This window comes from Coenobita brevimanus, chromosome 7 (genome assembly GCF_032717465.1).
Source record: "Coenobita brevimanus isolate Jiangsu-jjx chromosome 7, ASM3271746v2, whole genome shotgun sequence".
NCBI classification, from domain to species: domain Eukaryota; kingdom Metazoa; phylum Arthropoda; class Malacostraca; order Decapoda; family Coenobitidae; genus Coenobita; species Coenobita brevimanus.
Window position 1 is genome coordinate 20581908 of NC_136960.1, and position 72089 is coordinate 20653996.

Below are 72089 nucleotides of genomic sequence, written 5' to 3' on the forward strand. Positions count from 1 at the left end.
TAAGAACGTTATTCAGGGGAGGATGTTGCAACACATGCCTTGCCCCTTTGACTGTCCATTGTTACATAGCCTATGATTTCATCATCCTTTGTGTAATTTTAACGCACAGTCATTGCTGCATGTTTGATCAACGAGCGTGTTCCTGCCTCAGTCCCCCCTTCTCACCGTTATAGTAGAGTAAGTCGTTCTCTGTTATACTTTGTGATTTCGACCGTTTGTCCCCGTGGCTTCATTTATGCGCGTCCTTATTACAAGTTGTATCAAGCTCTTGGCCGTGGCCGGCCTCATATAATGAGCTCCTAGTCTCTGCATCATTGCCACTTAGATCTGCTCCTCATTTTGTTCCAGACATCTCTGTCCTCCCCTTGTACAGATATTATTATTGTGAGTGCTCAAGAAGTCTCCAACCATCTAGCAGCTGTGTGTAATTTTGAGTATAACTGTTGTATTTTTTCTTGTGCTGTGTAGCATAGGGTTAGTTCTTAGGCCTAGTGAGGTCTTTGTGATTAATGTTTGGGTTTTATGTCAGTCATTTTTGATAATAGTTTGTATCTGTAATAATTTATCTGGCATTCAATTTCTCTCTCTTGAGTATTATCTGGTATCTCATTTTATCAGGGGCTGACTTAGGATAATTCCATTTACTCTTGCTAACTTCGTGTTAATAGAGGCTATTGCAGTTAACCATATATTTAACCTGTTTATTTGCCATTACATTATCCTTATGAGTCCTGAATGTTTTGTTGTTAATTTAAGCATTAAACTTTAACTTGTAATTTTACCTAACTCTTTTGTTTTGAACCTGGAAATTTACGGGACAGTAGTGACTCTTAGTATTCCCTCAATGGTCTGTAAAGTGTACATTATCTTTCTCTGTTCCGTAACATAAATTTGGCGACCTCGCCAGGATATTCAGGATATTATCATAAGGATATTGCTTGATATTTTGTGACTGTTACTTATTAATTATGTCTACTATTACTACACTTGATGAAGCCAAGGACTTTTTGTCAAATGTGCAAATAGTGTGTGATATAGAAAACAGAACAAAGAATGAACTTAAGCTTGGTTGCTCAACACATTGTGGAATTGTTGTTCGCTCTCATCATTCTAAAGATCAGATTGGTTGACATTGATTAATGAAAGCTTGTTTAATGTAACTCCCCCAAATGAGCAAACGCAGATTGAATTAGAAGCTAAGTTACAGCTTTCAGCCCTGCAGGAGGCTCGTGCTAATGAGGCAAATGCTCGTATTCAAGAGGCAGAGGTACAGGCTCAGGCTCGTGGGCACAAATTGAACTTGCCAGGATTCAGGCAGACCATGTGAGTATCGCATGAAACAAGGTGGAAACTGGATCATTCTTGCTCTGATGATTCTGATGTGGCCATAAAAATGTTAAACTTGTCCTCTCCTCTTTAATGAATCTGATTTAACAAAGTATTTTCAGTTGTTTGAGAGGGTAGCTACAGGTTTTTTAATTGGCCTAAGGAGTAGTTTGGCCAGTACTCCCTTCAAACTGTTCTCACCGGTAAAAGCTCAAGTAACTTATGCATCTTTGCCTTCAGGATCAATCTGATAATTATGATGTAGTTAAGAGCTTGATTCTTAAGGCCTATGAGCTTGTTCCTGAAGCTTATAGAGTAAAAATTTAGGACAACTTACAAGCAAGATAAGCAATCCCATGTTGAGTATATGCAAAAATCAAAGAAGATCTGTTAGAGCAGTGGTTAAATTCCTAAGAATGTGGATTCTGATTTTGATAAATTTAAGCAGATGATTTTGCTGGAGGAATTCAAAAGGTGTATTTATAAAGATGTAAGCCTATATCTTGATGAGAAAAGAATAGATAATTTGTCTGATGCTGCAGTTTTAGCTGATGAATATGTTCTCACTCTCAAGAGATATTCTAAAGAAAAAGGGAAAGCTGAGAGTAAGTACGTTGCCTCTACTCAGAGTACAGGTAACAGGAAAGAGAATAAGAATGATGTTTCTCAGGAAGTAAATACCAGCTTCACCTCTAGATTTCAGAAAAGTAAATGTACTTATTGTAGTAAGCTTGGTCATACTACGGAGAGATGTTTCAGGAGACAGCGTGATGTGAACAAAAAGGGAGTCTTTAAATATTCAGTCAATTGGTCTAGTGGTCCACTCTTGAGAGTTCCTCAGAATTCTTTAACTGAGTTAACTGAACCTGCTTTGAGGGGTAAATCTTAAATTCTCAATGATGGAGCTCCCTCCTTTTTGAGCAGTAACGTGGGTGACACTCTTAAGAGTTCATGTGCTAATTTCCTGTCTGATGGTTTTATCAGTCCCTTCTGGACAGTAATGACAGGAAATCAGTTCAAATATATCGTTATAAAGGTTCATTCCAATCCCTTAAGCTCACAAGTGTTCTAGTCTCTAATCGTTAATTCCTCTGATGAAACGTGTAATCTTTACAAGGTGTAGGAAATAATTACTTCTCTGTCCCTCTGTGCAGAGGTGAATTTAGAGCTTCTGGTTTTGTTAATGGTTCCGTTATGGTTGGGTTGGTTGAGACACTCCCAATGTCAGGTGTAACTTTCTTACTTGGAAATGATATTGGTGGAAAGTCAAGTGTGTCCTGCTCCTCAGTTGTCTAGTGAGCCAGTGGCTGCGTCCCAGGATTGTGATGTCCCTGATGCGTTCCCTGCATGTGCTGTCACTAGGGCTAAGTCTAAAGTTACTGGTGATTTAGAGGATAATGATGATGATGATGTTATCCTAGCTAACACTTTTCTTGCATAATTTGGACCACTCACCAGATGAGGCAGTACCTCGTAGTGTTGATAATTTGTCTCTGTCAAGAGTTGGTTGAGTTGCAGGTTGCTGACCCTGAGTTGAAAAGTGTCTAGCTAACTCTGCTTACAGTGAAGAAGAGTCAGCCGGTGCTTCTACTTGTTATTATGTAAAGTCAGGAGTACTTATGAGGAAGTGGAGACCCCCAACAGCATCAGCCGACTGTGAATGGGAGGTTGTACATCAAGTTGTCATCCCTCGTGGGTTTGTAGGTGAGCAGGATATCATTAGAGTGGCTCATGATTCCAGTTTGGCAGGACACCTTGGAGTGGAGGAAGACTGTGGCACGCATTTTGAAACACTTTCTATCTGGCCAGGTATCTTCAGAGATGCTTCCTGGTATTGTGAAGGTCTTGTCACACCTGTCAAGTTGTGGGGAAGTGTAATCAGGACCGGAAAAGGTTGCACCTCTAGTTCCCATTCCCCCTTTTGAAGGCGCCTTTCACCCGTGTGTTGGTGGATATTGTGGGCCTCCTCTTTCCTAAGACTTCTTCAGGATTTTCTTGTGTGTTGACCCTGATTGATATGGCTACTCGTTATCCTGAAGCCATTCCACTTAGAAATATCTCAGCAAAGAACGTGGTTAAGGAAATGCTAGGTTCTTCACAAAGTTTGGTCTGCCCAAGGAGGTACAGTCAGACCGGGGAAGTAATTTCATGTCAAATGTTTTCAAGCAGTCTCTGAAAGAGTTGGGCATCACCCAGATCACGTCTTCAGCTTACCATCCCCAGACCCAAGGAGCGTTGGAGAGATATCATCAAACACTCAAATCGATGCTCAAGAAATACTGTTTGGAACATCAGAAAGACTGGGATAAAGGTCTTCCATTCGTTGTGTTTGCTGCAAGAGAATCTCCAAATGAATCACTGGGCTTCTCACCTTTTGAACTACTGTTTGGCCATGAAGTAAGAGGACCCCTTAAGTTACTCAAGGAATGCTGGCTGTCGGAGGAAGATGACGTCAACCTGCTGGAGTATGTGATGAAGTTCAAAGAACGGCTGTCCACTGCTTTACAGCTGGCGAGAGAGAATTTAGGAGCTGCTCAGGAGAAGATGAAGACTTGGTATGATAAGAAGTCCAGGTTACGCCACTTTCAGCCAGGAGATCAGGTTTTGATTCTGCTACCAGTTCATGGGCAACCTCTTCAAGCCAAGTTTAGTGGTCCTTATTTCGTGGAGAAGAAACTCAGTGATGTCAACTATGTCATCGCCACGCCAGATCGTAGAAAGAGCAAGCAACTATGTCACATCAACATGCTAAAGTTATATCACAGGCGGGACGAAAATAATCCAGTCTGCACTGTAGCTGTTCCACCCGAGTCTGCAAGTGAAGCTCTCCCATGCATTATGAGCCTGAGTGATAGTTTGGGGAAGAATCCTGATATCATGAATGATCTCCAGACTAAGCTTTCTCATCTACCTCCCAAGGAAAGGCAGGAGTTTTCGGCATTACTGCAGGAGTACCCGCAAGTGTTCCGTGCCACTCCAGGAAGAACCACTGTGTTGATGCATGATGTCGATGTTGGAGACGCAAAGCCAATTAAATTGCCTCCTTACCGTGTGAACCCAGTGAAAGTTCCTCTCATCCAGAAGGAGCTTGGCTACCTGTTGGACCACAAGATGATTGAGCCCTGTCAGAGCGAGTGGAGTTCTCCTGTCACTCTAGTCCCTAAGCCAGGTGGGTCACAGAGGCTTTGCATTGACTACAGACGTGTTAATCAGATAACCAAAACAGACACTTACCCTCTCCCTCGCTTGGAAGATTGCATAGACAAGATCGGAAAGTCTAGGTACATAAGTAAGTTTGATTTTTTAAAGGGATACTGGCAAGTACCTATGACTGAACGTGCTAGGGAGATCTCATTTTTTGTAACATTAGGAAAGACCTTTGCATGGTCTGTAATGCCATATACAGATTGTTTTAGAGTAATAAGAAATTTCCATGGTAAATTTCTTTTTTCTTTGTGGGGAGGTGTTACATAGCCTATGATTTCATCATCCTTTGTGTAATTTTAACGCACAGTTGCTGCATGTTTGATCACGAGCGTGTTCTGCCTCAGTCCCCCCCTTCTACCGTTATAGTAGAGTAAGTCGTTCTCTCTGTTATACTTTGCGGGATTTTCATCTCTTTGTCCCCGTGGCTTCATTTGCGCGTCCTTATTACAAGTTGTATCAAGCTCTGCCGGCCCCTATATAATGAGCTCAGTCTCTGCATCATTGCCACTTAGATCTGCTCCTCATTTTGTTCACATCTCTGTCCTCCCCTGTACAGATATTATTATTGTGAGTGCTCAAGAAGTCTCCAACCATCTAGCAGCTGTGTGTAATTTGAGTATAACTGTTGTATTTTTTCTTGTGCTGTGTAGCATAGGGTTAGTTCTTAGGCCTAGTGAGGTCTTTGTGATTAATGTTGGGTTTTATGTCAGTCATTTTTGATAATAGTTTGTATCTGTAATAATTTATCTGGCATTCACTGAGTATTATCTGGTATCTCATTTTATCAGGGCTGACTTAGATAAATTTACTCTTGCTAATTTCGTGTTAATAGAGGCTATTGCAGTTAACCATATATTTAACCTGTTTATTTGCCATTACATTATCCTTATGAGTCCTGAATGTTTTGTTGTTAGTTTAAGCATTAAACTTTAACTTGTAATTTTACCTAACTCTTTTGTTTTGAACCTGGAACTTTACGGGACAGTAGTGACTCTTAGTATTCTCACTTAATGTGTACATTATCTTTCTCTGTTCCGTAACAGGCGCAAAAGAGGGTCCATGGTGGATCGATTTCTACGAAAACCGAACTGTACGAAGGAAATGTGGCCTCCAGTCTCCAGCCACCAGACTAACCAATGGTTAACCATCTTCTCAAATAATTTGCACAAACAACTGGCAAGGGCTATAGGTCTATAACTTGTTGGAAGTGTGGCATCTCTTCCAGGCTTAGGAATGGGAATAATGACTGACGTCCTCCAGCTCTTGGGAATGGTGGCGGGAAAACCAAATTGCATTGTAAATATCTAGCAAAAGTTGCAGATACTCATGTGGAATGTGGCGAATCATTTCGTAATGTATGCCATCTTCGCCAGGAGCAGATGACCCTGTGGCTCGTAGGGCTTGAGTCAATTCTCGGAATGTAAAACGCCTATTATATACTTCCTGGTCCAACACAGCTGATGTGCTCCCCACTGAGCCGGAACTACTTGCATGGTCCAGCACCGCAGAGCCCAGAGGAGGTACTGACTGGCGCCCCGCTGAACCTGAAATATTGGCAAAATGGTGTACAAGGATGTTAGACACCTTTTCCGGGTCTGAAACCACAGCTCCGTCCACCTTGAGACAAGGAGGTGGGTGGGGAGCAAATTTACCAGACAGCTTCCTCACTTTAGCCCAAACTCTCCCTATGGGTGTTTTAGATGTAACACTTCCTATAGATTTGTGCCACGAATTACGTTTAGCCCATTTAAAATATTTACGTTTTTTTGCTAATGATTTACGATACATTAATTTTCCTGAGAAGCGTCTATAACAAGACCGTGTAATGCGTCTGAAGTTAGTACATGTTTTATCCGACCAAGGGACAACTGGACGACGAAAATTGCCAGAAGAACTGGGAATAGAAAAGTGAGCACTCTCTATGACCTGGGCAACGAAATAATCATATGCCTGGATGTGAGCCTCAAAAGATGAGAAATCAACAGAACAATCGGAGGCAACAGAAAACTTTCCCAGTCAGCCTTATCCACACACCACTTTGGAGGCGCTGATGGAGGCGATCCGTTAAGGGTGTCAATTATGATTGGGAAATGGTCGCTACCATGCAGACATTGTGACATAGACCAATTGAGTGAGAGCAATAAATAGGAGGAACAAATACTTAGATCAATGGAGGAGTAGGAGTTTGAGTGCAACTTGTGGTGTGTAGGAGCACCATCGTTAATTAATGATGGATTCTTTAGCAGGAGTACTGATTCAACCATAGCACCACGTTCATCAGTGCAGTTCCCACCCCACAATGTTGTGGGCATTAAAATCACCGAGTAACAAAACAGGTTGAAGCATCTCCACCAGCTCCAGGAGTTCATCAAGCTGTACCGCGTCATTAGGAGGGAGATACAGTGAACAGTGTACAGTTTGTCCAGTAATACCTGCACAGCACAGGCCTGCAGGCGAGTTGGAAGATCCACTCGAGTATGATAAATGCTATTTTTGACGACAATGGCTGCCCCACCTTTTGCCCGAAGACCTGCGGGTGGTAGTGAACTATAATATGCATAGTTGAGTCCTGGGTTGAAAGGATAATAACCCAACTTCGTTTCTTGCAGGCAAAGGACATCCCAGTCAAACGTGGTCTTCAAGATAGCAATTTCGTCGCAATTAGCGCGTAAACCCCTACAATTCCACTGAATAATCGTAGGCATGATATGCTGAAGAGGATGTAAGCCGTACCTAACGGGACTCAATATGCGAGGATGGCGCAATTTCCATAAGAAGTTCTGATCGATAACCTTCTATGACTAAACGTTTACGGTCCAACCTGTTTAAGGAGCCTCCTCGACGGTTCTTTTGCACTTCTTACTGGTGTGTTGTTCCAGGACAGCGAGGGCTATGTTCCCTAGACGGAGAAGAGCGCTCCTGAATGTTTCTACCATCGTGTGTATTGTTAAAGGGCAACTTTGATTTCTTTTGAGTAGGAGAGGTTGTGAGTAGTGAAGACTTATTTTTCAGAGGTAGACGCTCCACTCCCTCTATATCGTCATCATTAGACTGGGGACTGATCTTTCCCTTCTTGTCTTTCTCTGCCTCAGAGACTGGTGGCTGCCGACCACAGGTGCTACTACTGCCATGGGGCAAGGCACAGGCACCAAGAAACAGATGACAAAGGCTGATGATTAAAGTGGTTGTGGGACCCCTTTACCGGGCCTTCGATACTTAACGGGATACTCTTTGGAGATCTGCTGTGGTGCGCATTCCAGTCAGGACCCTTCTGGACGCCAGACCGAGATGGGGACAACTTTTTCCCCCACATGAGAATCAGTCGCAGCAGGATGGTTGTCTATCCTTAGATGTCCCAGAAGTCTCTGCTGTAGAGCTATTCTGTGTCATGGTAGACAACTGAGTGGCACTACTCCCTCCCGAGGAGGGGCTGCTTTCCCTGTAGTAGAAATTGAGGAAGCAAAGGAGTGTCTTCCAAGTTTCCGTCTGTAGGCTAGCTCTCGCCTAGCACTTCCAAAGCTAATACGCTGGGTATTTGCCAGTCACTATGTCCTGCTCTAATTTGTAGATGTCACACTGACGGGACGATGGGGAATGGGGGCCCTGACAGTGAAAACAATAAGGCCCAGAATCACATTCTGAGGGGTCATGTGTCTCCAATGAGGAGCATTGACTGCAGCGAGGCCAGTTCCTACAAAACTTCTTCAGATGTCCATACTGAAAATAATTATAACATTGCATGGGCCTGTCATGAAAAGACTTCACTCTAAGCCGTAAGGGGCCTATGTCAACATGGTCTGGTAGCAGGGATCCATAGAAAGTGTCACCAATTTCTGCTTTGATTTGCGGACAGAAGACACACTGTCAGGGCACATACCCATAATCTCCAGGTCAGAAAACTCATGCAGGGCCGCACAGAAGACTACTCCCTTAGAGTAATTAAAGCCCTTGTGGGCCTGTACTGTTGTGAATGGACAGTCAAAGGGGCAAGGCATGTGTTGCAACATCCTCCCCTGAATAACGTTCTTAGCACGGAGTAGAACCCCCTTGAAATTCTCCTTTTGGATGGAACCCACCTTCTTCTGCAGGTACTGATATGCACGGATAAAGTTGGAGTTATTCTCTTTATAATAAGCCACAAACCACTTGGGGGTTGGGGAAACCCTCTGTTTATCCTTCTGGAACACACAATCTGTAAACATGTTAGGCACGTAATCTTCAGCATCATCAATGACATTCTCCGACCACATCAAGGAGGTGAATACATCAGGTCCCCCCAAAGGCAAATCAGGTGCCGCAGCATGCGCAGCTGTTGCCGCGGAAGCATCCAGGAATGTCACGTAGCAGTTATTTAGGGTGCCAGTTGTGTCTGCACTGTGCAGTCTTATACGGGAAACAACCCGAACTCTTTGAAAAGATAATGAATTGAATTGAATGTCAATGTACTGAATATATTTCTCAGTACTACTGTGTCTGCAGTTGAGTTGTGCAAGGTGCATTTTCTTTTTCCATATATTTATTCAGGAACTTTACTCCCCCACCACTCCACCCACGACGGAGCCCAACAAGGGGAGGCCGTGAACCAGGGACACCACTGGCGATCCTAGAGGTAGTGAGAGAGTATACGCGGGTAAGCACTGGAGGACCTGGGCAATGTTGACTCCAAGACGATAGGAGCCATCAGGCCCCGCAGTGCCCACTTGACCCTAGCCAATGCATGACCAGCCGATTGACCTGGTCGGGCCCAACCAGGCCGCCCGTCTAGCCAGAACAAGGGACCAAAGAGGAGTACTGCAGGGCGCACCGTGCAGCATCGCTCAACCTCCAGGACTCCCGTCTCCCAGCGTTACGAGACGCCACACATGGCAAACACGTGGGGAGGCTACAGTCCCGCCCTAGATGGCAAGTGGGCAAGTACTATCATCACCAGCAGGCCTCCTCCACCAGTGATGTAGGGGGTGCCTGGTCCACGACACTGACAAATGCCGAACCCTACTAAGGTAGGCATGCCTCCGAAGTAGGTGGCACTGCCAGCCACGCTTCAAGCCCCGCCACCACGTCAAGGTGACCCCCCCAGCGGGGATCTGAATGAAGTAATACGTACCATGAAATCGATTCATAGGTAAAGAAGTCTACCTTTTGAGTGTTTTTAGCCCGAAGAGTTCCATTTCATGTGAGACGTGAAACCGTCGTGGAAATAGAGAGATAAAACCGATTTTATTTGTATCTGCAACACTTGGGGTCTAAAGTGGCTTCATCAGCCTAGTGATAAGATATATAATGTTCAATATTTTCTCCACAAGCCGGTTCGTGCGATTTGATGATCGATAATGACTAAGGTAATTGATTGATTGCAAATAATTAAAATCTGGCGGCGCAACTTCCAGGGTCATATGCCCCCGGACGACTAAGCAAAACACAGCAAAATAAAAAGTGCATACTCAAATTTAAAGTTAATATCTGGTAATAGGAATAAAACACTGAAAAATAATAAAAAAATAGTTTATAAAATATCAAGTACTTATAAAAGTGGAAGGAGGCCCGCCTCCTGAAGAAAACTAAAAACATCACTAAAATCGCTAGAGGCTTCACCAAGCATCGAGGACAAACAGTAGGCACCCTTATGCCTATGGAGGAATCTATGACGTAGGTTCCCCAGACTCGGACACTCGACCAGCAAGTGACATAGTAAGGGGAACAGCCAGTCATCACAGTACGGTTGAGATTCACCATTCATCAGGAACCCCTGTGTAAGCCGCGAATGCCCAACGTGAAGCCTAGCGAGAGCCACCTCCAATCGCCGAGACATAGAGGGAAGAACGCTTTGCATAACCACTCTCTGAAAGATTTCTTTTAGTTTATTGTGAGAAACAACATCCCACTGTCTCTGCCAACACGTATGACTTGCATACCGCAAGTAAGGTGTTACATCAGAAGCAGGAAGTGGGTAGTCGGTTGGGGGCTGTTGAGAAGACGCAGCTTTAGCTAGAGTATCTGCTCTCTCATTGCCCACCACACCAACATGTGCGGGTACCCAACAGAAATCTACATGGCGGCCACGACGGCCAAGAAGAAAAAGCCACCCTAAAATTGATAAAACCAATGGATGGGATGCATTAAAAGACTCTACTGCAGACAAAGCACTACGCAAGTCACTAAAAATCACAAAAACGGATTGGGGGAGAGTAAAAATAATTTTAAGAACATAAAATTGCAGTCAGTTCCGCAGTATACACTGAAGTAATGCCAGGAAGGCTACCGCCCGTACTAAAGGAAGGGAAGATAACACCAAATCCTACTGCAGTATCCGTCTTAGACCCGTCAGGACAAACGGAGACAGAACTCTCATGAATGGAGGCATGTTCTAAAAAGAGAGAGGGACACCTGAGAGGGAAGTGAGCCCTTTTTTTCAACAACGGACCTACAGAATGTCACGCGAGGGAGCAGCCATGAACCTACCCTTGGGATCCGATGTGGACAAACTACCAGTCTCGGAACAGAGAGGGCTAACATAACAGACCGGACCCTGTAACCAAATGGCTTTGGGAAATTAGGACGGGTGTCAAAAACAGAAGATCAAGAATCCTGGGAGACGATGGCACAAGAAATTGAGTCTGGAATGCGGTGAAGACGATACCAACACCTCATCATTAGCAACTGGCGTCGCAAATCCAAGAGGAGTACACCAGCATCCACCAATAAACTTGGAATCGGGGATGATCTGAATGCCCCAGTTGCCAGACGTTCACCAGCATGATGCACAGAATTTAACAACCGGAGACGGGCATCTGTTGCAGATGTTCAGGAAGAATAAGAGACCTATGCAAGAGGAGGAGGGTCTGACAGTCAGCACCCCAGGATGTATGAGCTAAAACTCTCAAAAGACTCAAAGCTTTAAGACAAGCCGCCTTAACAGAAAGGATATGAGGAACCCAGGTTAGTCGTCTATCAAACAGAAGACCCAGAAACCGCGTCTCTTCCACACAGGATATTCTTCTACCATAGAGATACAAGTCAGGGTCAGGGTGAACCCCACGAAGACGAAAAAAATGCATTGCCACTGTCTTTGTTGAAGAAAAATGGAAACCACGAGTTTTCACCCGGTCAGAAATTCGATTGAGAGCCAGCTGCAACTTCCTCTCTATCAGAGACATTCTAGACGCGGTCAGGGAAATCGAGAGGTACACCGTCAGGAAGTACACTAATGACACTAAATGGCTACAGCAAAACAGAGTAACACTAAGGATACTCCCCTGTGGTACTCCATCTTCTAGTGCTAGGGCAGTAGAAAGCACTCCTCCCACTCGCACCCTTAAAATTCGGTTAGATAAAAACTGTTGAATAAAAATGGGGGTGTCCATGAAGACCAAACTCATGAAGAGAGAGTAAAATACTATGACGCCAGGCAGTGTCATATGCCTTCTCCAGATCGAAGAAGACCGTGACCTGGTGTTGGTTAGTGGAAAAAGCCTCACAGACAGAAGATTCCAAGGACAGCAGTGCATCAGAGGTAGATCGCAATTTTCGAAAACCATAATGGGCAGGGTACTGAGACCACGAGACTCTAGGCGCCGACGGTGGCAAGCCGAAGGCGGTTTTTTTTTTTTTTTTTTTTTTTTCTCCGAGCAATGCTGGGATACGAGCAAACAAAGAGCCCGTCAGAGATGCGCTTAACTTGCGCGAGCTTGAATTATCGAGGGGGTTGGTATTCCCTGACTGTGGTGATTAATAATTGTAGAGCACGTGCAGCGATGCAAGCGGCATCCATGAAATCATCCCCTGTCCGAGCAAAAGTCGCGTCAGGGTGAGACCTGAGCATCGTAGTGGCTGGGCAGTACAGAAGATAGTGAATGAGAGGCTCCACAGATGAGACCAAACAATGGGTACACGGGTCTGGCTCTGTACCGATAATTTGTTTGTAGCATGAAAACCCCAGACGTAAGCGCCTGAGCCTTTACTACAATATAGTTGGGTATGCCTTTAAAGGGTAACAAAAGAGAATATGAAGTGGCGGTGGCGTACCATGTAGCAGAGCGGGAGCCTTCTGTCACCAAAAGCTGATGTTCCTCTTGAGAGAGCCTGCTAATGGTCCAGTGAGAGTGCTAATGACGTGCGATAGGCTGGGGCGCAGTTGAAATGTGACGTCAGGAAGCGAGCAAGCTGAGCGTGCTGCGTCATCAGCACGCTCATTGCCGCTGATTCCAACATGTCCTGGGAGCCAATGGAGAGTAATAGTGGCACCCCTACGGACGAGAAGGGATGCAAAAGTTAAAAATTGCCGTCTGAAGAAAGACGTTGTCCTTCAAGGAGAAAGATCTTAGCCTCTGAAGGGAGGAAAGTGAGTCTATGTGAATTACGACACGGTGATGATGATGGTGATGAGCGTGGCGCAATGCACCCAGGATGGCAGCAAGCTCTGCCTGAAAAGCGGATACACCCTGAGAGAGTCGCCAAGATTCAATTGTGTGCCCAGAGACAAAGGCCGCCAGAGCAGAGCCATCAGATACTGAACCATCCGTAAAATAAGTGGCTGTGTCTGGTGAATCTAGAGCCGCAACCCGACTAAGACCCTCTTGACAGAGGAGTGCAGGAATGGAAGTTCGAGGTTTGGTTTCAGAGGGGCATACAAATTTAAAAAGAGGGGGGTCCCATGGTGGGGGATCAGTGTACCCAGGAAAGGGAGAATCAGGATCTTGGCAGAGGCTCGCAGCAGCTCCCAGTCCATGGATAACAGCAGTTGTAGTCCGGGCCCAGTCACGCTGAGTGGCAGGCTCGGGTGGGCGGCACAAAAGACGTCGTAGGAGGGCAGAGACAGGCAGGTGGGGCCGGCACCGTATCAGCTGTAGAGTGATGACTGCCGCTCGTAACGCAACACGATGCGCCAGAGAAGGCAAACCACTCTCCATACGGAGATTGACAATCCGGGTCCAGGGTGGAACACCCAGCATGATACGGAATGCAGTGTTCTGTATAACCTCCAGAGATCTGGAGACTGGTGGAGCGAGTCCGGTCAAACAGATGGCACTGTAGTCCACCAGGGATCGGATGGCATATATATAAAATGTTCGGAGGACTGAATACGACGCCCCCAAACTCCGCTTGGAGAGATAGCGGAGAGCAGCCAGTCTGGTGGAAGCGCGCTCCCGCAGGTACCGAACATGGCAGGCAAAGGTAAAACCCCTGTCAAGCCAGACTCCCAGATACTGATGCACAGTAACAAGAGACAGCTGCTGCCCCCCAAGCAGCATAGGAAAGTCTGGGGGACGGAGTCCAAAGGGCATACACTTTGTCTTATTAAAATTTATCTTCAGCCCTAGCTCAGTGCATTTGGCGTGCAAACGAGAAAGGGCCAAGTCCGCCTGCGTGAAGCAGTCCCTCCTGGTAAAGACGAGGGCCAGATCGTCCGCATAGCAGAGGAGGGTAATGCCAGGCCCATAGTCTACAGATAAGAGCCCCTCCATAAGGATGTTAAAAAGGAGAGGGCTCAAAACACTCCCCTGGTGGTTTGCCTTTAGGATATTGGTGATAGGGGGAAAGGTGTCCCCGGAATCGGACCCCTGCGGATCGATCATTAAAAAAATCCTGGATCCAGAATAGGAGCCTGCCTCCCACACCCCTGGCCGCAAGAGCCGCCAGGATTACAGTGGGGCTTGCCAGTTCAAAGGCTTTCTGGAGGTCGAGGAAGACAGCCATTCCCCTTCCTCCCCTCAGCTCCCCAAGGAACGACACGAGGCAGTGGGTGGTACTCCTGCCTGGATGGTAGGCGTAAATCCCTGGGTGCAGCGGTCCCAGCCACCAAGCAAGCCGAGCCCGCACAACCCTCTCAGCCGTCTTAGCAACACAGCTGAGAAGGGAGATGGGGCGCATGGCGGCGGGATCACGAGGCTTCGGAATTGGGTGGATAACAGCTGCCTTCCACGACCTCAGCAGACGCCCCTCAGACCACGAGAGGTTGAGCAGATCAAGTAGACGTTCTGTGCCACAATCTCCAGCATGTGACAGGAGAGAGTATGTGAGCCCGTCGAGCCCCGGCGCAGTGTCCTCCCTGCACTGCAGCGCTTTGTGGAGCTCCCCACTGGTGATCGGACAGTCAGCAGTGTCAGGCCTATCACACGCTGCCTGAATTGCTGCAGCACGAGAGGCGGACAGCTGAGCATGTAGGGCTCTGACAGACTGAGGGAGATTAGAAAAGGCAGAGCAGTCAGCGAAGTGCTGAGCAAGACGCCTGGCCTCAGCGGCAGGGTCAGGATGGGAGGGAGGGCGAGGAGGGCATGGATCAGAGACGGACCTGATTCTCCTCCACATCTCACGGAGAGTGGAGTGAGAGTCTAGGGTACGACACCATCTGATCCACGCCTCCTCCCCAAGGCGGCGCTTCTCAGAAGCCACATGCCGCGTGATGGCAACCAGGTACCGGCGGTGCGGAGATGTACGGCACCATCGGTACTGCTTGCGTGCTGCATTGAGTCTCCGGTTCAGTTCCTTGACCCTGTCGCAGTAGAACCAGCCGTCTCGGTAGCACCTCGTCGAGCGCTGCCGCAGCGGGATAGCAAGAGAAGCAGCTTGTGCCAAAATACTTGCTACCTGATCTGCTCTGCTCTCGAGGTCTGAGGCAGGAGGAGATGTCTCAAAGGCCGCTGTGAAAGCACGGGCAAAGGCCATCCAGTCTGCTTTGCGTAGGTCCCACCGTGGTGGAGGTGGGGGTGGCGGGGGGGGAGCGAGAGGCAGGTAAACAATAAGGGCAAAGTGATCACTTGCAAGGTGGGGGTGGAGTGACCACGACGCCAAGCCCGCTAGTGGTGCTGACACTAGGGAGAGATCAAGGCGACCTCCCGCAATATGGGTGGCCTCTGCCACATCATTTAATAGGGAGACACCACCCATCTCCTCCAGAACCAAAGAGATGTGCCATCCTGCTTCATTGGACTGAAGAGGCGAAGATAGAAAGGCGTGGTGGGCGTTAAAGTCCCCCCCTATGTACACGGCTTCCCTGGCAGCCTGGGAGAACAGGTCTTCCAACTCCAGGGTGCCCCTTTGGCTCCAATATACATTATATACCGTCAGGGGCGACGTAGCCAGATGGAGAACCACGCCCTGGACCTCCACATCAGGTCCACAGAGAGGAGGGGGCTCACAATCCGTGCACGCAATGTGGTCCTGAACCAGAACGGCACATCCCCGTGTGACGCCACGAACATACGGAAGGAGATGGGTGGTGTAACCCGAGAGACGAAAATTGGTATTATCTGGGAGCAGGGTCTCTTGCAGGAGAATTACATGAGGATGGTCCCTGGCAGCCGCCTCCTGAAGGTGGGCGAGCTTGCTCCATGCCCCTAAACAGTTCCACTGTAGGACTCGGAGGCTGGCAGCGGTGTCTGGCACTGGGGATGATCTGTCTGGAGGCCAAGGGCCCTGCGCTCTTCCTCGATCGCTGCTGTGGCTGGTGTGAGCCCCGAAGGAATGTTGACTGGCATACGAGGGCAAGGCAGAGGAAGTTGGGTGGGTAGCGGCTCTTCCACGGTTGTCTGTGTGGGAGAAGATGCAGGAGGTACCAGGGAAGAGCGCGGGTGTTGTTTTGCCTCCACCACTTGGTCGACGATGACGTTCACAGCCTGTACGTCTGGAGTTCGCCCGACCACGTACAATGGCAGTTACGCCACTGGACCCCAGTACTGTTCTCAGATGAAAGCAGATTCAGTATTTCGACCAACGACCGCCGTATCAAAGTGTGGAGACATGCCGGAGAGCGGTACGCACCGTGCAACATTGTGGAACATGACCGGTATGGTGGTGGTTCCGTAAAGGTCTGGGGGGGCATATGCATTGAGGGACACACAGACCTCGTTGTGCTGAATGGCGGTACCCTGACAGCTGCACGATGTGGAACAGATGCTGGACCCTGTGGTAAGGCCTTTTGCTGGAGCTGAGAGAGAGGATTTCCTTTTCATGCAGGACAATGCTCGCCCTCACGCTGCACGTGTCTCGATGAACTTCCTCCAGGAGCAAGGGATCGCCATAATGGAATGGCCAGCACGCTCACCAGACCTCAATCCTATTGAGCATGTCTGGGACATGCTGGCACGGAGAGTACATGCTCGCCAACCTCGGCCTGATAGCGTTCCAGCACTTACCGAGGCTTTGGTAGCAGAGTGGGGGAACATCGCCCAGGACGCCATACGACGCGTGATTCGGAGCATGACTCGTCGTTGTCGGGAGTGCATCCAGGCAAGAGGAGGTTACACTCATTATTAGAGATTTCAGAAACAGTTTTTAAGACAATTCTGAGACATTTCGTGGTTGTGCCTATCTCTTGTTCATTTCTGTTTTGGGGGTTATCTGGTACTCGCTTGTTCCAACAATAAAGTTCTCATTTTCATTCCTTGCTGAACACTGCCTTTCATTGCTAACATCGGGGAATACCCATAAGCAATTCTGAACCTAAACAAAGCATAGATTCTGAAATATCACAGATCAAAATCTTGTTCCCTTAATTGTTTTGAGTAGTGTATTTGCCCGAGTGCCAGGGGGTTAACTCATCCTCTTGATGCCCACAGTGGGGGCGGAGGGTCGTTGGTTACAAGATTTTAACGTGTTAACTTTTACCTGGTCGTGGTGTAGTGGTATCCTGAATGGCTCTCACCTGAGAGTCCCTGGTTCGATTCCCAGCATATTGGTAATTTACCAGGTGGATAAAATAATAAAAAATAAACCTGAATGAGGTAATACTTAGGATGAAATTAACTCAGAGGTAAAGACATCTTTGTTTTGACTGATTTTAACCCGATGAGTTTCATTTCATTTGAACGTGAAAACATTGTGGAAATATAGAAGTAGAACTGATATTTAAATTTGCATTTCTTGGCTTTTAAAGTGATATTATCAGCCTAGTGATAAAATATTTGGTTATATTTGCGGCGCATCACGGTTTGTGCGATATGATGATCGATATTTGGAATCGTAAAACCACATCGAAAGGCAACAAATCGTTAAAATTAAGATGAAGGTCACTTGAGTGATGCTGAAAACAACATTATTGAGAAAGAGAACATTAATATGAAAACACCGACATAAAATTCATTTTGGAGGAACTTTAAATGAACTGTATTAATTTTGTCAGGAGATTTTTTGAATTTTCACATTGGGAAGAGGGTTATTTGTGTAATGCAAAAAGCAGCATTATTGAAGGCGAAAACAGAAAAAATGAAACTTTCAAGAACTCTAAATTATTCTGGAAAAACTCACAGTGGCATCGAGATTTCAAGAAACTTCTATTAGGCTAAAGAAAATTCCGTGGAGGATAAAATAATCATTAATAAATCTGAATGATGAAATAAGTAGTATTAAATCGATTGACAGGTAAAGAAGTGTACCTTTTGAGTGTTTTTAGCCTGAAGAGTTTCATTTCATGTGAGACGGGGAAACATCGTGGAAATATAGCCATAAAACGGACCTAATTTGTATATGCATCACATGGGATCTAAAGTGGCTTCATCAGCATAGTGATCATATATATAATGTGCATGCCCTTTCGCGCGATATGATGATCGATATTGATTAATGTAAAACGACTCCGAGATGATCTCTAAAATTCCAAAAACAATCCTGAAGGTCAGAAAATTTCGGCCCTGAATAAATAATCAATAATAAATCTGAATTAGGTAATACGAAGGATGACATCGATTCACTGGTAAAGATGTCTATGTTTTAATGGATTTCAGGCCGGAGAGTTTAATTTCATTTGAGACAAAAACATCGTGGAAATTTTGAGGTAGAACGGATGTTATTGATATTTGCATCACTTGGGTTTTAAAGTGGCATAATCAGGCTAGTGATCAAATATATAATGTGCTACATTTGAGGCACATGCGGGTCGTGCGATATCATGATCTATATTTGGTAAGGTAAAACCACTACGAAATGCAACAAATCGTTAACTTTAGGAAAAGGGTCACATGAGTGATGTTGAAAACCACATTCTTGAGAAAGAGAACGCTAATATGAATACACCGGCAAAAAATGCAAGTTATTGGAACATTAAATGAACTGTATTAATGTTGTCTTGAGATTAGTTTAATTTTCACAATCGGAAAAGCGTCATTTGTGTAATGCAAAAAACAGCATTATTGAAGGCAAAAGCACTAGAAATGCATCTTTCTCACATGTACTATAAATCTGGGAAACACTCCCAGTGGCATCTAAAATTCCAGAAATATTTGTGAGGGTAAGATAATTCCGTGGAGGATAAAATAATCAATAACAAATCTTAATGACGTGATACGTAGGATGAAATCGATACAAAGGTAAAGAAGTCTACCTTTTGAGGGTTTTAAGTCTGAAGAGTTTCATTCCATTTGGGACGTGGAAACTTCGTGGAAATACAGAGATAAAACGGATGTGATTTGTATTTGCATCACTTGGGCTTTTAAGTATCATCAGCGTTGTGATCAAATATATAATATGCAATTTTTTCGGCGCATGCTGGTTCGTGCGATATTTACTAAGGAAAAACTACCCCCACTGAAGATGGAAAACGAAATGTACTGTATGAATGTTTTTTTAGAATTTGATGAACTTTTATGTTGGGAAAAGGGTCATTTGTTTAATGATAAAAACAGCGAGATTGAATGCGAAAACACTAAAAATGCAACATTCTCACATTTCCTCATTATTGTCTGTGAAAGACTAACAGTGATGTTAAAAACTCAAAAACATTTCTGAAGGTCAGGAAATTCCATGTCGGAAAAAAATAATCATTAAAACTGAATGAGGTAATACGAAGGATGAAATCGATTCACAGGTAAAGACGTCTACCGTTTTGAGGGATTTCAGCTCAAAGATTTTCATTTCATTCGAGTCGTGAAAACCGTAGAAATATAGATTTAGAAAGGATGTTATTTGTATTTCAATCACTTGAGTTTTAAAGTAGCATTATCAGCCTAGTGATCCAATATATAATGTGCAATATTTGCGCCGCATTCCGAGTCGTCCGATATCATGATCGATATTTGGTAAGAAAGGAAACAAATCAACGTTAGGAATCGGGTCATTTTAGTGATGCTGAAAACCACATATTTTAGAAAAAAAAATCGGACGAACATTAAATGAACTGTTTTAATTCTGTCTGGAGATTGGTTGAATTTTCACTTTGGGAAGAGAGTCATTTGTGTAATGCAAAAAGGATCATAATTGAATGCGAAAACACTAAAAATGCCGCCATATGCCGCCGGATGACAAAGTAGAAGACCCGGCAAAATAAAAAGTGCCTATTCAAATTAAAGTTAATATCTGTTAGAAGGAATAAAAAACTAAAAATAATAAAAGAATATTAATAATAATAAAATATCAATTACTTATAAAAGTGGAAGGAGGCCCACCTCCTGAAGAAAATTAAAAACATCAGTAAAATCTTTAGAGGCCTCACCAAGCATCGAGGACAAACAGTAGGCATTTTGTGGCATCGCGCCTTTCAAAAACAATAACTTTACTCTTTGTTACATTCACTTGCAATTTTCTTCTTTTCACAAACACTTCCAAACTCATTCACAGAACCCTGCAGCTCCCATTCATTTTCTCTTAAAACTTTGTCATCAGCAAACAACAGTACAGGCAGATTCCACACTGCCCTCCCGCACTAGGGATATTCCAACATCCACTGCTCTACCATATATTTCTTTTATCACAATCCATGTATATGCTGAACAACCACGGAGACATGACACGCCCCTACCTCAGTCCAACACAGATAAAAGAACTTGCTCAGTTGATTTTCCACCGCACTGCCGCCCTAGCAGCCTGATACATACTCTTAACAGCATTCAGCAATTTCCCATCTACTTCATATATTCTTAGCTCCTTCCACATTCCTTGTCTGCTGTCTACTCTGTCATATGCTTTCTCCGGGTCCATGAAGGTTGCATACTTCTTTCCCCTCTCAAAATACTTCTCTACTATGCACCTGAGAATATATGGTCAGCACACCCCCTCCCCTTTCTGAAGCCTCCCTGTTCTTCAGCTAATCCCTCGGTTATTCCCCTGAGATAGGCCATTACCGCATCCCCTGTACACTCCCGTATCAGACCTTCTCATTCATCATCCACACATACATAATCAATCATTGCCTTACGTTCAGTCATCTCATCTCCCATTCATCTTATACTTCTCCATGTATACTTATGGATCAGCCTGTGGCTGAAAAGGGTATTGGTGATCACCTAGCCCTTTCCAGCAAACACTTCCATCAAGACTACCATTCCCATCCATTTCAGTGGGTATACCCCATTGACTAACCATTATCTATTCTTGCATTCCCCACTTAACCATTCATATCACCAATCAAAAACACTTACTTTTATCAGACCTGTCCAGTTATGCTTCTACATTCTCCCAGAACTCAGCTTTCTTTCTAAACATTTACTTAAATATTATTTTATTGCACTTTCGGATTTCAATAATTTTAAAAAAAATTGAAAATAAACATCTACTTGAATATTATTTTACTGCAGTTTGTTTCTTTTAGATTTCACTACTGTAGAAATTTCAGTCAGCTCAGTATTAAGTACACTACTCTAGCCCCCCAAAACTATGCTGTACAGTACCGTAGTAGACGTATATAAATTGTGGTTTTTGCTAATCTTAAATTTTACCACAAGTCCACTCTAGCTTTAAAAAGGTATTCTGTACAGTACTGTAATAATAACTGCCATATGCGTAAACAAAATGTGGATGATATAATTTTGACGACACAAATTTCTATGCATAATTTCAGGGTTACATTTTGCTCGACAACTGTGAGCTGGTATATACATTGTGTTCTACCCATACTATTGTTAGCTCTGGCTGTAATTAATACTGTGTCTATTATCAATCCATAATCTTATGTTGAAAACGAGGTGGGAATTGAAGTGTCATCCATATTTTGTTAAAGCATATGGCAATAACAAATAAATTTATGCATAAATTCCAGTCTAGCTCAGCTCAGTAATAAGTCTAGTCTAGCTGCCAAAAAGATATTCTGTACTGTTATAATATCTAAGAAAAATAAATAAATGAAATAATCACTTTTTATTCCATTGTACACAATGAATGACAAAACCAGGTAAGGTAAGGAGATCTTGAAGGCAAAAGGTAATCAAAACAGCATCCACCTTACAAAGGCCATTTTCACACAGCTTAGTTACTGATAGGACGACCTTAGTTAGTAAGATACAATACTGGCACAGCAGGCTAATTTCGATCACCAAACAAAACAGCCCTACAGGTTTACTTGAGGACACAGTATTAAGCTCTCTCTAAATAATTTAATGAATGGAGCTTATACTGTAGCATAGAATAATCACTTTATTCCACTGAACACAATGACAAGTAAAAATTGGGTAAGGTAAGGAGATTTGGGGGGCAAAAGGTAATCAAAGAATATCCACCATTTAAAGGTAATTTTTGACGTTGTGCTATTTTACAACAGCTTGTACAGTACCTTGAAAAACAACCTTACAAAGCTTAGTTACTGATAGAATGAGCTTAGAGAGACTATATTTGGCACAGTAGGCTAATTTTGATCAAAACAAAACTGCCCTATAGGTTTACTTGAGAGTACATTAGCTCTGAATAATTAGTAAATGGAGCTTATACTGTATCCGTGTAAATAGCACACTATTTCAATTATGATTCCTTTTCATGACCTAGTAATGGCCAGTATACTGCCTTCATTACAAAGGACTAATAAACCTTATTAACTAATATGGTATGTCCATAATACGTAGTGTAGGCCTCTCTCTCTCTCTCTCTCTCTCTCTCTCTCTCTCTCTCTCTCTCTCTCTCTCTCAAAAAGCTATAATTTTAAGGCTATTGAACTATGAATTATATCAAAATATAATTAAATTGGTAAAATTTGTCCCAAAATAGATGGATTGTTTTTGTCTGTAGTTTGTATGCCACTTATAGGTCACATACCATGCTTTAACATCTTATATATTGTTTGATTCATCCCATCAGGTATCAACAATATTTTTATATCATTAAACCGTAAATAATAACGTTTACAACTATACTATTTAGCCACATATGCGATCGAAATATATATTTTTAAAGTTAGTATCGACTTTGTGACTTTGAGCCACTGTGCAATATTACCAAATACGACACGTCAATAAAAGCTAATATATTTCATGATGCATCTCATCTGAAAAAAAAGTTAAATTAGTGTTCAACAATTAATCAGTTTGACTAAAATAAATACATCATCTAAGCCGTGAATTGCATAAATTCATAGTAAACTTTGAGACCGTAGCTGGCAATAATGTCTATGCCGGTTCTTGCGATATCATGATCGATATTTGGTAAGGTAAAACCACTTCGAAACGCAACAAATCGTTAACGACAGGAAGAGGGTCACTTGAGTGATGCTGAAAACATTATTGAGAAAGAGAAAATTAATATGATTTCACCGACATAAAATGCATTTTGGAGGAACATTAAATGAACTGTAATAATTTTGTCTGATTAGATGAATTTTCACATTCGGAAGGGGGTCGTTTATGTAATGCAAGAAACATCATAATTGAAGGCAAAAACATTAAAAATGCAACTTTCTCACATGTACTCTAATATATCTGGGAAACACTCCAAGTGGCATCTAAAATTCAAGAAACATTTATGAGGGTCAGAAAATTCCTTGGAGGTTAAATAATCAATTATAAATCTGAATGACGTAATACGTAGCACGAAATCTATTCACAGGTAAATAAGTCTACATTTTGTGTGTTTTTAGACCCATGAGTTTCATTTCATGAGACGTGAAAACATCGTGGAAATAAAGAGAAAACGGATGTCATTCGTATCTGCATCATTTGTGCTTAATCACCGTATTGATCAAAAATTTAAAGTGCAATATTTTCTCCGCATGCGGTTCTTGCGATATCATGATCGATATTGACTAAGGTAAACCGACACCAAATGGCTGAAGGAACACAAAATCAAATGGAGTGGTTGAAATTTTACGCTACGAACAGGGACATTTGTGTAATGCTAGGAACAGCATACTTGAAGGTGAAATCACTAAAAATGCGACTTTCCCTCATGTCCTCTATATAACCCGTGAAACACTCCCAGTGATGTATAAAATTCCAAATTCATTTCTGAAGGTCAGAAAATTTCGTGTCGGAAAAAATAATCATTAATAAATCTGAATGATGTAATACGACAGATGAAATCGATTATCAGGTAAAGCTGTCTATATTTTGAGGGATTTCAGCCCGAAGAGTCATTTGACCTGAAATGTGTAAAAATCGTGGAAATATAGAGGTAGAACGGATGTTATTTGTATTTGCATCACGTGGGCTTTAAAGTGGCATCATCAGCCTAGTAATCAAACATATAATGTGCTATATATGCGCCGCCTGCCAGTTAGTGCGATATCATGATCGATGTTTGGTAAGGTAAAACCACGACGAAATGCAACAAATTGTTAACGTTTGGAAGAGGGCCACATGAGTGATACTGAAAACAAGATTATTGAGGAAGAGAACACTAATATGAATACATCGATGAAAAATGCAAGTTGATGGAACATGAAATGAACTGTATCAATGTTGTCTGGAGTAGGTTCATTTGTGAAATACAAAGAACAGAATAATTGAAGGCAAAAGCACTAAAAATGCATCTTTCTCACATGTACTTTAAATTAACTGGGAGAAACTCACAGTGACATCCAAAATTCCAGAACTACTTATGAGGGTCAGAAAATTCCGTGGAGGATAAAATAATCAATAACAAATCTTAATGACGTGATACCTAGGATGAAATCGATACAAAGGTAAAGAAGTCTACCTTTTAAGGGTTTTTTGAAGTTTCATTTCATTGGAGACGTGAAAACTTCGTGGAAATAGATGAAACGGATGTAATTTGTATTTCTAACACTTGGGCTTTTAAGTATCATCAGCATAGTGATCAAATATATAATGTGCAATTTTTTCGCCGCATACCGGTTAGTGTGATATCATGAGTGATATTTGCTAAGGAAAAACTACTCCAAAGGGCTGAAGGGAAACAAAATTTTCTGTATTAATGTTTTTTGGACATTTGGTGAACTTTTATGATGAGAAAAGGGTCGTTTGTTTAATGGTAAAAACAGCGAGATTGAAAGCGAAAACACTAAAAATGCAACATTCTCACATGTACTCTATATTATCTGTGAGACACTCCCAGTGATGTATAGAATTCCAAAAAGATTTCTGAAGGTCATGAAAATCCGTGTCCAAAAAACTAATCAATAATAAATCTGAAGGAGGTAATATTTAGCATGAAATCGATTTACAGTTAACGACTTCTACCTTTTGAGGGATTTCAGCCCGATGATTTTCATTTCATTTGAGACATGAAAATATCGTGAAAATATAGAGGTAGAAAGGATTTTATTTGTATTTCCATCATTTGGGCTTTAAAGTGGCGTCATCAGCCTAGTGATCAAAAATATAATGTGTTATCATTCTCTGCATGCCGGTTCATGCGATTTGATGATCGATATTGACTAACGTGAAACGACTCCGAAAGGCTTATGGAACACAAAATGAACCATTTAATGTCAGGAGATTGGTTGAATTTTTACGTTAGGAACAGGGTACTAGTAACAGCATAGTTGAAGGCGATATCACAAAAGAATGCAACTTTCCCCCATGTCTTCTATTATCTGTGAAACACTCCAAGTGATATCTACGATTCCAAAAATATTTCTGAAGGTCAGAAAATTTCGTGCCGGAAAAATTAGTCACTAGTAAAACTGAATGAAGTAATAGGGAGGATGAAATCGATTCACAATTAAAGACGTCTTTGTTTTGAGGGATTTCAACCCGAAGAATTTCATTTCATTTAAGTTAAAATATCGTGGAAATAGAGTTAGAACGGATGATATTTGTTTTTGCATCACTTGAGTTTTAAATTTGCTTCATCAGCCTACTGATCATGTATATAAAGTGCAATATTTGCGCCGCATGCCGGTGCCTGCGATATAATCATCGATATTTGGTTAAGGTAAAACCACTTCGAAAGGCAACAAATCATTAACGTTAGGAAAGTCACTTGGGTGATGCTGAAAGCCACATTATTCAGAAAAAGAACACTAATATGAATACACCGATGCATTTAGGAGGAACATTAGATGAACTGTATTAATTTCGTCTGGAGATTAGTTGCATTTTCACATTGAGAAGGGGGTCATTTGTGTAATGCAAAAAGATCATAATTGAAGGCGAAAACATTAAAAATGCAACTCTCTTACATGTACTAAATTTTCCTGGAAACACTCGCAATGGCATCGAAAATTCCAGAAACATTTATGACGCTATGTATATTCCGTGGATTATAAAATAATCAATAATAAATCTGAATGAGGTAATACGTAGAATGAAATCGATTCACAGGTAAAGATGTCTTTGTTTTGAGGGATTTCAGTTCGAAGAGTTTCATATCATTTGAACGTTATTTATATTTGCATCACTTAGGCTTTAAACTGGCATTATCAGCCTTGTGATAAAATATATTATAATGTCCAAGTAAGACATCTGCAGGTGATCTTGGATATCGGAACTTCCAGAACAGTAGTAAAATTAATGCAGTAAACACTCTCAACATAATACGAATTTTCGGCCCACCTCAGACCATCAGTAGGTATTACAATTGATCTATACAGTCAGCTCAGACTTGATGAAAATAACAGAACTTTATTGAACCATAAAACTAAAAAACAAGTAAATAAAAAAAAAAAAAAAAGCAAGTAAAATTAACCCTCCTCCTAGTATAAAAGCTTAAACAGAAATGCCAAGAATTTCTCAGAGAAGACCCAAAGAAAACTACTCAAACCACAAACTGAAACATCATTCGTCTATTTGAATACTAAACTCAAACCCCTCCCAAACCTAAGCAAACGAACCACACCCACCTATTGATTCGAACAGACCATTAAATACTATTAGCTACATTGATTTCAGGTCTATACTTTTCTATTAGTAATTTTTCTCCTAGTAAAGCATCAGCTGAATTACTGAATTTGGCATGAAATTTCAAAAATTTTGGAAGGATGTTCTCCCAGAATTTCTCTAAAAACCCTATACCATGTCCTATTTTGATGAGTTTAAGAAGTAATTTTTCTAAAGTTCGGTAGGATGCCAGACTACTTCCATATCGACCAAGTAAGACATCTGCAGGCGATCTTCTGAATTATGTAATATGTAGGATTACCTTTTCCGAAGAGATTCATTTCATGCGAGAGGTGAAAACATCGAGGAAGTAAAGAGATAAAACGGGTGTCATTCGTATCTCCATCACTTGGGCTCTAAAATGGCTTCATCAGCCTAGTGATCAAATACATAATGTTCAATATTTTCTATGGAAGCCGGTTCGTGCGATTTGATGATCGATACTGACTAAGGTAAAACGACTCAGAAATTCTGTAGGGACACAAAATGAACTATTAATGGTGTCTGGAAATTGGCTGAATTTTTACTTTAGGAACAGGGTCATTTGTTTATTGCTAATAACAGCATATTTGAAGGCGAAATCAATAAAAAGTCAGCTTTCCCCATATCCTCTATATTATCTGTGAAACACTCCAAGTGATATCTAAAATTCGAAAATCATTCCTGAAGGTCAGAATATTTGGTGCCGGAATAAATAATCAAAAATAAATCTGATTGAGGTAATATGAACCATGAAATCGATTTAAATGAACAGACGTCTTTGTTTTGAGGGATTTCAACCCGAAGAGTTCTATTTCACTTGACATGAAAACATCGTGTAAATATTGAGGTAGAAGAGATGTTATTTGTTTTTGCATCACTTTGGTTTTAAAGTTGCATCATCAGCCTAGTGATCATATATATAAAGTAAGTGGAATATTTGCGCCGCATGCCGGTTCGTGCGATATAATCATCGATATTTGGTTAAGGTAAAACCAATTCGAAAGGCAACAAATCGTTAACATTAGGAAAGTCACTTGAGTGATGCTGAAAGCCACATTATTGAGAAAAAGAACACTAATATGAATACACCGATGCATTTTGGAGGAATATTAATTGAACTGTATTAATTTTGTCTGGAGATTAGTGGAATTTTCACATTGGGAAGAGGGTCATTTGTGTAATGCAAAAAACAGCATAATTGATGACGAAAACACTAAAAATGCATCTTTCCCACATGCACTCAAAATTATCAGGGAAACACTTCCAGAGGCATCTATAATTACAGAAGTATTTATGATTGATTGATTGGTAGAACGCATAGCACCGCAACAGAAATATTTATGATAGAAAATTCCGTGGAGGAAAAAATATTTAATGACCAATCTTAATGAGGTAATTCGTAGGATGAAAGCGATACATAGGTAAAGAAGTTACCCGTTGAGGGTTTTAAGCCCGAAGTTTGGGACGTGAAAACTTCGTGGAAATATAGAGAAAGAACGGATGTAATTTTTATTTGCATTACTTGTGCTTTTAAGTTTCATCAGCCAATATATAATGTGCAATATTTTCTCCGCATGCCTGTTCGAGCGATATCATGATTGATATTTACAAAGGAAGAACACAAAATGATCTGTACTAATGTTGTTTGGAGATTTGTTGAATTTTTACGTTGGGAACAGGGTCATTTGTTTAATGCTAAAAACAGCGAGATTGAAGGCGAAAACACTAAAAATGCAACATTCTCACATCTTATTATCTGTGAAAGACTCCCAGTGATGTTCAAAACTTCAAAAACAAATCTGAAGGTCAGGAAATAATAATCAATAATAATTAATATTTAATCATCAGCCTTCATTACTTTACTCTTATTCTCATTTACTTTCAATTTCCTCCTATCACACACCCTTCAAAACTCCTCGACCAATTGGCTCAATCTCTCCTTTGAATCAGCCACCAGTGCAGTATGATCTGCAAACAGCAGTGCTTCAGATTCCACTCTCCACCATCAACATTCACCAGACTCAGACCTCCACCTAAAACTCTTGCATTCACCTCCCTTACAAAACCGTCCATGTAAATATTAACCAACCAAGGCGACATCACACATCCCTGTCGCAGCCCCACTCTCACACGAAACCAATCACTCACAGCATTTCCCACTCTTACAAACGCTCTACTATTTACATAAAAACTTTTCAACTCTTTTAGTAACCTACCATCAAGTCCATACAATCTTAAAACAGTCCACAAAACCTCCCTATCAATTCTATCATACGCGTTCTCTTAATCCATAAATGCCCAAAACACATCCTTGCCTTTCGCTAAATACTTTTCACACACTTGTCTCACCGTAAACCCTCCCTCTCCTAAATCCACACTGTTCATCACCAATCACTCCCTCTGTACCCTCTCTAACTCTCATAATTAACACTCTACCATACCTACAACACTCAACGGACTTATACCCCTAAAACTAGTACATTCATACTTATCACCCTTGCCTTTATACGACGGGACCACACAAGCATTTGCCCAGTCAACTGGCACTATACCTTTCGCAAAGCACACATTCAACAATCTTACTAACCAGTCAACATTAGTAACTCCACCACCCTTCAGGCATTCCACAGCACACCCATCCATACCTGCAGCTTTCCCTGTTTTCATCTCCTTTACTGCCTGCTCCACTTCCTCCTTCGTGATCAAAAAATCATTCAATTCTCCCAACACATTTATTCCTTGCACCCTTCCATCCGGCACAATCTCAGCCACCCTTTCCTCCTCTACATTTAACAATCGTTCAAAATACTCTGCCCATCTCTTCCTTACTGCATCCATTTCAGTTAACATCCTTCCATCCTCTGCTTTTACTCGTTCTTCCTTCCCAGACTCTCCCTTTCGCATTCTTTTCACCTCCTTTCAAAACATTTTCTTATTCTGTTGAAAATTCTCAGTCAGCCGCTTACCCCGACCTATCATCTGCTGCCACTTTAGTATCACGCACAGCCCTTCTCGCCCTATTCCCCTTTTCTTTATACCTTTCATATGACATATCCTTTCTCTGCAGCCACACTTCATATGCACGTCTCTTCTCAGCCACAGCCATACTTACTTCCTCTCACCACCATTCACTTCCTTTTCTTACACCACCACCCACACGTCTCACACCACACACCTCTTCTGCATGCCCCACCACAATACTCTTAAATAACTGCCATTCCTCCACCACACTGCCATTTTCCCCCATCTTTCATTGCGTTCCACTCATCTTTCAATTTCTCCTGATACTCTATCTTTTTCTCTCTTTTATCCCTCAGTTTCAAAACCTCCCTGCCACACCTAACCCTCCTAGCTCTCACCCATCTCTTACCTACTCACGAATTGTCCATGCGTTAAAACTAGCTTCATTCAAATTTATTGATTATTTTATCTTCCACGAAATTCTTTGTTTAAATTATAAATCATAGGGAAACACTTCCAGAGGCATCTAAAATTCCAAAAACATTTATGAGGCTATGAGAATTTCGTGGAGGATAAAATAATCAATAACAAATTTGAATGGAGTGAGTAATAAAGGTATGGCACAAAGGCCGGGCACTAGGACCGATGTGGTCATTCAGCGCCTAATTTAAAAAAAAAAAAAAATGGACCAAAAAATCTATGCTAAATATAAAGTATATCACATTCTGATAATTTCGCAACCTTAAGAATATCTGCAGAAATACCCAGAACGTGGGAGACTGCGGGTATCAAAACCCACAGTGCTCTGGAGAATATGAAATTCTCTGCAGTGAACTAAAACATGTTCCACCGTCACAGGGATGTTTCAAGCCTCACAAATGGGAGCGTCTCCACATAAAATATCGCGGTGTGTTAACCGTGTATGACCTATACGAAGTCTGGTCAGAACAACATCCAAGCGCCTGCTCGGGGTGCTGTCCGACACTGGCCAAACCTGCACAGAAGGATGTATTGCTTTCAATTTATTGTTTGTAACAGTGGGGAATGACCACCTTTCCTGCCACTTCCTCCTGATAAAAACTGATATCTGTCGCCTAAGATCGGCAAAAGAGAGGAAAGTTGCCTAGCGTACCATGAACGGCTTCCTTAGCAGAGACATCTGCCTCCTCGTTGTCTGGCAAACCTACGTGAGCAGGAATCCAGCAAAACTGAAGTCTTTTGCGACGGGAAGCTAAACGATACAGCCACTCCTGAATTTGCTGGACCAAAGGGTAATTGCTGGAAAAATTCTGAATGGCTGTAAGGGCACTCAGCGAGTCAGAGTATAGGATAAACTGGCTGTCCCTACGGGCATAAGCTAGTTTTAACGCATGGACACTAGCGTGAAGCTCAGAGGTAAAAACTGAAGCGGCACCATGGAGTCTCGCCTGATGCACAGTTTCCTCAAGGATTACTGCGCAGCCAACGCCAGAATCCAATTTTGACCCATCTGTATAAATTTTAGTGGTTAAAGCATGAATCTGAGAATGTTCAAGAAACAGGGCTTTAACTTCAGCTGAACATCTCGAATGCTTAGTACAGGCCGGTTTGCAAACATGGGTCTCTGGAATAATCCAAGGAGGGATCGGAGAATAAGAAATTTGCCGTACCTGGACTTTGTGGAAGAAGGTGTCCTGTAAAAACCCATGCATACGGATATGAAGAGGCCTTGGAAAACTCTTACGTTCCCCATACTTCCGTGCCAGACGAAAGTCCTTCATCAGACGGTAAACAGGGTTAGACAGGGGAGTCTGAGTCTTAAACATTAGCCGCAAACTAAGGTCCACTCTGCGAAGATCCAAGGGTAGCTCACCCGCCATAATGTACAGACTCTCTGCAGGGGAAGTGCAGAAGGCATCCGTGCAGATTCTCATTCCTGAGTTATGAATAGGGTCTGAAAGCTTAAGGGTAGACTTGGCCGCTGAGGAGTATATCTGGCAACCATATTCCAATTTGGAACGACATAGGGCATCATATAGTCGGAGAAGTGCTGGTCTGTCAGCACCCCAAAACTTCCCACTAAGAACCTTAAGGATATCTAGGGACCGTGTAACAGTGGCCTTTAGCTGTAGAATATGGTCCTTCCAGGTGAGTGTACTGTCAAGAGTAAGCCCCAAGAAACGCACCTTATCTTCATAGGGCAAGATGTTATCTCCCAGGAGTAGGTGAGGAATTGCTGCTGGATTCCTCCTCGAGAACTTGATAGCCATGGTTTTTTCGGGAGAGAAGCGAAAGCCCAACTCCTCAGCCCACATTTGTGCTGCATTGATGGCATTTTGCAACTGCAGTTTTGCAGTATTAGGGTCGGCTGCAGTACAGTATATTGCAAAGTTGTCAACAAAGAGTGAACTCTGGATCAGAGCTTCATTCTCAACTCTTTCGGCTACTCCATTGATGGCCATGATGAAACATGTGACACTTAAAACTCTGCCTTGGGGTACCCCCTTTGGTTGCAGAACTTGGGGGAGACTGTGCGACCAATTCGGACTCGGATATAACGCGTGTGAAGAAAACTCGGCAGGAACTGGAACATGGTCCCATACAAACCTTTAGATCGTAAGCTGGACAATAAACCCAAACGCCATATTGTATCATATGCTTTCTCCAAGTCAAAAGACCCCTGGAGTATATTTGCTAGTAATGAATCCATTCTGAATATCTGTTGTCAGGCGCAAAAGAGGGTCCATGGTGGATCGATTTCTACGAAAACCGAACTGTACGAAGGAAATGTGGCCTCCAGTCTCCAGCCACCAGACTAACCAATGGTTAACCATCTTCTCAAATAATTTGCACAAACAACTTGTTGGAAGTGTGGCATCTCTTCCAGGCTTAGGAATGGGAATAATGACTGACGTCCTCCAGCTCTTGGGAATGGTGGCGGGAAAACCAAATTGCATTGTAAATATCTAGCAAAAGTTGCAGATACTCATGTGGAATGTGGCGAATCATTTCGTAATGTATGCCATCTTCGCCAGGAGCAGATGACCCTGTGGCTCGTAGGGCTTGAGTCAATTCTCGGAATGTAAAACGCCTATTATATACTTCCTGGTCCAACACAGCTGATGTGCTCCCCACTGAGCCGGAACTACTTGCATGGTCCAGCACCGCAGAGCCCAGAGGAGGTACTGACTGGCGCCCCGCTGAACCTGAAATATTGGCAAAATGGTGTACAAGGATGTTAGACACCTTTTCCGGGTCTGAAACCACAGCTCCGTCCACCTTGAGACAAGGAGGTGGGTGGGGAGCAAATTTACCAGACAGCTTCCTCACTTTAGCCCAAACTCTCCCTATGGGTGTTTTAGATGTAACACTTCCTATAGATTTGTGCCACGAATTACGTTTAGCCCATTTAAAATATTTACGTTTTTTTGCTAATGATTTACGATACATTAATTTTCCTGAGAAGCGTCTATAACAAGACCGTGTAATGCGTCTGAAGTTAGTACATGTTTTATCCGACCAAGGGACAACTGGACGACGAAAATTGCCAGAAGAACTGGGAATAGAAAAGTGAGCACTCTCTATGACCTGGGCAACGAAATAATCATATGCCTGGATGTGAGCCTCAAAAGATGAGAAATCAACAGAACAATCGAAGGCAGCAGAAAACTTTCCCAGTCAGCCTTATCCACACACCACTTTGGAGGCGCTGATGGAGGCGATCCGTTAAGGGTGTCAATTATGATTGGGAAATGGTCGCTACCATGCAGACATTGTGACATAGACCAATTGAGTGAGAGCAATAAATAGGAGGAACAAATACTTAGATCAATGGAGGAGTAGGAGTTTGAGTGCAACTTGTGGTGTGTAGGAGCACCATCGTTAATTAATGATGGATTCTTTAGCAGGAGTACTGATTCAACCATAGCACCACGTTCATCAGTGCAGTTCCCACCCCACAATGTTGTGGGCATTAAAATCACCGAGTAACAAAACAGGTTGAAGCATCTCCACCAGCTCCAGGAGTTCATCAAGCTGTACCGCGTCATTAGGAGGGAGATACAGTGAACAGTGTACAGTTTGTCCAGTAATACCTGCACAGCACAGGCCTGCAGGCGAGTTGGAAGATCCACTCGAGTATGATAAATGCTATTTTTGACGACAATGGCTGCCCCACCTTTTGCCCGAAGACCTGCGGGTGGTAGTGAACTATAATATGCATAGTTGAGTCCTGGGTTGAAAGGATAATAACCCAACTTCGTTTCTTGCAGGCAAAGGACATCCCAGTCAAACGTGGTCTTCAAGATAGCAATTTCGTCGCAATTAGCGCGTAAACCCCTACAATTCCACTGAATAATCGTAGGCATGATATGCTGAAGAGGATGTAAGCCGTACCTAACGGGACTCAATATGCGAGGATGGCGCAATTTCCATAAGAAGTTCTGATCGATAACCTTCTATGACTAAACGTTTACGGTCCAACCTGTTTAAGGAGCCTCCTCGACGGTTCTTTTGCACTTCTTACTGGTGTGTTGTTCCAGGACAGCGAGGGCTATGTTCCCTAGACCGAGAAGAGCGCTCCTGAATGTTTCTACCATCGTGTGTATTGTTAAAGGCCAACTTTGATTTCTTTTGAGTAGGAGAGGTTGTGAGTAGTGAAGACTTATTTTTCAGAGGTAGACGCTCCACTCCCTCTATATCGTCATCATTAGACTGGGGACTGATCTTTCCCTTCTTGTCTTTCTCTGCCTCAGAGACTGGTGGCTGCCGACCACAGGTGCTACTACTGCCATGGGGCAAGGCACAGGCACCAAGAAACAGATGACAAAGGCTGATGATTAAAGTGGTTGTGGGACCCCTTTACCGGGCCTTCGATACTTAACGGGATACTCTTTGGAGATCTGCTGTGGTGCGCATTCCAGTCAGGACCCTTCTGGACGCCAGACCGAGATGGGGACAACTTTTTCCCCCACATGAGAATCAGTCGCAGCAGGATGGTTGTCTATCCTTAGATGTCCCAGAAGTCTCTGCTGTAGAGCTATTCTGTGTCATGGTAGACAACTGAGTGGCACTACTCCCTCCCGAGGAGGGGGCTGCTTTCCCTGTAGTAGAAATTGAGGAAGCAAAGGAGTGTCTTCCAAGTTTCCGTCTGTAGGCTAGCTCTCGCCTAGCACTTCCAAAGCTAATACGCTGGGTATTTGCCAGTCACTATGTCCTGCTCTAATTTGTAGATGTCACACTGACGGGACGATGGGGAATGGGGGCCCTGACAGTGAAAACAATAAGGCCCAGAATCACATTCTGAGGGGTCATGTGTCTCCAATGAGGAGCATTGACTGCAGCGAGGCCAGTTCCTACAAAACTTCTTCAGATGTCCATACTGAAAATAATTATAACATTGCATGGGCCTGTCATGAAAAGACTTCACTCTAAGCCGTAAGGGGCCTATGTCAACATGGTCTGGTAGGAGGGATCCATAGAAAGTGTCACCAATTTCTGCTTTGATTTGCGGACAGAAGACACACTGTCAGGGCACATACCCATAATCTCCAGGTCAGAAAACTCATGCAGGGCCGCACAGAAGACTACTCCCTTAGAGTAATTAAAGCCCTTGTGGGCCTGTACTGTTGTGAATGGACAGTCAAAGGGGCAAGGCATGTGTTGCAACATCCTCCCCTGAATAACGTTCTTAGCACGGAGTAGAACCCCCTTGAAATTCTCCTTTTGGATGGAACCCACCTTCTTCTGCAGGTACTGATATGCACGGATAAAGTTGGAGTTATTCTCTTTATAATAAGCCACAAACCACTTGGGGGTTGGGGAAACCCTCTGTTTATCCTTCTGGAACACACAATCTGTAAACATGTTAGGCACGTAATCTTCAGCATCATCAATGACATTCTCCGACCACATCAAGGAGGTGAATACATCAGGTCCCCCCAAAGGCAAATCAGGTGCCGCAGCATGCGCAGCTGTTGCCGCGGAAGCATCCAGGAATGTCACGTAGCAGTTATTTAGGGTGCCAGTTGTGTCTGCACTGTGCAGTCTTATACGGGAAACAACCCGAACTCTTTGAAAAGATAATGAATTGAATTGAATGTCAATGTACTGAATATATTTCTCAGTACTACTGTGTCTGCAGTTGAGTTGTGCAAGGTGCATTTTCTTTTTCCATATTCATATTTATTCAGGAACTTTACTCCCCCACCACTCCACCCACCACGGAGCCCAACAAGGGGAGGCCGTGAACCAGGGACACCACTGGCGATCCTAGAGGTAGTGAGAGAGTATACGCGGGTAAGCACTGGAGGACCTGGGCAATGTTGACTCCAAGACGATAGGAGCCATCAGGCCCCGCAGTGCCCACTTGACCCTAGCCAATGCATGACCAGCCGATTGACCTGGTCGGGCCCAACCAGGCCGCCCGTCTAGCCAGAACAAGGGACCAAAGAGGAGTACTGCAGGGCGCACCGTGCAGCATCGCTCAACCTCCAGGACTCCCGTCTCCCAGCGTTACGAGACGCCACACATGGCAAACACGTGGGGAGGCTACAGTCCCGCCCTAGATGGCAAGTGGGCAAGTACTATCATCACCAGCAGGCCTCCTCCACCAGTGATGTAGGGGGTGCCTGGTCCACGACACTGACAAATGCCGAACCCTACTAAGGTAGGCATGCCTCCGAAGTAGGTGGCACTGCCAGCCACGCTTCAAGCCCCGCCACCACGTCAAGGTGACCCCCCTCAGCGGGGATCTGAATGAAGTAATACGTACCATGAAATCGATTCATAGGTAAAGAAGTCTACCTTTTGAGTGTTTTTAGCCCGAAGAGTTCCATTTCATGTGAGACGTGAAACCGTCGTGGAAATAGAGAGATAAAACCGATTTTATTTGTATCTGCAACACTTGGGGTCTAAAGTGGCTTCATCAGCCTAGTGATAAAATATATAATGTTCAATATTTTCTCCACAAGCCGGTTCGTGCGATTTGATGATCGATAATGACTAAGGTAATTGATTGATTGCAAATAATTAAAATCTGGCGGCGCAACTTCCAGGGTCATATGCCCCCGGACGACTAAGCAAAACACAGCAAAATAAAAAGTGCATACTCAAATTTAAAGTTAATATCTGGTAATAGGAATAAAACACTGAAAAATAATAAAAAAAATAGTTTATAAAATATCAAGTACTTATAAAAGTGGAAGGAGGCCCGCCTCCTGAAGAAAACTAAAAACATCACTAAAATCGCTAGAGGCTTCACCAAGCATCGAGGACAAACAGTAGGCACCATCTGCCCCCTTATGCCTATGGAGGAATCTATGACGTAGGTTCCCCAGACTCGGACACTCGACCAGCAAGTGACATAGTAAGGGGAACAGCCAGTCATCACAGTACGGTTGAGATTCACCATTCATCAGGAACCCATGTGTAAGCCGCGAATGCCCAACGTGAAGCCTAGCGAGAGCCACCTCCAATCGCCGAGACATAGAGGGAAGAACCCTTTGCATAACCACTCTCTGAAAGATTTCTTTTAGTTTATTGTGAGAAACAACATCCCACTGTCTCTGCCAACACGTATGACTTGCATACCGCAAGTAAGGTGTTACATCAGAAGCAGGAAGTGGGTAGTCGGTTGGGGGCTGTTGAGAAGACGCAGCTTTAGCTAGAGTATCTGCTCTCTCATTGCCCACCACACCAACATGTGCGGGTACCCAACAGAAATCTACATGGCGGCCACGACGGCCAAGAAGAAAAAGCCACCCTAAAATTGATAAAACCAATGGATGGGATGCATTAAAAGACTCTACTGCAGACAAAGCACTACGCAAGTCACTAAAAATCACAAAAACGGATTGGGGGAGAGTAAAAATAATTTTAAGAACATAAAATTGCAGTCAGTTCCGCAGTATACACTGAAGTAATGCCAGGAAGGCTACCGCCCGTACTAAAGGAAGGGAAGATAACACCAAATCCTACTGCAGTATCCGTCTTAGACCCGTCAGGATAGACGGAGACAGGACTCTCATGAATGGAGGCATGTTCTAAAAAGAGAGAGGGACACCTGAGAGGGAAGTGAGCCCTTTTTTTCAACAACGGACCTACAGAATGTCACGCGAGGGAGCAGCCATGAACCTACCCTTGGGATCCGATGTGGACAAACTACCAGTCTCGGAACAGAGAGGGCTAACATAACAGACCGGACCCTGTAACCAAATGGCTTTGGGAAATTAGGACGGGTGTCAAAAACAGAAGATCAAGAATCCTGGGAGACGATGGCACAAGAAATTGAGTCTGGAATGCGGTGAAGACGATACCAACACCTCATCATTAGCAACTGGCGTCGCAAATCCAAGAGGAGTACACCAGCATCCACCAATAAACTTGGAATCGGGGATGATCTGAATGCCCCAGTTGCCAGACGTTCACCAGCATGATGCACAGAATTTAACAACCGGAGACGGGCATCTGTTGCAGATGTTCAGGAAGAATAAGAGACCTATGCAAGAGGAGGAGGGTCTGACAGTCAGCACCCCAGGATGTATGAGCTAAAACTCTCAAAAGACTCAAAGCTTTAAGACAAGCCGCCTTAACAGAAAGGATATGAGGAACCCAGGTTAGTCGTCTATCAAACAGAAGACCCAGAAACCGCGTCTCTTCCACACAGGATATTCTTCTACCATAGAGATACAAGTCAGGGTCAGGGTGAACCCCACGAAGACGAAAAAAATGCATTGCCACTGTCTTTGTTGAAGAAAAATGGAAACCACGAGTTTTCGCCGGTCAGAAATTCGATTGAGAGCCAGCTGCAACTTCCTCTCTATCAGAGACATTCTAGACGCGGTCAGGGAAATCGAGAGGTACACCGTCAGGAAGTACACTAATGACACTAAATGGCTACAGCAAAACAGAGTAACACTAAGGATACTCCCCTGTGGTACTCCATCTTCTAGTGCTAGGGCAGTAGAAAGCACTCCTCCCACTCGCACCCTTAAAATTCGGTTAGATAAAAACTGTTGAATAAAAATGGGGGTGTCCATGAAGACCAAACTCATGAAGAGAGAGTAAAATACTATGACGCCAGGCAGTGTCATATGCCTTCTCCAGATCGAAGAAGACCGTGACCTGGTGTTGGTTAGTGGAAAAAGCCTCACAGACAGAAGATTCCAAGGACAGCAGTGCATCAGAGGTAGATCGCAATTTTCGAAAACCATAATGGGCAGGGTACTGAGACCACGAGACTCTAGGCGCCGACGGTGGGAAGCCGAAGGAGATTTTTTTTTTTTTTTTTTTTTTTATATTCGTCCGAGCAATGCTGGGACACGAGCAAACAAAGAGCCCGTCAGAGATGCGCTTAACTTGCGCGAGCTTGAATTATCGAGGGGGTTGGTATTCCCTGACTGTGGTGATTAATAATTGTAGAGCACGTGCAGCGATGCAAGCGGCATCCATGAAATCATCCCCTGTCCGAGCAAAAGTCGCGTCAGGGTGAGACCTGAGCATCGTAGTGGCTGGGCAGTACAGAAGATAGTGAATGAGAGGCTCCACAGATGAGACCAAACAATGGGTACACGGGTCTGGCTCTGTACCGATAATTTGTTTGTAGCATGAAAACCCCAGACGTAAGCGCCTGAGCCTTTACTACAATATAGTTGGGTATGCCTTTAAAGGGTAACAAAAGAGAATATGAAGTGGCGGTGGCGTACCATGTAGCAGAGCGGGAGCCTTCTGTCACCAAAAGCTGATGTTCCTCTTGAGAGAGCCTGCTAATGGTCCAGTGAGAGTGCTAATGACGTGCGATAGGCTGGGGCGCAGTTGAAATGTGACGTCAGGAAGCGAGCAAGCTGAGCGTGCTGCGTCATCAGCACGCTCATTGCCGCTGATTCCAACATGTCCTGGGAGCCAATGGAGAGTAATAGTGGCACCCCTACGGACGAGAAGGGATGCAAAAGTTAAAAATTGCCGTCTGAAGAAAGACGTTGTCCTTCAAGGAGAAAGATCTTAGCCTCTGAAGGGAGGAAAGTGAGTCTATGTGAATTACGACACGGTGATGATGATGGTGATGAGCGTGGCGCAATGCACCCAGGATGGCAGCAAGCTCTGCCTGAAAAGCGGATACACCCTGAGAGAGTCGCCAAGATTCAATTGTGTGCCCAGAGACAAAGGCCGCCAGAGCAGAGCCATCAGATACTGAACCATCCGTAAAATAAGTGGCTGTGTCTGGTGAATCTAGAGCCGCAACCCGACTAAGACCCTCTTGACAGAGGAGTGCAGGAATGGAAGTTCGAGGTTTGGTTTCAGAGGGGCATACAAATTTAAAAAGAGGGGGGTCCCATGGTGGGGGATCAGTGTACCCAGGAAAGGGAGAATCAGGATCTTGGCAGAGGCTCGCAGCAGCTCCCAGTCCATGGATAACAGCAGTTGTAGTCCGGGCCCAGTCACGCTGAGTGGCAGGCTCGGGTGGGCGGCACAAAAGACGTCGTAGGAGGGCAGAGACAGGCAGGTGGGGCCGGCACCGTATCAGCTGTAGAGTGATGACTGCCGCTCGTAACGCAACACGATGCGCCAGAGAAGGCAAACCACTCTCCATACGGAGATTGACAATCCGGGTCCAGGGTGGAACACCCAGCATGATACGGAATGCAGTGTTCTGTATAACCTCCAGAGATCTGGAGACTGGTGGAGCGAGTCCGGTCAAACAGATGGCACTGTAGTCCACCAGGGATCGGATGGCATATATATAAAATGTTCGGAGGACTGAATACGACGCCCCCAAACTCCGCTTGGAGAGATAGCGGAGAGCAGCCAGTCTGGTGGAAGCGCGCTCCCGCAGGTACCGAACATGGCAGGCAAAGGTAAAACCCCTGTCAAGCCAGACTCCCAGATACTGATGCACAGTAACAAGAGACAGCTGCTGCCCCCCAAGCAGCATAGGAAAGTCTGGGGGACGGAGTCCAAAGGGCATACACTTTGTCTTATTAAAATTTATCTTCAGCCCTAGCTCAGTGCATTTGGCGTGCAAACGAGAAAGGGCCAAGTCCGCCTGCGTGAAGCAGTCCCTCCTGGTAAAGACGAGGGCCAGATCGTCCGCATAGCAGAGGAGGGTAATGCCAGGCCCATAGTCTACAGATAAGAGCCCCTCCATAAGGATGTTAAAAAGGAGAGGGCTCAAAACACTCCCCTGGGGGGGTGCCGTTAGGATATAGGTGAAAGGGGGAAAGGTGTCCCCGGAATCGGACCCCTGCGGATCGATCATTAAAAAAATCCTGGATCCAGAATAGGAGCCTGCCTCCCACACCCCTGGCCGCAAGAGCCGCCAGGATTACAGTGGGGCTTGCCAGTTCAAAGGCTTTCTGGAGGTCGAGGAAGACAGCCATTCCCCTTCCTCCCCTCAGCTCCCCAAGGAACGACACGAGGCAGTGGGTGGTACTCCTGCCTGGATGGTAGGCGTAAATCCCTGGGTGCAGCGGTCCCAGCCACCAAGCAAGCCGAGCCCGCACAACCCTCTCAGCCGTCTTAGCAACACAGCTGAGAAGGGAGATGGGGCGCATGGCGGCGGGATCACGAGGCTTCGGAATTGGGTGGATAACAGCTGCCTTCCACGACCTCAGCAGACGCCCCTCAGACCACGAGAGGTTGAGCAGATCAAGTAGACGTTCTGTGCCACAATCTCCAGCATGTGACAGGAGAGAGTATGTGAGCCCGTCGAGCCCCGGCGCAGTGTCCTCCCTGCACTGCAGCGCTTTGTGGAGCTCCCCACTGGTGATCGGACAGTCAGCAGTGTCAGGCCTATCACACGCTGCCTGAATTGCTGCAGCACGAGAGGCGGACAGCTGAGCATGTAGGGCTCTGACAGACTGAGGGAGATTAGAAAAGGCAGAGCAGTCAGCGGTGCTGAGCAAGACGCCTGGCCTCAGCGGCAGGGTCAGGATGGGAGGGAGGGCGAGGAGGGCATGGATCAGAGACGGACCTGATTCTCCTCCACATCTCACGGAGAGTGGAGTGAGAGTCTAGGGTACGACACCATCTGATCCACGCCTCCTCCCCAAGGCGGCGCTTCTCAGAAGCCACATGCCGCGTGATGGCAACCAGGTACCGGCGGTGCGGAGATGTACGGCACCATCGGTACTGCTTGCGTGCTGCATTGAGTCTCCGGTTCAGTTCCTTGACCCTGTCGCAGTAGAACCAGCCGTCTCGGTAGCACCTCGTCGAGCGCTGCCGCAGCGGGATAGCAAGAGAAGCAGCTTGTGCCAAAATACTTGCTACCTGATCTGCTCTGCTCTCGAGGTCTGAGGCAGGAGGAGATGTCTCAAAGGCCGCTGTGAAAGCACGGGCAAAGGCCATCCAGTCTGCTTTGCGTAGGTCCCACCGTGGTGGAGGTGGGGGTGGCGGGGGGGGAGCGAGAGGCAGGTAAACAATAAGGTCAAAGTGATCACTTGCAAGGTGGGGGTGGAGTGACCACGACGCCAAGCCCGCTAGTGGTGCTGACACTAGGGAGAGATCAAGGCGACCTCCCGCAATATGGGTGGCCTCTGCCACATCATTTAATAGGGAGACACCACCCATCTCCTCCAGAACCAAAGAGATGTGCCATCCTGCTTCATTGGACTGAAGAGGCGAAGATAGAAAGGCGTGGTGGGCGTTAAAGTCCCCCCCTATGTACACGGCTTCCCTGGCAGCCTGGGAGAACAGGTCTTCGAACTCCAGGGTGCCCCTTTGGCTCCAGTATACATTATATACCGTCAGGGGCGACGTAGCCAGATGGAGAACCACGCCCTGGACCTCCACATCAGGTTCACAGAGAGGAGGGGGCTCACAATCCGTGCACGCAATGTGGTCCTGAACCAGAACGGCACATCCCCGTGTGACGCCACGAACATACGGAAGGAGATGGGTGGTGTAACCCGAGAGACGAAAATTGGTATTATCTGGGAGCAGGGTCTCTTGCAGGAGAATTACATGAGGATGGTCCCTGGCAGCCGCCTCCTGAAGGTGGGCGAGCTTGCTCCATGCCCCTAAACAGTTCCACTGTAGGACTCGGAGGCTGGCAGCGGTGTCTGGCACTGGGGATGGTCTGTCTGGAGGCCAAGGGCCCTGCGCTCTTCCTCTTTCGCTGCTGTGGCTGGTGTGAGCCCCGAAGGAATGTTGACTGGCATACGAGGGCAAGGCAGAGGAAGTTGGGTGGGTAGCGGCTCTTCCACGGTTGTCTGTGTGGGAGAAGATGCAGGAGGTACCAGGGAAGAGCGCGGGTGTTGTTTTGCCTCCACCACTTGGTCGACGATGACGTTCACAGCCTGTACCAATGGTGCCGTATCCAGAGGCCTGCCGAGAAGCGTCCCTAGCATGAGCCAAGCTTGTAGCAATTTCCGTCCCCAGCGTACGCAATTCTTCCCTGGTGATGACTATGATAGGAGAGCCCGTGTTGTGGGGCGTAGGTGGAGTAAACTCCTCGACTGTCTGCCGAACTGGGGGGGTAGGAGGGTGATGGACCTTCGCAGTCGTGTGACGAGTGAGAGCAGGTTGGAGGGGCGGAAACGCTGCCTTGTCTAGCACTGGTGATGCAGTCACTACTGGACGGCGTTGCTGCCCCCCAATGAAAGTTTCTGGAGGAGCCGGTTTGTTGCTGCTCGCCCAGGTGACTTGGCGTTCTCGCCCTCGATCGATAAGTGCAACTCTGGTTGGGCAGCTGGGGTGCCACGCATGATGTTTTCCCGAGCAGTTGGGGCAGCGGGTAGAGACAGCTTCCTTGGCCTTGAACTTGGCCAAGCACCTCTCCGTTTTGTGCGGGCCGCTGCACATCCCACAGACTGTGGCCCGGTTGCAAGTGGCTCTGTGGTGCCCATATCCCTGGCACCTGTAGCAACGGAGTGGCTCCGGGGTGAAGGGGCGAAGGTGATATTCTCCCCAGTTCCCCAGGTCGATCACAGGGATCAGAGGACCCCGCAGGGTGACGATGACCTGTCGAGTCTCCTCCCTGGTCCGCGCTTTCTGGCAGCGGGTTGCCTCTTCGACCTGAGGGTGCCGTAGTAGGATCTCCATAGGCATCCGCAAGGGATAACCCATGACGACTGCCTTCGTTGACTGTTGGCCGGGGGTCAGCTCGACTAGCTTGACAGGGGAGGCCTCGTCCTGCAGAGCTGTTCTCAAGAGGTCGTAAGCTCCCTCGTCCTTCGGCACCAACACCGAGCTTCCATCCCATCCTATCAAGTTGGAGCAGCGTAGCCCTGGCAGGTGACTCTCTAGTGCAGCCACGGCGTCGCAACTCGTCGCATGCCCGTCCTGGACCGGCACACGGAACGCTGGGAAAGCAGAGCGGGGCGGCGGACGCACAGCTACTGACACAGAGGGACGAGCAGCAGAGGGACCCCTGAGGGGAGGCCCAGTGCGTACTGCCGGAGAAGGGCCGTTTCCCTGGCGACCACGCCTCGATCCCTTGCGTGCCACGGAGATGAAACTCTCATCCTCATGCAGAGCAGGATCAGAAGAGGGGGAGATCTGAGTCGCAGCAGGAGCCTCCGACGGGACCTCCAGCCGCTTGGGACTACGAGCAGACCTAGCCGGCCTAGGCTTGTGAGAGGGTGCGCAGGTTGGAGCGCGAGGCTGCGGACTGAGGGCTCGGTTCACGCCTTGCCGTGAAGCAGGGCTGGCAGCCGCACGTGGGGAAGCTGAAGTGCCCTTGTTGGAAGAGAGAGAGGGTGGAGCAGGTGCAACCTCCTCCATAGCCTCATGTCGGCGGGCTGTCTTGGCAGAACGGGTTGAGGCACCACGCAAGCGAGGTACCACTCCCGTAGACTTAGGGAGAGAGGGGTCAGCGCAAGAAACCTCGTGAGCTGACGAGTGGGAGCTAGAGTCTAAGTGACGATCCCGCTTCGTGCCTGTAGCAGGACACGGGTTGGAGAGCCTCGACTGAGGGAGCGGGAGGCGGGAATGCCCCTGGGGCCTAGGGATGCAATATCCCTTCATGCTGCAGACTCAAGCAGCGAAAAACTCAGTCAACACACACACACACACACACACACACACACACACAACCACTCAAACAGCACAAACAAAAAAAAAAAAAAGAGCAAAAGTGGCCAAGGTCCCTACAGTGACGGGCAACCTATGCTCCCCGCCCTCTAAAGGGCGATGGGAGGCCCCGCCACTGCCCCTTTCGGAGCCGCCCTCACTGCCTCCTATAACCAGGCCCTAAAGGCCCCCCTTCATGGAAGTGCCCTAACGGCACCCCTTCAGGGTTCGGCGTCGTACTACAGTGAGGGACACTAACGGCAGGCCAAAAAAAAAAAAAAAAAAAAAAAAACTAACACTGCCAAACACACACAGGCAAACAGAGACAGAGTCCCAGGAAAAACCTGGAAAAACGTCTGAAAAAACTCTCAGTGCCAGAGACTGTCTCAAAAGTGGCAAAATCTGAGAAAACAGGCGAAAAATCGCCACTAGTAAATCAGACTGAGTCCAGTACCAGTGAGAAAACAACCAGAGCTCTGCATCAGACGGTGTCTAGGCAGGGAGTGCCGAAGGCGTATCTGCATCCTTGTTTGACACACTGGCAAAGTGATCAGCAAGCAGCTCTGCAACAGCAAGTGGATCGGCCACAGTTCCACCTGCTGCAGATAAAACAGGAGGGGAGGGAACAGTAAATTTTCCTGAAGTTTTCCTTACCCGGTTCCACACCTGGGTGATGGAAGTCCTTGAACTGATGGAGGAAACTTAACCCTTCCAGGATGAACGCCTGGCCGCCTTTAAAACCCGCCTCATATGAGCTCGTGCCCTCTGAAACGCCACCAAAGTCGAGAGAAGGCGACTCGTTTGGCTTTCACTGGGGAACTGCACTCAGAGTTCCACCAAGGAACCGGACGTTTAGGAAACTGACCCTTCGTTTTTGGAATAGATAACAGGGCTTCTGAGTGCAACACGGTATTGAAATATGATACAGCCTCAGTAAGACAGCCAAAGTCGTTGAGAGAAAGGGAAATGGAACTTAATTCCCTGAAACTTGGCCAGTCAGCCTTATCCAGAAGCCAGCGAGGAAGACGTGGCTTAGGTCCACCAGCACTAGCAGTTAAAAGTAGTGGAAAATGGTCGTTGCCATACAGGTCTGGCAACACATTCCAGGTAAAATCTAAAACAGCATCAGCTGAACATAAGGACAAATCAATGGCAGTAAAAGTTCCAGTCTGACTATGGAAATAAGTCATTTTATTGGCAATAAAAATGCCTAACATCTTCCACTAAAGAGGCCAGCATTACACCCCAAGGGTTGGCCTCACTGTTTCCCCATAGCGGATGATGACCATTCATATCTCCTAGTAACAGAAAGGGAGAAGGAAGGTCATGAATAAGGCGTTCCAGATCCGCCCTTTCTACAGTAGCACTAGGAGGAAGATAAAGACTGCAAACTGTATACTGCCAACGTAAAAACATCCAGACAGCCACAGCCTGCAGGGGAGTGGAGATGTCCAGATGATTGTATGGATTATCCTTGCGAAGGAAGATAGCAGCACCTCCATGATGACCTTGGCCTGGCACAGGATCAGAATAAAGGGCATGGTAGCCAGAAGGACCGGAAGGAACAGTACCTCCCACCATGGTCTCCTGGATACACATTGTTACGGAACAGAGAAAGATAATGTACACTTTAAGCGAGAACACTAAAAATCACTACTGTCCTGTAAAGTTCCAAGTTCAAAACAAAAGAGTTAGGTAAAATTACAAGTTAAAGTTTAATGCTCAAACTAACAACAAAACATTTAGGACTCATAAGGATAATGTAATGGCAAAAAACAGGTTAAATATATGGTTAACTGCAATAGCCTCTATTAACACGAAATTAGCATGAGTAAATTTATCTAAGTCAGCCCTGTTAAAATGAGATACCAGATAATACTCAGTGAATGCCAGATATATTATTACAGATACAAAATATTATTAATGATGGCTGACAAGAACCCTACACAAATTACAAAAACCTTACTAGGCTACACAGTACAAGAAAAAATGCAACAACAGTTATACTCAAATTACACACAGCTGCTAGATGGTTGGAGACTTCCTGAGCACTCACAATAATAACAACTGTACCGGGGAGGACAGAGATGTGAACAAAATGAGGAGCAGATCTAAGTGGCAATAATGCAGAGACTGAGCTCATTATATAGGGGCCAGCAGAGCTTGATACAACTTGTAAGAAGGACGCGCAAATGAAGCCATAGGGGACAAAGAGCTGACAATCCTGCTCTGAACAATAGAAAGGACGACTTACTCTACTATAACGGTAGAAGGGGGGACTGAGGCAGAACACGCTCGTGATCAAACATGCAACATACTGTGCGTTAAAATTACACAAAGGATGATGAAATCATAGGCTATGTAACAACATGCACAGAGGAATAAATTGAGAAACCATATGACACAATTCCTCATAGTTTGCACGTAAACCCCGACAGATCCATTGGATGATGAAACCCATAATGGAGGAATGATTAAGTGCGGGACTGTACACCTGACAAGCGAGCGGGTTTCGACTGATGCTTATGAAAGCCCTTAAACCAGCACCCTCCGTCGAACATCCGTGAGTAAACGAGAGGCTGAGGAAGTAAGTTTTACAACACTCCTTCTTGGAGCGAGCACACCAGTTTGTTTGAAAGGTGGCTTGGGGTCTGTCTTTGGAGGTGTAGGACGGCCAGTGCCCCCACCAGAAGCCCCAGAAGTTGAAGTAGAGCCCACAGGACTAGAGTCATTTGAGGAGGCCATCCTATACTTCAGATCTGAAGCACCAGCAAGTTGTCCAACAACCTCCCCGGGTGGGGACCAGACCAGCAGTGAACCATCAGCTTCAGCTGTCACCTGGCTAGATCCCTCAGTCTGCTGGACAGAGGGAACAAGAGAGGTGTCAACAGAAGGGTCAACAACAGAGACCTTAGGTGGCCGGTCTTCATGTTCAGAGGACTCTGATGAACAACGGTGACGTTTACCATGTACAGATGGAGCCTCAGGGATACTGGCTACGATGGGAGAAGGAGTCCGGTCAACGTGAACATTTGCCACCACCATAGAAGCGTTCAAGCTGTCAGCTACGGGAGTGGGGGTGGAAACAGTCTGAGTAGGGAGTGGGCAAGGTTCATTTTCACAAAGTGTGAGCAGCAGGGACACCATCCCGCAAAGCACTAGATGTTGAAGTGGGCACTGGGCTGGGTTGAGGCCTTCTCGGAGATATAGGGTGGTGCACTGGCTTTCCAGAAAGGACAGAAGCATAGGTAACGCTGGACTGGAAGAAGTGAGTCTGGGCTCTCTTCTTAGCCTCAGGAAATGAAACTTTCTCAAGTGTTCGAATTAACAAAATCTCCTTTTCTAAGCAGTAGCGAGGACAACTTTTAGAAGATACAGCATGAGGGCCCCCACAGTGATAGGATTTAAGGGGTCCTGGACAGTCACCGGTATGACTTGGTCTGGCACAAGAGATAGACACCAGGAAGGCCAGCCTGTGCACGGCGGCAAAAACGGCTAACATGTCCATACCTCTGGCAGTGGAAACAGCGCTTTGGGGTTGGCACATACGGCTTCACAGGAATCGATAACCATGCTAGTTTCACAGATCTAGGCAATACCAATTTGTCGAATGTCAAGAACAATGTTGCAGTCGGGGTCAGAATCCCATCTATCTTTTTCTGAAGGCGCTCAACCTTCACCACACCAAACGACCGCAGCTCCTCCAACAGTCGCTCCTCCGAGTATCGGAGTATGTTCCGAGAGAAAATGACTCCCTTCGTTTGGTTAAATGCTCCATGGGGAACACAGGTAACCGCAGAGCCTGCTACAGAGGTCAGAGTCATTAGACGAGAGCTCTCTCCTGGGGAGGACACCTCAATTAAAATACTGCCATCCCCCTGGGAAGAGATCTTTGGTTCTCTTCCAAGGGATGAGACAATGGCACGGTGCAATTCAAAGATATCAATATCTAGAATTGACCCTCCTACGGAGGGTTTCATCACTAGATATATTGCATATGATGGAAGCACAGACTTTTCTGTGCTCAACCCTAAAGCTGTACCCACCAGACGTGACCGCCTCCCAGTACCAGTTGAACGCTGGGGCAGAGGAGGGCATTCACCAGGGGCCTGGTAAGGCTCTAAAGATGGCAATCAGGGAGTTTCCATGGACGGATCCAGAGTCAACCGAAGTTTGTTTATTTGGCGCCATATGATTTACAAAAAAAAACCACTCCCCCACCCCTCCATCCACCATGAAGCCCAACAAAGGGAGGTCATATGCCAGGGAAAACACCACTGGCGACCCCAGAGGTAGCGAGAGTTTACGCGGGTAACCACTGGGAGACCTCGGCAAGGGAGACTGCAGGACAATAGGAGTCACCAGGCCCCCCAGTGCCCACTTGACCCTAGCCAACGCATGACCAGCCGATTGACCTGGTCGGGCCCAACCAGGCCGCCTGTTTAGTCAGAATAAGGGACCAAAGAGGTGTATTGCTAGCTGCAGGGCGCATCGTGAAGCATCGCTCAACCCTCAGGATTCCCGTCTCCCAGCATTACGGGACGCAACGCACGGCATACACGTGGGGAGGTAACAGTCCCACCTTAGATGGGAGCAGGCCTCCTCCGCCAGTGATGTAGGGAGTCCATGGTACCGAACCCTACAAAGGTAGGCATGCCTCCAAAGTAGGGGGCACCGCCAACCACGTTTCAAGCCCCGCCACCACGTCAAGATGACCCCCTGCAGCGGGGCTAAGGTAAAACGACTCAGAAATTCTGTAGGGACATAAAATGAAGTTTTGATGGTGTCTGGAGGTTGGTTGAATTTTTACGTTAGGAACAGGGTCATTTGTTTATTGCTAATAACAGCATATTTGAAGGCGAAATCACTAAAAATGCTACATTCCCCATGTCCACTATAATATCTGTGAGACATTCCAAGTGATATCTAAAATTCAAAAACATTTCTGGTCAGAAAATTTCGTGCCGGAATAAATAATCAATAATTAATCTGATTGAGGTAATATGAACTATGAAATCGATTCACATGTAAAGACGTCTTTGTTTTGAGGGATTTCAACCCGAAGAGTTTCACTTCATTTGTGACTTGAAAACATCGTGTAAATATTGAGGTAGAAATGATGTTATTTGTATTTGCATCATTGGGCTTTAAAGTGGCATCATCAGTCTAGTGATCAAATATATAATGCGTTATATTTGCGCCGCATGCCGATTCTTGCGATATCATGATCGATATTTGTTAAGGTAAAAACCACTTCGAAACGCAACATTCGTTAACGATAGGAAGAGGGAAAATTGAGTGATGCTGAAAACAACATTATTGAGAAAGGGAAAATTAATATGAATACGACATAAAATGCATTTTGGAGGAACGTTAAATGAACTGTATTAATTTTCTCTGGAGATTAGATGAATTTCACATTGGGAAGGGGGTCGTTTATGTAATGCAAAAAACATCATAATTGAAGGCAAAAACATTAAAAATGCAACTTTCTCACATGTACCCTAATTGTCTGGGAAACACTCCAAGTAGCATCTAAAATTCAAGAAACATTTATCAGGGTCAGAAAATTCCGTGGAGGATAAAATAATCAATAATATATCTGAATGACGTAATACGCAGCATGAAATCGATTCACAGGTAAAGAAGTCTACCTTTTGTGTGTTTTTAGACTGAAGAGTTTCATTTCATGTGAGACGTGAAAACCGTGGAATTAAAGAGATAAAACGGATGTCATTCGTATCTGCATCACTTGTGCTCTAAAGTGGCTTCATCACCCTATTGATAAAAAATATAACGTGTAATATTTTCTCCGCATGCGGTTCGTGCCATATGATGATCGATATTGACTAAAATGACTCCGAATGGCTGAAGGAACACAAAATCAACTGGAGAGTGGTTGAATTTTTACGCTAGGAACAGGGTTATTTGTGTAATGCTAGGAACAGCATAATTGAAAGCGATATCACTAAAAATGCAACGTTCCCTCATGTCCTCTATATTATCTGTGAAACACTCCCAGTGATGTATAAAATTCCAAATTCATTTCTGAAGGTCAAAATTTCGTGCCGGGAAAAATAATCATTAATATATCTGAAGTAATAAATCTGAAATTGATTATCAGGTAAAGACGTCTATGTTTTGAGGGATTTCAACCAGAAGAGTTTCATTTCATCTGAAATGTGTAAACATCGTGGAAATATAGAGGTAGAACAGATGTTATTTGTATTTGCATCGCTTGGGCTTTAAAGTGATATCATTAGCCTAGTAATCAAATATATATTTGCGCCGCATGCCGGTTAGTGCGATATCATGATCGATATATGGTAAGGTAAAACCAGGACCCATATACATATAGGGTCTTCTCACACCTTTCTACTACTCAGATTTACTGACGTCACGCTTGAGACAGGGCACTTCCCCCATTTCTCTCCACCCACCATCTCCCTTGGGACCTCAGAGGGAGGCCTCAAGTCGCGGTGAGGTGCAGCTGTCTGTCATCCTCCACACCCACCCCTCCCACCTTGCTTCCTTTACACCACTATGTTCCCCACACACATTTTCCTCAATTCAAATGATTGTTTAACCTCTCCCTTCTCATATTTAAAGGTATATGATTTACAAATAAACACAATATACTCTAACAGTGACATTTATTAGGACATATGTATATCATCTTGTTATAAATAATACCGGATGTTTATTGGTACTGCTACCGGTATTGACTATATGTTACTATGGTCAGACTCAAATATGAAGTCCGTTTGGGTGGGGCCCGCGCGGGGATTTCCCTCTCTACAGCTCTGCCAAACCTCCTCTCTCTCTCTCTCTCTCTCTCTCTCTGAGTTGACTGAGAAGGTTTGTATATATTTATAAGTTTTGTTTTCTTCTATATTGTTTCGACCTTTTTTCCACACCACCACTGAGGTAAAAGTCTTGGCGCGTTTTTTTATATAGAGGTTTCCCCAGTAGGCATAAGTCCTCTCTCTGATCTTTAATCAGACAATTCATCATCTGAGCTTTCTGATATGTTGATTTAAGAATGAATCCACGAAATGATCGACTGCTACGTCTTGCTGTGAATCTTCTTCTTGCTGTTGTACAGCATGCTGCACTGCTTTCATCCAGTTATTCGGTGTTACATGATTCAAAGCTTCTTTGCCAAGACGTTTAAGATCAACCATTTTGAAGGTGTTTGCCTTGGCTATATAGGTCTTCACCTGAGCCCAAATGAGCTCAATAGGGTTGTACTGACAATGGAAAGGAGCTGCTGCTACATCGCTCCTTTCCATAAGGAACTTTCGGCCATCAACTTTAGCAAATTTGAAGCTCATCTGCAAGAGAATCCTGCGAAGAGACTTCTTGCTTCCGTTGAAAGATATGTTTTCCTTGAGTTCTCCGTAAATCTTGTGCAATGTAGGAATTTCATGCCTTTCATATAATCCCAGGACAGTTCTTCTGACCACACGCTTGTCGAAATCGTCGAGATTCGTTACAGATGCATTGCGCTTCTTTGCTGGTGACGAGAATACAGGCTGTTCTGGTGACATTTGTGTCACACAAGCTTTATTAAATTTAGAGCAGATTCTTTGGACTTTTTTCGCTAACGTTGGTAGCTTTGGCAGTGCGAGCAACTGCTTTTGAAGATGGAATTATAAAGTCTCCAATAGCCTTTTCTTCTGAAAAATACTTGTTCACATTGTAAATAAGTTCTTTCTCCCGACTGTGGAGCACACGAGAGCGAGTCGGAGTAGCTGCCATCGTGGGTGGGGATCAGGGAGGAAGTGACCGGTCACCTGTAGTCTGAGGTGGGTGTCCTTGACCTCTGGCAACGTCGGAAAGCGACGTTGTCACGTGGTGTGGAATTTATACAAATCATTGCTATTATCCTAAAAAGCGACACATTCATAGCACTATATAGCCTTATTTAATATATTTAATAAGTACAGAATATTTAATATACAATTTCAAATAGTAAATAGCTGACATATGACAGAGAGAGAGATAGGTACTGGGGTTGATGTGGCAGAGCTGTAGAGAGGGAAATCCCCTCTCGGGCCCCACCCAAACGGACTTCATATTTGAGTCTGACTCTATGCAGGCTTCATTTCCTTAACTTCGACATCTTACTCTGCAGCTTTCGTGTCGAGTTAGCCAGATTTCTGTTTAATACCCTTATCCTGAAAAATACTCGGCATCGAAAAAAAAAAGCTACTTCAGTAGGAAGAGACACATGCTTATATATTAGTACTGACAATGCCTTTATGCAGTCCTGGCACCGTTGTTTTTGCGACCTGGAAGGGAGGGAGGGAGGGAAGGAAGGGGGGGGATGATAACATACTTCTTGCCAAACGCTTCCAGATGGAATTACTACGTTACGAACCTGCTTTAAACAAATACATTCTGCGATATACCGTACTTAATTTTCAACACTACTGCTTTCTTGCTAGGGTACTCAGTAATGGTTACCTACAGTACGTGGGTAGAACAAAATAATGGTGGGCAAATATGAATATTAGCAACTCATACTAGTGCGGTGGCCAGTTGCCTCAATTTATTTTACCTGGGCTGGTAAATGCAATGCACCACGTGCTTTTCCACATTTCTGCAAGCACTAACCCCGTGAGGGGAGATATACTGTACAGCTTATAAAGAGCAAAGCCCGCCATATACAGGGATATGCACCTATGCAGAGAGAGAGAGAGAGAGAAAGGGGAAGGGACTTACCATTTAATGAAGCTGATGGCAGATTCAGCGTTGGCAGGGCGTGCTCTTCAAGGCGTATATGATTTTTTGGAATAGGCAGTTTGAGAAGGTCATATTTTAGATTTCTTTAATAAGCACTTTGATCAAAGTGAAGGCTGCAGATGCGAGGAGTATTCGGATTAATTGTCTTTCCTCTTGCACAGATGAATCCACTTACGTCTAATCTCTTCATCGTAGGGGAAAATATGGAAAGTTATATCTCCACCTTTCTTCAGTAAAGAGTTACAGCCAAACAATGCACAATTGGTAGGCATTATTTCACTGGGCACATACAATGGAATAAAGTGCAGGTGACAGAGGTGACCTGTTTGACGCCGTGACCTCTGAGCAACTGAGTGTACTTCTCACTATATGGCAACCCCTTCTCGGAAGACCTCACCTGGTGTCTTCGCCATGACGTCATGCGCAAACGCGACGCGTTTTTGGGTCGGTATGGTCAGACCCTGTATGTATATGGGTCCTGGGTAAAACCACGTCGATATGCAACAAATCGTTAACATTTGGAAGAGGATCACTTGAGTGATGCACAAAACAAGATTATTGAGAAAGAGAACACTAATATGAATACATGGACAAAAAATGGAAGTTGATGGAACATTAAATGAACTGTATCAATGTTGTCTGGTGATTAATTTTCACAATCGGAAGAGGGTCATTTGTGTAACAAAAAAACATCATAACTGAAGGCAAAAACACTAAAAATGCATCTTTCTCACATGTACTTTAAATTATCTGGGAGAATCTCACAGTGGCATCTAAAATTCCAGAAATATTTATGAGGGTCAGAAAATTCTGTGGAAGATAAAATAATCAATAACAAACCTTAATGACGAGATACTTAGGATGAAATCGATAAAAAGGTAAAGAAGTCTACCTTTTGAGGGTTTTAAGCCAGAAGAGTTTCATTTCATTGGAGACGTGAAAACTTAGTGGAAGAAGAGAGATAATCTATCTATCTATCTATCTATTGCCAGACGCCTCAATCCCGTTTGGGGTGGCCACAAACAAATCGCCTCCAAGTCGCCCTGTCTCCTGCCATTTCACTGCCCTGCTCCCAACTCACACCCCCCTCTCTCATATACCTCTCCACCCCATCCCTCCATCTCATCCTGCGCCTCCCCCTCCCTCTTCCCCCCTCCACCTCACTCACATACACTCTCTTCGTCAGTCTTTCACCCTCCATCCTCTCCACATGGCCAAACCACCTCAGTGTGTTCCTCATAACGCTTCCCATCACATCCACATCCACACCACAACGCTCCTTTATATCTTCATTCGTCAGCCTGTCTCTCCACGTGACTCCACAGGCTCCTCTTAAATAACTCATTTCCACTGCTCTCACTCTTGTGTCCTTCCAACAATGTCCAAGCTTCACTTCCGTACGTTAGAGTTGGTATCACAATACTGTCATGTAGTAACTTTTTCACTTCCATGCTCACTTCCCTGTTTCTTATCACTGCTTTCAAAGAACCAGCAACCTTTCTTCCCTGCTGTACCCTTTCAAGCACTTCACCCTCCAAACTTCCATCCTTACTCATCACACTACCCAAGTACTTAAACGTACTCACATTTTCCAATTCCTCACCATCCAACCTCGCTGTACATTCACTAACTTCACCTCTCTCAAAGACCATCACTTTACTCTTCCCTACATTCACCTTTAGATTCCGTTTCTTACTCTCAAACTCATCCACCAAGCCTTGCAGCTCCCCTTCGTCTTCACTCAACAACACAGTATCATCTGCAAACAACAGTACAGGGAGCTTCCAAACACTATCCTCTCTCACCAGAGCCACTCCAACATCCACTACCCTACCTTGTACACTCGGAAGCACTAATTTCTCCCCCCCTAGTAGCCGGAGTCGCGGCCAGTGAGAGACCAGGCGTTCGAACACCCCACACCCACATCCCCTCCCCCAACCCCAGTGGCAAATGTTGTTGGACAAATGTGGAACGGCCAAAGCTGGTGATCTTACAATGTCATGATTGTTTTTATAGAGAATCAGAACCAGTAGGTGTAAGTATATAAAGGTATTTAATGTGTATTACTGTGCTGTTATCCACAACATATGAAAAAGGAACGAAAATGAAAGAAGACCTACATTGTATTGTGTTATTGTCTGTAATAGTTGTCCTATATTATAATGTTACAAATAAGTATAATATAATGAACAGCATCTGTTGAAAGATATGATGTCTCTTCTCACACATTCTCATTCCCACCACCACCACCACCACCCTTCTCTCTGGGTTTATATCAACCAAACACCTCTCTTATCCTCCTGTCCCCCACTCCCACGCTTAGTTAACCAACATAAAGATATTGATGAAATGATCCGTCAGGTATTGATCATATTAATATTAGCATACACCTCAGTATTAAGCACCAACAAATCAGTAACATACAATACTTCGATAAACCTGCCAACTATTTCATCTCGTAAGCTGTTACGTGACATATGCACTGCAAGTTTGACCTTGTGTTACAGGGACATACTGCTGTTTATTGCTAACACAGGTTATGGGTGTTTTTGGACGTCCATCAATTCATATTAACGTGACAATTTAAGCCTCACATTATAAACATGTAAGGTTTATATTCCTGTCACTACCGTATTAACCAAACGAATCAGGGATCGGTTCTGACGAACCACAAACTCTCTGCTTCAACGAAAATATTTCGACCTCTTGTCACAACAGTGACAAAATGTCACAATGTATACGACTGAATGTGGGTCAGTCGTCTACATAATGACATTGTGTCACTGTTGTCACAGGAGGTCGGAATATTTTCGTAAAAGCAGAGAGTTTGTGGTTCGTCAGAACCGATCCCTGATTCGTTTGGTTAATACGGTAGTGACAGGAATATAAACCTTACATGTTTATAATGTGAGGCTTAAATTGTCACGTTAATATGAATTGATGGACGTCCAAAAACACCCATAACCTGTGTTAGCAATAAACAGCAGTATGTCCCTGTAACACAAGGTCAAACTTGCAGTGCATATGTCACGTAACAGCTTACGAGATGAAATAGTTGGCAGGTTTATCGAAGTATTGTATGTTACTGATTTGTTGGTGCTTAATACTGAGGTGTATGCTAATATTAATATGATCAATACCTGACGGATCATTTCATCAATATCTTTATGTTGGTTAACTAAGCGTGGGAGTGGGGGACAGGAGGATAAGAGAGGTGTTTGGTTGATATAAACCCAGAGAGAAGGGTGGTGGTGGTGGTGGTGGGAATGAGAATGTGTGAGAAGAGACATCATATCTTTCAACAGATGCTGTTCATTATATTATACTTATTTGTAACATTATAATATAGGACGTAACTATTACAGACAATAACACATAATACAATGTAGGTCTTCTTTCATTTTCGTTCTTTTTTCATATGTTGTGGATAACAGCACAGTAATACACATTAAATACCTTTATATACTTACACCTACTGGTTCAGATTCTCTATAAAAACAATCATGACATTGTAAGATCACCAGCTTTGGCCGTTCCACATTTGTCCAACAACATTTGCCACTGGGGTTGGGGGAGGGGATGTGGGTGTGGGGTGTTCGAACGCCTGGTCTCTCACTGGCCGCGACTCCGGCTACTAAAGGGGGAGAAATTAGTGCTTCCGAGTGTACCTCTTTTATTACCCCATCCATGTACAGATTGAACAACCATGGAGACATGACACATCCCTGTTTCAAACCAACTTTCAAAGAAAAAAATTCAGTTCACCATTCACACGCACTGCAGCCTTCGCACCATCGTACATACTCTTCATAAGATTCAACAACTTCCTATCTACTCCATATATTCTTAACACTTTCCACAATCCTTGTCTATCCACCCTGGAATATGCTTTCTCCAAATCCATGAAAGCTGCATACAACTTCTTTCCCTTCTCTAGAAACTTTTCCACTAAAGATCTAAGAATGAATATCTGATCTACACAACCTCTTCCCTTCCTAAAGCCTCCCTGTTCTTCTCCAACCAATTTCTTTGTTCTTTCTCTAACTCTGTCTAAGTATCCTACCATACACTTTTCCTATTATATTTTTTCCCCTTTTCCTTTGTACAAGGGAATAATTATACCTGACTTCCAATCTTCCGGTACTCTACCTTCCTCCCAGGCCAATCTGCACATCTTCCACATCCATTCTACTACTATCTCTCCCCCATGCTTCAGCATTTCACCACACACTCCATCAATTCCTTGGGCTTTCCCCGAATTAACTTTCTTCATTGCTTCCACAACTTCTATCCTACTGATTTCTTCCTGTTTTCTCACCTCCCTCCTTCTCCCAGCCATTCCCCAGCAACTTATACTCGCATTACTTCCATCCTCTACGTTCAACAATTCCTTAAACTGTTCTCTCCATCTGTTCACTTTTTCTCCCTTCTCCACTAGTAATCTACCATTTTTATCTTTCACCCCTGCTAACTTCACTTCCACCCTGTCTTCCTCTTTCCACTTCTCTCCAGAATATTTTCTTACAGTCCCTCCACTTTACACTCAAATTCCTTCCAAATTCCTCATCCACTCTCTTCTTCTAATTCTGGCCACCACCAAGTAGTGGTCAGAAAGTCCACTCCCCCAACTTCTATACACTCTTGCATCCTTTACACATCGCATCCTTTCATCCACACACATAATCAATAATTGCCTTCCATTCATTCAGTTCACCACCCACCCTTCTCATCACTCGCCATGTATACCTGTGGATCATTTTATGCCTAAAAAGGGTATTGGCTATCACCAACCCCCAGCACAAATGTCCACTAATGCACTCCCATTCTCATCTATCTCAGGAGGCACACCCCACTCACCAACTATTCCATCCACCTTCACATTCCCTACTTTACCATTCATATCACCAATCAAAAACACTCATTCCTTCCAAACTTTTCCATGATCACTTCCACATTTGTCCAGAACTCTTCTCTCACTCTTCTTGCACGATCTTGCGTTGGCGCATACACACACACAATCGCCCACATTTGTATTCCAACTTTCAACTTTACCCACACAATCCTTGACCCAACTGATCCATACTGTCTTATGCTCTTCCATCTTTTACTCACAACTATACATACTCCTTCCCTTGTCCTCTAATTCTCACCAACTCTTGCTCATATACCCCATCCATACTCCCATTCTCTCACACTTTCTCCTCCATTTTGTTTCAATTACTCCACATAAATCCACTTTCGCACCCTCAAGCACCTGGACAATCTCTCTCTCTTTCACCTCATCATTCCTTTGTCCGGTCCTGGGTCGTCATCGTTTGGTCAGTCCTTGTCCGAGGCTTCTTTGTTTTTTTAGTTAGTTGTTTCCGGGGAGGGGGATTAACCCTCCGCCAACTCTTTTAGTCGCCTTTTACAAGCAGGGATACTGGGGGAGTATTCTTGAAAACCCCCCTACCCCCAGGGTAGAAATAAAACGGATGTAATTTGTATTTCCATTACTTGGGCTTTTAAGTATCATCAGCATAGTGATCAAATATATAATGTGCAATTTTTCGCCTCATACCAGTTCGTGCGATATCATGATTGATATTTATTAAGGAAAAACTAGTCCGAAGTGTTGAAGAAAAACAAAATGTACTGTATTAATGTTTTTTGGAGATTTTTCTAATTTTTACGCTGAGAACAGGGTCATTTATTTAATGGTAAAAACAGCGAGATTGACGGCGAAAACACTAAAAATGCAACATTCTCATGTCCTATATATTATCTGAAACATTTCCAGTGATGTATAAAATTCCAAAAATATTTCTGAAATTCATGAAATTCCGGTTCGGAAAAAGTAAACAATAAATATGAATGATGTAATAGGAAGGATGAAATCGATTCACAGTTAAAGACGTCTACCTTCTGAGGGATTTCAGCCCGATGGTTTTCATTTCATTTGACATGAAAACATCGTGTAAATAAGAGGTAGAACGGATGTTATTTGTATTTGAATCACCTGGGTATTAAAGTTGCACCATCAGCCTAGTGATCATATATATAATGTGCAATATTTGCGCCGCATGCCGGTTCGTGCATCGATATTTGGTTAAGGTAAAACAACTACGAAACGCAACAAATCGTTAACGTTTGGAAGAGGGTCACGATTGATACCGAAAGCCACATTATTGAGAAAAAAACCCTACAAAAAATGCATTTTGGAGGAACATTAAATGAACTGTATTTTGTCTGGAGATTAGTTGAATTTTCATATTCGGAAGAGGGTAATTTGTTTAATGGAAAAAAAAGAGCATAATTGATGGCGAAAACACTAAAAATGCATCTTTCTCACATGCACTCTAAATTATCAGAGAAACTTCCAGAGGCATCCAAAATTCCAGAAATATTTATGATAGAAAATACCGTGGAGGATAAAATATTTAATGACCAATCTTAATGAGGTGACTCGTAGGATGAAATCGATACATAGGTAAAGAAATATACCTGATGAGGGTTTTAAGCCCGAAGAGTTTGAGACGTGAAAACTTCGTGGATAAATAGGGAAAGAAAGGATGTAATTTGTATTTGCATTACTTGGGCTTGTAAGTTTCATCAGCCTTGTGATCCAATTTGTGAAATATTTTCTCCGCATGCGACATGATTAATATTTACAAAGGAAAAATGACCCCGAAACGCTGAAAGAACAAAAATGATCTCTACTAATGTTCTGGGATCTGTTGAATTTTTACGTTGGGAACAGGGTCATTTGTTTAATGCTAAAAACAGCGAGATTGAAGGCGAACACACAAAAAACGCAACATTCTCACATGTCATTATCTGTGAAAGACTCCCAGTGATGTTTTCATTCTCACATGTCCTCCTTATTATCGGTGAAAGACTACCAGTGATGTTCAAAACTCTAACATTTTTTAAGGACAGGAAATTCCGTGTCGCAAAAAATATTAAATCTGAATGAAGTAATACGATGGATGAAATCGATTCACAGGTAATGACATCTTCCGTTTGAGGGATTTCAGCTCTAAGATTTTCGAGTCGTGAAAACCGTAGAAATATAGAGGTAGAACGGATGCTATTTGTATTTCAATCACTTGAGCTTTAAAGTAGCATTATCAGCCTAGTGATCCATTATATAATGTGCAATATTTTTGCCGCATTCAGGGACGTGCGATATCAAGATCGATATTTGGCAAGGAAAAACCACTTAGCAAACAAATCTTCAACGTTAGGAATCGGGCAATTTTAGTGATGCTGGAAACCACATTTTTTTTTTTTAGAAAGAAAACACTAATATGAACACCGACAAAAAAAATCATCTTGGACGAACGTTATATGAACCTTATTAATTCTGTCTGGAGATTAGTTGAATTTTCACATTGGGGAGAGGGTCATTTGTGTAATGCAAAAAAGATATGACGCTAAGAATATTCCGTGGAGGATAAAATAATCAATAATAAATCTGAATGAGGCAATACGTAGCATGAAATCGATTCACAGGTAAAAAAGTCTACCTTTTGATTGTTTTTAGACCAAAGAGTTTCATTTCATGAGACGTCAAAACATCGTGGAAATTGAGATAAAACGGATGCATCACTTGTGCTCTAAATTGGCTTCATCACCTTATTGATCAAAAATATAATGTGCAATATTTTCTCCGCATGCTGTTCGTGCGATATGATGATCGATATTGACTAAAATGACTCCGAATGGCTGAAGGAACACAAAATCAACTGAAGAGTGGTTGACTTTGTACGCTAGGAACAGAGTCATTTGTGTAATGCTAAGAACAGCATAATTGAAGGCGATATCACTAAAAATGCAACTTTCCCATGTCCTCTGTATTATCTCCGAGACACTCCAAGTGATGTATAAAATTCCAAATTCATTTCTGAAGGTCAGAAAATTTCGTGCCGGAAGAAATAATCATTAATAAATCTGAATGAGGTAATAAGAAAGATGAAATTAATTATCAGGTAAAGACGTCTATGTTTTGAGGGATTTTAGCCCGAAGAGTTTCATCTCATCTGAAATATGTAAACATCGTATAAATATCGAGGTAGAACGGGTTATTTGTATTTGCATCACGTGGGTTTTGAAGTCGCATCATCAGCCTAGTAATCAAATATATAATGTGCTATATTTGCGCCGCATGCCGGTTAGTCCGATATCACGTCGAAATGCGACAAATCGTTAACGTTTCGAAGATGGTCACTTGAGTGATGCTGAAAAAACGATTATTGAGAAAGAGAACACTAATATGAATTCATCGACAAAAATTGCAAGTTGATGGAAAATTAAATGAACTGTATTAATTTTGTCTGGAGATTAGTTTAATTTTCACAATTGGAAGAGGGCCATGTGTAATGCGAAAAACAACATAATTGAAGGCAAAAAGAGTAAAAATGCATCTTTCTCACATGTACTCTAAATTATCTGGAGAAACACTCTCAGTGGCATCTAAAACTCCAGAAATATTTATGAGGGTCAGAATATTCCGTGGAGGATAAAATAATCAATAACAAATCTGAATGACGTGATACATAGAATAAAATGGATACAAAGGTAAAGAATCCTACCTTTTGAGGGTTTTAAAGCCAGAAGCGTTTCATTTCATTTCAGACGTGACAACTTCGTGGAAATATAGAGATAGAACTGATGTAATCTGTATTTGCATCACTTGGGCTTTTAAGTTTCAACAGTAGTGATCAATTATATAATGTGCAATTTTTTCGCCGTATGCCGGTTTATCCGATATCATGATTGATATTCAAGAGGGAAAAACGATTCCGAACGGCTGATGTTGTTTGGTGATTAGTTGATTATTTACGAAGGGAACAGGTTCATTTGCTTACTGCTAAAAACAGAGTGGTTGAAGGCGAAAACACTAAAAATGCAACATTCTCACATATCCTCTATATTATCTGTGAAACACTCCCAGTGATGTATAAAATTCTGGTGAGGGTATTCCGTGACGGAAAAAGTTATCAATAATAAATCTTAATGAGGTATTACGAAGGATGAAATCGATTCAAGGGTAAAGACGTATGCATTTCGAGGGATTTCAGGTCGAAGAGTTTCATTTGACGTGAAAACCGTAAAAACATAGTAGAACGGATGTTATTTGTATGTGCATCACTTAGGCTTTAAAGTGGAATCATCAGCCTAGTGATCAAATATATAATGTGCAATATTTGCGCCGCATACCAGGTCGTGCGATATCATGATCGATATTTGGTAAGGTAAAACCAATTCGAAAGGAAACAAATCGTTAACATTAGGACGGTGGTTATTTGAGTGATGCTGAAAACCACAATATTGAGAAGCGAAACACTAATATAAATACTCCGACAAAAATGCATCTTGGGGGAATATTAAATGAACTGTATTAATTTTATCTGAGGATTATTTGAATTTTCACATTGTTAAGAGATTCATTTGCGTAATGATCTGAATGGTTTAATACGTAGAATGAAATCGATTCACAGGTAAAGATGTCTTTCTTTTGAGGGATTTTTGCCCGAAGAGCTTCATTTCATTTGAACGTTAAAACCTTTTTGGAAACATAGAGGTAGAACTGATGTTATTTGTTTTTGCATCACTTGGGTTGCATTATCAGCCTTGTGATGAAATATATTATAATGGTTATATTTGCGCCGCATGCCGGTTTGTGTGATATCATGATCGATATTTGGAATGGTAAAACCACTTGAAAAGGCAACAAATCGTAAACGTTAGGAAGAGGGTCACGAGTGATGCTAAAAACATTATTGAGAAAGAGAACACTAATAAGAATACACCGACATAAAATTCATTTTTGAGGAACCTAAAATGAACTGTATTAACTTTGGAGATTTTTTGAATTTTCACATTGGGAAGAGGGTCAATTGTGTAATGCAAAAAACAGCATAATCGATGGCGAAAACACTAAAAATGCAATTTTCTCACTTGTACTCTAAATTATCCTGGAAACACTCACTGGGATCGAAAATTCCTGAAATATCTATGACGCTTAGAAAATTCCGTGGAAGATAAAATAATCAAAAATAGATCTGAATGAGGCAATACGTAGGATGAAATCTATTCACAGCTAAAGACGTCTTTGTTTTGAGGGATTTCAACCCGAAGAGCTTATTTTCATTTGAACGTTAAAACTGTGGAAATATAGAGGTAGAAATGTTGTTATTTGAATTTGCATCACTCGGGCTTTCAAGTCACATAATCAGCCTAGTGATAAAATATATATGATATATTTGCGCCGCATGCCGCTTTGTGCGATATCATGATCGATATTTTGAATGGTAAAACCACATCGAAAGGCAACAAATCGTTAACGTTAGGAAGAGGGTCACTTGAATGATGCTGAAAACAACATTATTGAGAAAGAGAACACTGATATGAATAAAATGACAAAATTCATTTTTGTGGATCTTTAAATGAACTGTATTAATTTTTTCTGGAGATTTTTTGAATTTTCACATTGGGAAGAGGGTTATTTGTGTAATGCATAAAGCAGCATTACTGAAGGCGAAAACACTAAAAATGAATGTTTCTCAAGTACTCTAAATTATCCTTGAAAAACTCACAGTGGCATCGAGAATTCAAGAAATTTATTATTCTAAGAAATTTAATAATCATTAATAAATCTGATTGAGGAACTAAGTAGGATTAAATCGGTTCACAGGTAAAGAAGTCTATCTTTTGAATGTTTTTAGCCCGAAGAGTTTCATTTCATGTGAGACGTGTAAACATCGTGGAAATATAGCGATAAAAAGGATGTCTTGTATCTGCATCACATTGACTCTTAAGTGGCTTCATCAGCCTAGTGATCATATATATATAATGTGCAATATTATCCCCGCATGCCCTTTAGTGCGATATGATGATCGATATTGACTAAAACGACTCCGAAAGGCTGAGAGAACACAAAAAGAACTGCATTAATGTCTGGAGATTGGTTGATTTTTTACCTTAGGAACTGTGTCGTTTGTGTAATGCTAATAACAGCATAATTGAAGGCGAAATCACAAAAAATGCAACTTTCCCCTATCCCCTCTATATTATCTGTGAAACACTCCGAGATATTTAAAATTCCAAAAACATTTATGAAGGGCAGAAAATTCCGTGCCGGAAAAAATAATCAATAATAAATCTGAATTAGGTTATACTTAGGATGAAATTCATTCACAGGTAAAGACGTCTATGTTTTGAGGGATTTCAGCCCGATGAGTTTCATTTCGAGACGTGAAAACATCGAGGAAATATTGAGGTAGAACCGATGTTATTTGGATTTGCATCACATGTGTTTTAAAGTGGCATGATCAGCCAAGTGATCAAATATATAATATGCAATATTTTCGCCGCATGCAGGTTCGTGCAATAAAATCGTCGATATTTGGTAAGGTAAAACAACTTCGAAAGGAAACAAATCGTTAACTTTAGGAGGAGGGTTATTTGTGTGATGTTGAAAAAAACATTATGGAGAAAGAGAAGACTAATATGAATACACCGACAAAAAATGCATTTTGGGGGAACATTAAAAGAACTGTTATGTCTGGAGATTAGTTGAATTTTCACATTTTAAAGAGGGTCATTTGCCGAATGCAAAAAACAACATAATTGAAAGCGAATACACCAAAAATGCATCTTTCTCACATGTACTCTATATTATCTGCGAAACACTCACACTGGCATCTAAAATTACAGAAATATTTATGAGGGTCATGAAATTCCTTGTAGTATAAAACCCTAAATAACAAATCTGAATGAGGTGATACATAGGATGAAATGGATACAAAGGAAATGAAATATACCTTTTTAATGGTTTTAAGCCCGAAGAGTTTTATTTGATTTGATTCATTAAAACTTCGTGGAAATATAGAGAAAGAACGGATGTAATTTGTATTTTCATTACTTGGGCTTTTTTCATCAGCCTTGTGATCCAATATATAATGTGCAATATTTTCTCAGCATGCCTGTTCGAGCGATATCATGATTGATATTTACAAAGGAAAAACGACTCCGAAACGCTGGAAGAACACAAAATGATCTGTACTAATGTAGTTTGGAGATCTGTTGAATTCTAACGTTGGGATCAGGGTCATTTGTTTAATGCTAAAAACGGTAAGATTGAAGGCGAAAACACTAAAAATGCAACATTTACACATGTTCATATCTGTGAAAGACTTCCATTGATGATCAAAATTCCAAAAACATTTCTGAAGGTCAGGAAATTCCGTGTCGGAAAAAATAATATTAAATTATCCGCTTAGTAATCAAATATATAATGTGTAATATTTTCGCCACATGCCTGGTCGTGAGATATCATGATCGATATTTGGTAATGTAAAACCACTTCGTAAGGCAACAAATCGTTAACGTTATGAAGAGGGTCACGAGTGATTCTGAAAGACACAATATTGAGAGAGACTACTGATATGAATACACCGACAAAAAATGCATCTTGGAGGATCATTAAATGAACTGTATTAATTTTGTCTGGATATATTTGAATTTTCATATTCGGAAGAGAGTCATTTGTGTACTGCAAATAACATCATAATTGATGGCGAAAACACTAAAAATGCATCTTTCTCACATGCACTCTAAATTATCAGGGAAACACTTCCAGAGGCATCTAAAATTACTGAAATATTTATGATAGAAAATTCCGTGGAGGATAAAATATTTAATGACCAATCTTAATGAGGTGACTCGTAGGATGAAATCGATACACAGGTAAAGAAGTCTACCTGTTGAGGGTTTTAAGCCCGACGAGTTTGAGTCGTGAAAACTTCGTGGAAATATAGAGAAAACGGATGTAATTTGTATTTTCATTACTTGGGCTTTTAAGTTTCATCAGCCTTGTGATCCAATATATAATGTGCAATATTTTCTCAGCATGCCTGTTCTAGCGATATCATGATTGATATTTACAAAGGAAAAACGACCCCGAAACGCTGAAAGAACACAAAATGATCTCTACTAATGTTGTTTGGAGATTTGTTGAATTTTTACGTTGGGAACAAGGTCATTTGTTTAATGCTAAAAACAGCGAGATTGAAGGCGAAAACACTAAAAATACAACATTCTCACATATTATCTGTGAAAGACTCCCAGTGATGTTCAAAACCAAAAATATTTCTGAAGGCCAGGAAATTCCGTGTCGAAAAAAATAATCAATATTAAATCTGAATGAGGTAATACGAAGGATGAAATCGATTCACAGGTAAAGACGTCTACCGTTTGAGGGATTTCAGCCCAAAGATTTTCATTTCATTTGAATCGTGAAAACCGTAGAAATATGCAGGTAGAACGGATGTTATTTGTATTTCAATCACTTGGGCTTTAAAGCAGCATTTTCAGTCTAGTGATCTAATATATAATGTGCAATATTTGCGCCGCATTCCGGGTCGTGCGATATCAAGATCGATATTTGGTAAGATAAAACCACTTAGAAAGGAAACAAATCTGTAACGTTAGGAATCGGGTCATTTTAGTGATGCTGAAAACCACATTTTTTTAAGAAAGAAAACATTATGAACATCGTCAGAAAATGCATCTTGGACGAACATTAAATGAACTGTATTAATTTTGTCTGGAGATTAGTTGAATTTTCACATTGGGAAGAGGGTTATTTGTGTAATGCAAAAAAGATCATAATTGAAGGCGAAAACACTAAAAATGCAACTTTCTCACATGTACTCTAAATTTTCCTCTAAACACTCCCAGTGGCATCGAAAATTCCAGAAACAATGATTACGCTAAGAATATTCCGTGAGGGATAAAATAATCAATAATAAATCTGAATGATGTAATACGTAGAATGAAATCGATTCACAGGTAATGACGTCTTTGTTTTAAGGGATTTCGGCCCGAAGAGTTTCATTTCATTTGAACATTGTGGAAATATAGAGATAGAACTGGTGTTATTTGTATTTTCTTCACTTGGGCTTTAAAGTGGCATTATCATCCTAGTGATAAAATATATTATAATGTCCAAGTAAGACATCTGCAGGCGATCTTAGACATCGCAACTTCCAGAACAGTAGTAAAATTAATGCATTAAACACTCTCAACATAATACGAATTTTCGGCCCAGCTCAGGCTATCTTCAGGTATTACAATTGTTCTATAAAGTCAGGTCAGACGTGATGAAAATAACAGAACTTTATTGAACCATAAAACTAAAAAAACATGTAATAAGTAAAAAAAGCAAGTAAAATCAACACTCCTCCCAGCATAAAAGCTCAAACAGAAATGCCAAGAATCACTCAGAGAAGACCCAAGGAAAACTACTCAAACCCCCAACTGAAACATCATTCTTCTGTTCGAACACTAAACTCAAACCCCTCCCAAACTGAAGCAAACGAGCCAAACCCACCTAAAGATTCGAACAGACCATTATTATTATTATTTATTTAATTTATTACGCAACAGCTTCAGACATTACATGTGAAACATGATACATATGGAATCCTTAAAAACAGCTATGGACATATGTATACATATACATACATACACATACATATATACACATTCATATATACACTGTTACGGAACAGAGAAAGATAACGTACACTTTAAGTGAGAATACTAAGAGTCACTACTGTCCCGTAAAGTTCCAGGTTCAAAACAAAAGAGTTAGGTAAAATTACAAGTTTAATGCTCAAACTAACAACAAAACATTCAGGACTCATAAGGATAATGTAATGGCAAATAAACAGGTTAAATATATGGTTAACTGCAATAGCCACTATTAACACGAAATTAGCAAGAGTAAATTTATCTAAGTCAGCCCTGAGAAAATGAGATACCAGATAATACTCAGTGAATGCCAGATAATTATTACAGATACAAACTATTATCAAAAATGACTGACATAACCCAACATTATTCAAAAACCTCACTAGGCCTAAGAATTAACCTTATGCTACACAGTACAAGAAAAAATGCAATAACAGTTATACTCAAATTACACACAGCTGCTAGATGTTGGAGATTTCTTGAGCACTCACAATAATAATATCTGTACAGGGGAGGACAGAGATGTGAACAAAATGAGGAGCAGATCTAAGTGGCAATGATGCAGAGACTGAGCTCATTATATAGGGACCGGCAGAGCTTTGATACAACTTGTAAGAAGGACGCGCAAATGAAGCCATGGGGACAAAAAGCTGAAAATCCCGCTCTGAATAACAGAGAGAACGACTTACTCTAGTATAACGGTAGAAGGGGGGGACTGAGGCAGAACACGCTCGTGATCAAACATGCAGCACACTGTGCGTTAAAATTACACAAAGGATGATGAAATCATAGGCTATGTAACACCTCCCCACAAAGAAAAAAATTTACAAAGGAAATTTCTTATTACTCTAAAACAATCTGTACATGGCATTACAGAACATGCAAATGTCTTTCCTAATGTTACAAAACATGAGATCTCCCTAGCACGTTCAGTCATAGGTACTTGCCAGTATCCCTTTAACAAATCAAACTTACTTATGTACCTAGCCTTTCCGATCTTGTCTATGCAATCTTCCACACGAGGGAGAGGGTAAGTGTCTGTTTTAGTTATCTGATTAACACGTCTGTAGTCGATGCAAAGCCTCTGTGACCCACCTGGCTTAGGGACTAGAGTGACAGGAGAACTCCACTCGCTCTGACAGGGCTCAATCATCTTGTGGTCCAACAGGTAGCCAAGCTCCTTCTGGATGAGAGGAACTTTCACTGGGTTCACACGGTAAGGAGGCAGTTTAATTGGCTTTGCGTCTCCAACATCGACATCATGCATCAACACAGTGGTTCTTCCTGGAGTAGCACGGAACACTTGCGGGTACTCCTGCAGTAATGCCGAAAACTCCTGCCTTTCCTTGGGAGGTAGATGAGAAAGCTTAGTCTGGAGATCATTCATGATATCAGGATTCTTCCCCAAACTATCAGGCTCATACTGCATGGGAGAGCTTCACTTGCAGACTCGGGTGGAACAGCTACAGTGCAGACTGGATTATTTTCATCCCGCCTGTGATATAACTTTAGCATGTTGATGTGACATAGTTGCTTGCTCTTTCTACGATCTGGTGTGGCGATGACATAGTTGACATCACTGAGTTTCTTCTCCACGAAATAAGGACCATTAAACTTGGCTTGAAGAGGTTGCCCATGAACTGGTAGCAGAATCAAAACCTGATCTCCTGGCTGAAAGTGGCGTAACCTGGACTTCTTATCATACCAAGTCTTCATCTTCTCCTGAGCAGCTCCTAAATTCTCTCTCGCCAGCTGTAAAGCAGTGGACAGCCGTTCTTTGAACTTCATCACATACTCCAGCAGGTTGACGTCATCTTCCTCCGACAGCCAGCATTCCTTGAGTAACTTAAGGGGTCCTCTTACTTCATGGCCAAACAGTAGTTCAAAAGGTGAGAAGCCCAGTGATTCATTTGGAGATTCTCTTGCGGCAAACACAACGAATGGAAGACCTTTATCCCAGTCTTTCTGATGTTCCAAACAGTATTTCTTGAGCATCGATTTGAGTGTTTGATGATATCTCTCCAACGCTCCTTGGGTCTGGGGATGGTAAGCTGAAGACGTGATCTGGGTGATGCCCAACTCTTTCAGAGACTGCTTGAAAACATTTGACATGAAATTACTTCCTCGGTCTGACTGTACCTCCTTGGGCAGACCAAACTTTGTGAAGAACCCTAGCATTTCCTTAACCACGTTCTTTGCTGAGATATTTCTAAGTGGAATGGCTTCAGGATAACGAGTAGCCATATCAATCATGGTCAACACATAAGAAAATCCTGAAGAAGTCTTAGGAAGAGGGCCCACAATATCCACCAACACACGGGTGAATGGCGCCTCAAAAGGAGGAATGGGAACTAGAGGTGCAACCTTTTCGGGCTGATTACACTTCCCCACAACTTGACAGATGTGACAAGACTTACAATACCAGGAAACATCCCTGAAGATACCTGGCCAGTAGAAGTGTTTCAAAATGCGTGCCACAGTCTTCCTCACTCCAAGGTGTCCTGCCAAACTGGAATCATGAGCCACTCTAATGATATCCTGCCTACAAACACGAGGGATGACAACTTGATGTACAACTTCCCATTCACAGTCGGCTGATGCTGTTGGGGGTCTCCACTTCCTCATAAGTTCTCCTGACTTTATATAATAACAAGTAGAAGTACCAGCTGACTCTTCCTCACTGCAAGCAGAGTTAGCTAGACCTTTCAACTCAGCGTCAGCAACCTGCAACTCAACCAACTCTTGACGAGACAAATTATCAACACTACGGGGTACTGCCTCATCTGGTGAGTGGTCCAAATTAGCAAGAAAAGTGTCAGCTAGGATAACATCATCATCATCATTATCCTCTAATCCACCAGTAACTTTAGACAGCCCTAGTGACTGCACATGCAGGGAACACATCAGGGACATCACAATCCTGGGTCGCAGCCACTGGCTCACTAGACAACTGAGGAGCTGGACACACTTGACTTCCACCAATATCATTTCCAAGTAAGAAAGTTACACCTGACATTGGGAGTGTCTCAACCAACCCAACCATAACGGAACCATTAACAAAACCAGACTCTAAATTCACTCTGCACAGAGGGACAGAGAAGTAATTATTCCCTACACCTTGTAAGATTACAGTTTCATCAGAGGAATTAACATTAGAGCCTAGAACACTGGTCAGCATAAGGGATTGGCAAGCACCTGTATCACGATATATCTGAACTGATTTTCTGTCATTACTGTCCAGGGGACTGACAAAACCATCAGACAGGAAATTAGCACATGAACTCTTGAGAGTGTCACCCACGTTACTGCTCAAAAGAGGAGCTCCATCATGAGAATTTAAGTTACCCCTCAAAGCAGGTTCAGTTAACTCAGTTAAAGAATTCTGGGAACTCTCAAGAGTGGACACTAGACCAATTGACTGAATATTTAAAGACTCCTTTTTGTTCACATCACGCTGTCTCCTGAAACATTTCTCTGTAGTATGACCAGGCTTACTACAATAAGTACATTTACTTTTCTGAAATCTAGAGGTGAAGCTGGTATTTACTTCCTGAGAAACATCATCTTTATTCTCTTTCCTGTTCCCTGTACTCTGAGTAGAGGCAACGTACTTACTCTCAGCTATCCCTTTTTCTTTAGAATATCTCTTGTGAGTGAGAACATATTCATCAGCTAAAACTGCAGCATCAGACAAATTATCTATTCTTCTCTCATCAAGATATAGGCCTCTTGAAGTCCTCCAGCAAAATCATCTGCTTAAATTTACCAAAATCAGAATCCACATTCTTAGAATTTAACCACTGCTCTAACAGATCTTTGATTTTTGCATACTCAACATGGGATTGCTTATCTTGCTTGTAAGTTGTCCTAAATTTTACTCTATAGGCTTCAGGAACAAGCTCATAGGCCTTAAGAATCAAGCTCTTAACTACATCATAATTATCAGATTGATCCTGAGGCAAAGATGCATAAGTTACTTGAGCTTTACCGGTGAGAACAGTTTGAAGGAGTACTGGCCAATACTCCTTGGGCCAATTAGAACCTGTAGCTACCCTCTCAAACAACTGAAAATACTTTGTTAAATCAGATTCATTAAAAGGAGGGACAAGTTTAACATTTTTAGCCACATCAAAATCATCAGAGCTAGATGATCCAGTTCCACCTTGTTTCATGCGATACTCATGGTCTGCCTGAATCCTGGCAAGTTCAATTTGTGCCTGAGCCTGTACCTGTGCCTCTTGAATACGAGCATTTGCCTGAAATTCAGCCTCCTTAACACAAGCCTCCTTAGCCTGAGACTCAGCCTCCTTAGCACGTGTTTGAAATTCAGCTTCCTTCACACGAGCCTCCTGCAGGGCTAGCTGTAACTTAGCTAATTCAATCTGCGTTTGC

The 72089-nt window shown here is 43.3% G+C and overlaps 1 protein-coding gene across 1 annotated transcript; it reads right to left on the reverse strand.

Moving 5' to 3' along the window:
* Positions 1-16936: 16936 nt before the first annotated feature.
* LOC145403845 (uncharacterized) lies at positions 16937-31885 on the reverse strand. Its single transcript, XM_080275520.1, has 3 exons — positions 31168-31885; positions 30577-30933; positions 16937-16971 (listed from the first exon to the last, which is right to left on the reverse strand). The coding sequence occupies exons 1-3, from the start codon at positions 31883-31885 to the stop codon at positions 16937-16939; spliced, it is 1110 nt and encodes a 369-aa protein (XP_080131646.1).
* Between the last annotated feature and the right edge of the window lie 40204 nt (positions 31886-72089).

What these genes read in the sequence shown, in the direction of transcription:
- LOC145403845 (XM_080275520.1), bottom strand. Translation starts at nt 31,885, where the DNA reads ATGGCCATCAATGGAGTAGCCGAAAGAGTTGAGAATGAAGCTCTGATC. An exon ending in GGCACGGAAGTATGGGGAAC is followed by an intron (nt 30,934 to 31,167) that starts GTAAGAGTTTTC and finishes AAATTTATACAG; the next exon opens with ATGGGTCAAAATTGGATTCT. An exon ending in TGCTAAGGAAGCCGTTCATG is followed by an intron (nt 16,972 to 30,576) that starts GTACGCTAGGCA and finishes TGCTTTGTTTAG; the next exon opens with GTTCAGAATTGCTTATGGGT.